We start from the raw sequence: 72,089 nt of genomic DNA on the forward strand, positions 1-72,089 counted from the left end.
ACAGCAGAGGAAATAACTTTTCTTACAACATGAAAACACTCGACCTGATTTTCAAAGATAAATTATCCAAACCGGATTAAAATTCAAAAGTGTAAGAGCACAGTTTGAATGATGTGTATTTACATGATCCATAGAATTTATAAAATGATATTTGGTGTTCAAAAGGATGTGAACAAGCCCAAACCAACCAAAAAAAAGTCACCTTTCGCAAATCACAGAAAATACAGACATCATATAGACTAGATTACAAATGACATAAATAAACCTTCATTTACAGCAAGTTTAAAGTATTTTTTGTTATTTACAGCTGCATTCAGCCTGTCTATAATGTGCTCATTTATAGAATAGTTAGTCTGGTAGGTGTCTTGTGATGCCAGCAGCAATCAAAAGTACAGTACAGTACAGAGCTCGTCATTATAACTCACAGATTCACATTTTTTTTGCAGAAGCTGTGATGAATTCAATACTCTTGTGTCTGCGTTATTATAAACAGTTGTCTTGTTATTATAATAAATCTCCACACAGTGCTGATCTCGCTTCAGATTTTGACAGATTATGTGTCAAACAGCCAGAAAAGTTCAGTAATGCTTGATGAGCTTTCGTCTCTGGGAGGTCTTCCTCAGTAGATGTCTGAAGTCGTAAGGGTTGTCGTCGGTTCGGCTCTCTGTGGAGGACAATCTGGAAATGGAAAGCCTGTCAACACAACAAAACAAAAAGAGAGCGTGTTGAGATTTAACACAAAGATAGATAGGGCGAAAAGTAGAGAGAGAAAAAATACAGAAAGAAAAAAAAGAAATGCCTTGAAGTATTTCAGCCAAAAAAAAAAAAAAGAATGAGAGAACAGATGAAAAGACTCATGTTCAGGAGAAGATTTTCATATTGTTTATCATCTTCAGCAGCAATTTATCAACTGAATGGGCTTTCTGAGGCAAAGTCCAGTCAGGAGTGGAAAACAGATGAATTTCATATATGGATTTGTCAGTATCTGTCCTCTCTGACCACCTGAGAAAACCTAGGGAAAAAAGCTCATCTTTAAAAAAAACTAAGAAATATAGATTCATGATAGCTGCACCTCACTGTTACCATTCTCATACTAGCATGCTAAGTCTGAAGGACAACTTCACCCCATAACTGCTCGGAGGGTGTATGAGGTTATTTCCTCTCAGATGACTAAAACCCTGCAGCCATCATTCAGAAGCAGGAAATGATTGCTTTTTATTTCATTTTGATTTAAAGAAAATCATTTTCTTTGGATAAACAAGTTAATTGTGTGTTATGTAACCTGGATTACTACTGTATGGGTATCTGTCTGTCTATGCAGTTATGTAAACGCCTTAAAATGACAGTGGTGGCATTAGGGTGTTTATATTCAAGTATAGCATCAAATGCAGCATTTTGAAATAAGTTTAGGATATTAAAATTAATTGAATCACACTTTACTGGATATAGCATGTAGCATACACCCTCCAATCATGTTTGACCTGTCAGGATCCAGTTCGCCGCTGCTCCCTCTTTCTGTGTCCATGTTTCCTTTCCCCCAGGGCTGGGCGGGGCCTTCTGGTACCTACTGCATCCACCCTCCTCTGCACACCTGATTCTCATCAACCTGGTTTCCTGCTCTTCACATCTACAGCATTTATAAGTCGGTCTCTTCCTCCACTCATCGCCAGTTCGTTGTCTCATCCACCGTGGTAACGCTCTACGCTCTTGGCTCTTAGCTCTCGTGTTTAGTATACTTTGACCCCTGTTTTTGGATTTTTGGATGACACTTTTGCTTTGGACTTACCTGTTTTGTGTTTCCTTCCTCTAGCCCTGCCATTTGCCTGCCCTCAGCCTTGCCTCGCCCAGCCCTGTCGTGTCGTCACCAGCTGCATTTTTGTTTCTTTGTGTCCAAATAAACTGTCCCCCCAATGCTGATCTGCATTGTGGGTTCAGTCTCTGTTCAGTTCATTGAACTCCTGACATGACCTCTTTCAATAGAAGGTCTATATAAACATTGCTGAGTTCTGCCTTTACTGTTGTTTCAAAGTTTATCTCCCTTCATCTCTCCAGCATCCTGCTGTGTTAGCATCCAGCTGTTTGTGATGTTTCTTTTTGTATCAAAGTCCGTGTGAAGCTCGGTCTGATTTGTTCCACAGCGTCACATGATCAGAGACACACTGTCAGACTAAGATGCTGTGATATAGGTGCGATGTCAAGAGTAATCATTGCTGTAATCATTCCTTCTGTTCATACTGACCATTAGAGCATCCTCTCCAAATGAGCTATACTATGTAACTGATGATGGGCAAAATCTTCATCTTTCAGGCAAAAATGTGTTAAAAAGTGTATTTGAAGCTTATATGAGGCGTTTGAGATAGTCAGATAAAGTGGATATCTTCTCCTGCTCAGCTGCTGTGGAAGAATCGTAACAACAAGAGGGAGCTTCACACTTAAATTACTATGTTTGAAAGATATTGACTTGAGATATTGACTGCTGAAGCCTCATGCTGGCTTCAAATAAACTTTAAAATATATTTTTTGCACAAAGGGAGGATTGTTGATTTTTGCCTCCCATCGCATTGAAAGTGTATTATAAAGGTTTCTCTTAACAACCAGTATGAACAGAAGGAATGATTACAGCATGAATAACGTGACATTTGATGTACCTGTTGTCTTTGGCAGCTCTGGGAGCCTCGGGTTCAGTTAGGGCCCTCTCTCTGGACTGCTTGCGAGTAGCAGCCGGTCTGGGCTCTACAGACTGCCTCCGTTCCAAACGCTGTCTCCTGTCCATGGAGTGTCTCCTGTCCATGGAGCGTCTCCTGTCCGTGGATCGTCTCCGCTCCGTAGACTGCCTTCTCTCAGGCGCGCTGCTGGGTGGTGACGCTTCCTCTGTGGACATGGAGGGCACCGACCTGCTGGTGGGCAGGGCCCGGTAGTACTGGTCATCTACATCCAGCAGCTTTCCTGGACTAAAAGCAGAACAGAGGGGACTTGGTGTCAAACACATATTCAAAGTTTATTTTTTGATAGTTTATAAACTATCTGTGGCCATATTAACAATAAAAAAAGATGTCACATCCATCATTTTGTTCTCCAACACGTGTTAGTGAACGTGTGTCTTTGAATTTGTGAATGAATGAGGCATTTCTTTTAAGTGGGGGTTGTCTTTATAAAGCCTGTTTGTTCACTGCTCGGTAACACTATGAAAATTGGTTTGATGGATCCAAGTTTTCCAAACATGTTTGACAAAAAACATGGTTAGAATTGCATCTATCTGTATTCTCACTCAGGAGCAGCACTTTGACATCTTCAGGCTCTCTAAGTAGTTTGCCATTTTTGTGTATTTTTAGAAGCAGTTCTTTTAATGGCTGCTATAGTAGATGCTGGCTATATATTGAGAGAGAGTCAGGGAACCTTCTACAAGAATTGTGATCTTATAAGCTAATTTAGCTTCTTCAAAGGTGATGTGTAAAGTTTGTATTCCACCAGCAGGATAAAACCTTAATTAGGGGTAAATGACTGCATACATAACATTAAAAAATAGCATAGCAGTGACATAATAGAGGAAAAAAAGAAAAGTGGATAATTATCAAGCCCTCAGTCTGCAAGCATCTGCCCACCAGACTGTGTAAATTGCCTGTTGGCAGCACACAGCCTCCCTCACAGCTCAAGGGGCGCTGTTATGAAGATGAACCTTCAATCTGACCTTCACATGAACAGGAATGAGAAAGAAAAAGAGGATTTCCAACCAGAGATCAATACAGTCTCACACATTATTAACATACTGTGCAAACCACTATTGGAAATCAGTCTTTTCATGACTACAGTGCTGCAATATCAGAAACACCAACAGTGACCAGTAACCTTTCACTATCTCTCTGCAGCAGTGAGATGAGTTTGAGGCCTGATTTGACCTTATGAATGTAGATTAAAGGCACAGGACTCATCCCACTGATGAACCATGACAAATGTGCCTTTTTTGAGATTGAAATGAAAGTTTTCTCTTGATTATTAATTGTCTGTCCTGCTATTTGAGCCATTGCTGGGGTCATGTGATTGACACAGTCCTGACAAAAGAAAACCTTGATGACAATATTTTGTCCTAAATTCACCTTTTTAGAAGCAGACCTGGAATATTTAATAAGTTCAGTAAAGTTTACAGGTTTACAAAGGTCTAATATTGGCACTGTTATGAACAAAATCTGATCTGATTCTTTGAATTTCTGTAAATAACGAGGCAGTCCTTGATGGTATGGTACCCTAACTGAAGTGGTTATATGTTGTACCTTTCCATTAACAGCAGTCACTTCTCAATCACTGTGGCCAAAACTGACTTTTTTAGGCTGGCAATGTCAGTTGTATTAGGATACTGAATATTTCAATGACTATTTGATGGATTGCCTAAAAAAAATCTACACACATCTATGGTCCCAAGAGGAAAGAGCCTATACTCACTTTGGTGATTCTCCTCACTTTTCATCTAGTGCCACCATGAGATTGAAATTTGGGTTTTTTTTGGAAAATATCTAGACAGTTATTTGATTCATTGCCATCCAGACATTCATATTCATCTTCTGGATGAACTGTAATAACTTTGCTGGTGACTTCGTGATAACTGTGGTACATGTTCCTCTTGTGCCACTATCAGGTCAAACTATTCATTTTTCCCAATACTTTGATTTACGACTAAAAACCTGCAAAAGTAGTGACATTCTCAGCTCAGATGTGAATTAGCTAATGCTAGTATGCTAATAACATTTTACCAGTTAAACATCACATGTTAATGCTAGTTATTAGTTTATTGCCATTGTCACACGCATAAAATACTTGTGTTCTGACTAACTACCGACAATGCAATTAAAAACAGGGAATATAAATATATATTCGCACCCATTCGCATACATCAAGTTTGGTATAGGGCAAACAATATACAATAGAGATAATACTATACATACATGATACAAAAGAGCAATAGTATTGTGAGCCTGTTTGCATGCTATTCTTAGCATGGAGCTTCAAGCAGTGCTGTAGTTCAGTACAGTCTCACACAGACTCAAAGCTATTCAGTTGATGCTGAATGAGTTTGAGCTTTTGTAGCTTTTGTAATCTGTAGTCGCTCATGTTCGTGTCTGTTTAGCACTTGTTTGGCCACCAGAGAAGCAGTTCATCCCTCATGGCTGTAGCCGGGGCTGGTTCATCCCTGGGTCACTGCTTATGCTAACAGTTCTTCCTCTGCTTATTTCCTACAAACTGCTGCTGCTGCTGCTATTGCAAAAACATAAAAGCCATCACTTCCTGCAGTAAAGTGGTTGTTTCGCCAGTATGACCTCAACACCTGATTTTGAAAATGGCAAATATGAAAGGTTTCATAATCTTGCAATAGCCTGAGTCACTATTATTACCTAAACCTTTATGTTCTTTTAGAGGAATAGCCTTAAACAGACACACAGATCAGCACTTTGCTATTGACAATACAATTTGGAATTTGGTGGTATGCAATGCTCCTTCTGTATGTCTTTACCCCCATTACTCCCATTTACTACAATCACCTATGACTACTCTTCAGCTCTTACTCCTCTTACCAACTACTCCAATTGCCCATCCTCCTCCGCTGTCAGCTTTATCCAGAGATGCTATCTTTCCTGCTGACCTTCTCATCCTTAATGATGCATGTAAACTGCTCCTGTCCATCGTAGGCTTTATTTATCTGCTAACAAATTATTACCCTTGATGTAAGCGCTGTGTCTCGCTGTGTGTGTGCGCGTATATCGAGGTGCGTGTGCGCCTCTTCAGACTGCTATGATAAAGTACCCTGGCTCCTTCTTGTTCAGCCAGCCCTATCAGTCTATCTCCCAACCTCAGTGGCTCCTATAACACCCCCACACAGGGAGGTAAGCTCACTTTGTGACCTGTGCGACACATACATATGCATGAACCCACACACACACTTTCTACTGTCTGATCTAGCAGTATCATACAATCCTGCACAGAATGATGTATTTCTGATGCCTAACATTGATTTCATTGAGTTTATTCAGTGGATGGAAGTGAGGTGAAAGATGAGGCTAATTAATTTCACTAACGGATGTGTGTAATTCTTGCAGATCGTTAAGTTTGGATCCAGACACTGTCCTTATGTTGGCACAGAGATACAGTCATTACTCTAGACCAGACATGCCAAGCAAGCAGGCAGCAGGCCAGTCTCTTAAAACAGTGCAGATAGGTGGTTAAATTAGGTAAAAAATAAGGGCTGGACTTACTCTTGTTTCCTGGGCTTTCGTTTATCATCCTGGACGGACCGCTGAGTGGAGAGACAGAGCACAGATTAGTTCATGTCAAACCGGACACCCCAAATGTCTGAGTTCAAGTGAAGCAAAGAGTTGGTATTAGAAGAGTGGTTCCCAACCTTTTTGGCATGTGACCCCTGGATATAAAGGAATATATGTACAAAGGATTCATGTTTATGGATGTTAATCAGCTGGTCCGACCACCACTTTGGTCAAAACTGAAATAAAATTGGATACATTGCCACACGTTTTGATTCAGATGTTCCTCAGACTGGTCCTTAATTGGTCCTTTATTTGTACTATCATCATGTCAGAGAGATAAGTTTGGTTTATGACCAAATAATACAAACTTATGACATTCCCATCAGACTAAGCTGTACTTTTTGTTTACTGGTACTAAGCAAAGTTTGCAAACTGAGAAAAAAGCTAAACTGAGATACTGAACAACAAGTACAGTCTCACATAACCATTAGCATAAGGGATGCTCGATATTGACTTTTCTGCCGATATCCGATATTCCCCAACTCTTAATTTCCGATACCGGTATCACCCGATAACGATATATGCAGGCTTTTTACATCAAAACTGTTAAAAACATAACATATCTCCTATTGTGGAACTAACACATTATCCCTAATTTTATTGTGATGCCCCACTGGATGCATTTATTAATGCAACATGGCTTTCCACATGTAAACACTGTCTGTGCAAAACAAGAGAACAACTTCAACTTAAGTTATGTAAAAAAGTGCCCTATGAACTTGTTAGCCACGGTTAGCCATCCACGAGTCTAGCGTGTTGTTGTTGATACGTCATCATGCGCGTGCCGGTAAACGTCCCATGCTGCGTTCATGCACGCTCGGAAATGCTGAAGCCTACAAAACAAACATCGGTTATAAAACCCGATACTGATACTTCCTGATATTACGTTTTTAAGTAAATATCGGCCGATAATATCCGACATCCGATAGCATGGCTTTAGACTCTTTTATTTTGGGATAAAAATAAAAAAAGCACTTGTCTTGCAGATGTTTTTTTCTGCTTTTGTATCCTCTCGATCATCTCATCACTCTCCAGCTTCACCCCTAGGTTGGGAACCACAACACCTTTTTAACTAGCAGATGCATTTCTAAAATATTATATATAAAGATTTTCACTGAATTTCTCTCCAGGTATTAAATTTGTTAGATGGTAATCACGCTATTATTTGGTAAACTATGTTTTAAAACTACTAATTAACTTTTATTTTTTCATATGGTAGATTTATTGGTATTGTAAAAGTTTGTTAATCTTTTTAAGATGTTAAATGTCTGGTTTTGGGTTAAAGCTCTCCATTATTCATTGATTAAATAATTGATTAGATGGACTATAGACTAAATTTGTACTATGTCAAATAAACAAAATGAAAGCATTGTAAACAAACCTCAAATGTTGAAAGAGATAGTTTGAGCTTAGATATTGTGCGCTGAAATTATGAAACATTGGAAAAAAACACTGAAAATAAATTAACCACAAAAACAAACTGCTAGAGCTGTCATTCATCAAACTTACTAAATAAACTCTTGAACACACAATTCCAGACAACTCTGTAATGGTCCGAGCATATTATGAACGTTGTAAAGAGCACAACAGAAAGAAAAGAAATTGCCAATCAATAGTGCATTGTGAAAGCCAATAGCTGGGAAAGCTGTTTGTGCAGTGTCACATGGTATCCGACTGTAAAGCTTGACTGTTGTAAGAATCTAAAATCGTCTACCAACTGTTCTGAGGCTCACATGAATCAGGTTGTAATAGGTGGCGTCCTCGGGTGTGTTGAGAGTCTTGGGCTGCTGGGTCCTGCGGGGGGTCCTCGACAGTCTCTTGTCAGCTGAAAAGCGAGGAAAGAACATCAGACGCTGGTTGCTGGTAGTGTACTGACATTACTGGGCTGTTAAAGTTTATCACTTTCTCAAATTGCTTTGTGTTGAGACAAAAGAGACTGACATTCACTCCTTCATGTTGAAGGTGTGCACATGAGTGAACACAGAAAAGGAAAATTGACCCTCGAATACACGTTTTACACATGATCAGCTTACGATGCTCAATTTATTGTCGCAGTTGTTTTCAGCAATGATAGCAGCATGGCTCTGAGGGGTCCACCACGTTGGTCCAGACTGAAATATCTTAACAGCTATTGGTTGGATTGATGTGATATTTTGTGAAGACATTCATGTTCCCCTCAGGATGAAGTGCAAAAGTGTTTCATGTAGTGCTGTAATCAGGTCAGCCGACTGCCGTTAGCCTTAAACTCAAAGCACCTCAGTACAGCCTCACAGAGCCACTTGTGTTGTACTTTTTTTGATATACTCACATTCCCTTGACTAGATTCCTATTACCTATATTTCTCAGAGGTTGCTGTCCATTGAATATTGGGGAATTGATTGTTTTATATAGATAGATGTTGGTGGAGAGACATTCATACAGTAAGCTGCATTCTCATTATAAACTCTACAGGAGCTGCACCTGAAAAATACATTATATTGTATTGCAGTTTATAAGCTCATATGGGAGAGGCATTGCAAGCTAGCTTAAATTAGATGAGCTGTAATTTTGTATTTACATTTGTCCACATGGATAAGAAAAATACAGTACTGGCCAACAAAAAATGGTCTTGAAATGCCCTTTTCAAGGAACATTGTGATTGACTGGAACATTGTGAGTAAGGGTGCATTTTTCTTTCACCGCAATATCTTTTTTCAGGTCATTTCCAGCTTTGTGACAGAACAAATCAGTCTCCCTCTTAGTGTTCGCCCATTACTCTGCACAAAATTTGTTTTTTCTTGTGTTTTGTTTATTCTGTCGAACCTCTCTCTGTGACCCAAACAAGATGATGTCAGGCGCTTTTTTGTGAATGTGAAGGGGCTCTACGGATGTCAAGCAACAAAAATGACTGTCCATTTCAGTGATTAAACTTACATTAACAGTCAGGTTATTGTAAGGGCTTTGTCTATTATTTCATAGTGCACCATTAGCCATCTTGCCAGAGCAGTTTGCAGTGGTCATTATGGCTGATCATCATGATCAGATGGTTTGAGAGCTGTTGGGATCATTACACATAGCTGACTGGAGAGACTGAGTGAGACCTGACACCATGCTGACCTTTGACCCTGTTGTGCTTATTGAGCTGCCCTCCATACACACTGCAGTTTAACCCTAAGGCCTTTGACTGGTTTGGATTTTCCAATAGAGATTATGTGAAACAACCTTTGACACACACAGACAAAGTGTCCAATAGCTTTGTTACTGTACACGTTCGATTATCCTGCAAACTATTGAACGTTAAGCGAGATGTGTGTTTGTGAACAGCTGGGTAGTTTTTCACGCATGAAGTCTTCCATACTGTTGTGGTGTGTTGCAATCTATCATATTTGTCATGAGTGATTCACTGTAACAATGTCACTCTAGGGGCATGTCTATGTTATTGCAATTATAAATATATTATAATGACCTTTGCTTGTTACTCATCATTATTAATCATTTGCTCATACAGGGGGAAACGCACAGCAAAAACAATCATGCAGAAAGGCTCAGGTAAAGGAGGTGAAAAGTTTGTGTAGTATTATTGAACAACTCCATCTAAAAGGTCACTAAGTATTGCTCACACAAGTAAAGCCAATTTCACACACCCTCTTATTAATTCCTGCTGTAATTGTTGGAAACGCTGGCTCACACAACGTGATTAACATTCGATGACCTTTTCCCATGAAGAGCAATGTGACTGGCATTCCTCTGCTCTCTTTCATTGCGTTTGTCACAAGTGATTCTGATGTAGTTTATTATGTCAGTGAAATTTACGAGGGCAGCTTTGGACTGTCAATGGAGAAATGACTAAGTGGGGCTGGGAAGCATAATTTTATATGAGTTGCAGTAGCTGTTGGAAATAACACAGATAATTCATTCAGCTTTATCTCAGGCCTTGAGCTGCTCTAAAGAAAAGCCTTTAAAGGGCAAACATGCCCAGATATAAGGGAGACTGTAACTCTGTGTGTATAATCTGGGTAAAAATTACAAGTAAGTGTCACAATGTACTTCACATATTGAGTTTATTATCATGCACATATTATTACATAGGGCTGATAGTATAGATTGTATTATTATGCTCCTGTTTATTGTTAGAGGAGTTAAGGTGATATATGGATATTGGGTTACTGCGCGAAACTATGCATATATTGAGTTACTGTGCATGTGCAGATAACCCACAGTGTATAATAACACATACATATCATCATAAACAAGGACAGGTTGTATATTTACAGATGTTCCTTTTCTCAGTGGGATTTACTGTGTGGTTGAATTGAATACCTGAATGGATATGGATCTTAATTAACCATCAAAACCTGATCGGATCTTTATTGACCGTGTTAGTTAATTGGAGTATTGCTTATGTAATGAAGTATTGAACACTGGGAAATGAGTCAAAACCATCTACTGAATGCATAACTAAGGGACTAGTGATTTTAAATTAGGTTTAACCTCAATAACACTGACAGCCAATTGGTTGCTTCACATGCCACATAAATGCAGTGTCCCTGGTTTGATTCCTGCCAGTGTCTTTTATTGCATGTCATACCCACATCACCTGCCTACTATCTAATAAAGGCATAAATACCTCAAAAATGAATTTAAAAAGTCAGACTGAAATTTGAAAGTGCTGTATGCCTCTCACTAAAAAGAATAGTCAGATATTCTGGAAGATACACAGCAGGACAATTATTTCTGGTGGAGTGAGAGTGTGAGAGAGAGTGTGAGAGTGTGAGAGTGAGAGAGAGAGAGAGAGCTAGATGAGAAGATCGATACAACTCTCATGCCTGGCTGTTAAATATGAAGCTTCCTGGTACTGGTGTGCTTGGCTTATAATAATGACTGGAAAAAGGCACCTCTACAGCCCCTAAACATTCAGTGTTAGATCAACTTCTTAACGTTTGCATAGAGTTTTCTTAACTATTGGTGTGCATTGTAAATGGCTGATAAAGTTTAAGGCCATACAAGTAGATTAGTGTGTGTTTGATTTACAAAAGCACTGATACAGGTGTTAAATCTGTTGTCTGCTGCTGCTGATTAACACATCTGGAGTGGTGCTCGGTGCAAAGTTTGAGGATGATCAAGTCTTAATCTCTTGCCTTCTGAAAATTTGGGTCTATAGTTTGTCACTACAATATGTCACTTATGTTATCAATTGTGAAAAGTGAGAAAAGGATGATTCTGTCTTGCTCCATAAAAGGAACACCACTTCCTATTTACTACAGTCTTCTTGTAATATAATTCACAGAAGATGAAATGAGTGGCAGAATAATCATGGTGCCAATCATGGAAAAGCAATCATTGGTTTTTATTACATAATTATTTTTTCTCGGGCACCTGCACACTATAACAATGACATTTAAGCTGCCAGCTCTGTTTTGTGATGTGAACTTTCAATTTGCTGTCTTCCGCCCGCTCACCTCCCCAAAAGCAATTATACCTATCCCTGTGCAAATCAAATTCTATTTTTGATGACACATCGGGTAGAGAGGCGCTTTCCTATTTGGGCACTTGACTTTCCCCGGGTTTCCTGATCTAATCAAGCCCTCACAAGTAAGAAAAGAAAGGACGCCGTTTATTGATAGCATCACCTTCTAGTGTCAGAAGATGGTAACAAAGGCTCTCAGTGTCTTTTTCTACATCAAGAAAATAAGAACCGTGTGGAAATAGTTGGCACACACCTTTAACTTTGAGTTACTAAATACTGAATAAGAACCAACACGTACACCCAAATCCTGGATATTTATTATCAAATACTGAACACAATCCCTTTCTTTCTTTTTTAGTATGGTTGCATTAGCAGTGAATGGGTTTTGAATCCGGCAGTAAAACAAAGATAAAGTAAAATGAAAATATATTCCTCCTTATGGTGTCAGTCTGTCTTAATCATCTGATGGTTCAGGGCTTCAAAAACATAACAGAAAAGGCACATTAACCTTGGGTTAATCTATGCCAAGACTGCACATTATATTTATTGCATACAATCTGTTTTCACAAAGCCAATCTCGCTTATCTTACTTGATTGGTGATTCTGGGAAGCAAAGCCATTGATTGCTTTTCCTCTCACAAACATGCCATTGCTGTCAGGGTTTGATTGATGGGCCTGGATGATCTCATTCAACTTCAGCTGCAGAGCTACAAAGTCCTGAGAAGTCTTTGCGATCTGTTGAAGAGATTGAACAATAACAATATATTACAGGATGAATCGGCAAGTCGGAAATGATGATGATGAGTTGCAACAAAATGTGTTTGAAGATGTTACTGAAACCTCTTTTGAGAAGTTCTCCAGTGTCTCAGCTTCTATCTGTGTTGCTTTCTTGTTAGCCTTCAGGTTCTTCCTCTCCTTGTAGCCTCTGAAGTTACTCTGGATCTTCACTGCGGCATGTTCTTCTTCCAGTCTTTCTTGTTCAGCATCTGTCTCCACTTTATGTTCAATGGCAATATCAGTAACATCCACGACCACTTCCTCCTCCTCTTCCTCCTCATTTGTTTCTTCTTCTGCATCAATGGTAGGAACGGGTTCTTCCTCTGCTTTTTCCTTCGTCTTTTGTGCTTCCTTCTTGGCTTTCAGTTTCTTTCGCTCCTGATGGCCTCTGAAGTTACTTTGAAGGACAGTAGCAGCTTTTTCCTCCTCAACCAGTCCCTCTGGATTCTCATCCTGCTGGGAGTCTGGCACAGATTCTTCTTTCTGAGTCTCCCGTTTTTCCTTTTTTCCCTTCTTCTTTTTCGGAGGGATCTTTCCTTCCTCTTCAAGTCGTTTGCGCTCTTTGTGGCCTCGGAAGTTACTCTGAAGCACCACAGCTGCTTTGGCCTCGTCTTGGTCATCTGACGTGATATCACTTGCGGCTGCTTCTTGAGTTTCTGTTGATACTCCTTTTTCTGTCTCTGTCAGTTTTTGAGTTTCCTCACCTGTTGGGCTATTTGGACTTTTCCTAGCTGGGATCTTGCCTTCTTCCTGCAACTTCTTTCTTTCTTTGTGACCTCTGAAATTACTCTGAAGTACAGTGGCTGCTTTAGTTTCCTCCTCTATGTCGATTTCATCATTTACCGCAGCCTCTTCCTGTTCATTGTCCTCCTTGTGCTCTGCCTGTGCTTCTTTTTCAGCAATTGCAGCCAGTGCATCCTCAATCACAGCCTCATCTATATTGTCATCATCTTCTGGCACCTGTGTATGATCACTGTCATCATTATCCTCTGCTTCATAAGTGCTTTCTTCATCATCGTCAAACTCCTCTAATTTATCATCTCTCTTTTCCTCTTGTTGTCCTTTGCCTGTACCCTCTTCTTCCACTACTGTGCTTGGTGGTAACGCTAGCTCAGCCCCGGCCATTGTCTTTTTTCTCTCCTTAAACTTTTTCCTCTCTTTGTAGCCTCTGAAGTTGCTCTGAAGAACCACAGCAGCCTTAGTTTCATCTTCCTCGTTTGGATCTGGGGGATTTTCTGGAGGAGTCTGTTCTTCCTTTTCTTTCAAAGCTTTCTTAGCCTTTTCCTTCTCTTTGGCTTCCCTGGAAACAAAATAAGTACATTGTGCTCAAGGATGTCTTTCTGTTCTTTCTGTTCAGTTATAAACACTTTTGATTTTGTTCTGACTTATGAATGTATGTTTTCAGTGCCATATTTTGTGAATGTTCTGTCTCGCATACCGTTTTCTTTTGATGCTTTTCCTTTGCTTGTGTCCTCTGTAGCGAGCCTGAATCTTGGTTGCGGCTTTGTTCTTCTCTTCTACCAACTCCTTGTATTTCTTTTTTGCGAGATAGCCCCTGCAAACTGAAGAAGAGGAAGACAAGAGAAACCAATATAACACAAACCAAGCTTGGACTGTAAAATACTGTTTCCACCTAAAATGTTCTCACCAGCCTGAAACTGGGTGATGAAGGCCTCAAACTTTGCTTTGCTTTTGTCATCAGCGACCTTCTTCCGAGCTTTATGACCTCTGTAAGCTGGACATGAAAGCGTGAATTACCATGACTGTTTAATGATTTGCTAATCATCTATTAGATCATGTACAGTTCACCAACCTGACTGCAGCACCAAAGCACTCTGTTCTCGCTCTTTCAATATCCGGCGGTACCGCTTGGCTCCCAGCCAGCCTCGGACGTAAGCCTGGAGCAGAATGATGCGTTGTGTGGCCTGCTGCACCATCAAATTCAGGTGCTCGACATGGTAGTACTTGAGAAACACCTGAGAGCCAAGGCACATAAAACACTTCATCAATTTTACATGCCCTTTCTATAATGTGAGTTTAAAGTCGACTACAGACTCAGCAGAGTTGGATATATTTCACATTTGCTACCATTGCAGGGGCAAATAGGAACTTTTTTTTCTCCTGTACATCCACCGCTTGAGTTTCAATCAGAGTGAATGGTGTAAGAAAGCTGTTAAATCAAAAGTCTCCAGGCCTCGGTTGACCTCAAACCACCTCACCTAACTCAATGCATTGGCTGCCACTCATGATTAGACTCCCTAAGGTTACAAAACTCAAAACTCAACACTCTGAGCCAGTGAGTCTCTTTCTCCAAACATTGGCTTGTATGAGTAGAACAAAGAAATACAGAATATATACGTTTAAATACAGAATTTTCAATTTTAATTACAATAAGTTCAGTTCAAGTAAAATATCTCTACTTTACCTTAGTCTTCCCCATCGCCCAGTTCTCCAGCTTGGCCTTCTCCAGTATTGCAGCACATGTTTCTGGAGTTGCAGCTGGCTCCTCATGAGCATGGAAAGCCAGGATGTAGTACCTGTAACAATCAGCTTAATCAGCACACTAACTAACACAAGGACCAACAAACATCATGCACTGATTTGTGTTTGATTACCATCACTTAAACTGCCCCTGAAATAGACCTGTTGTGAAGTGAAAGCCTGCTCACCTCTTTATGAAGTTGGCAAACAGGATGCGGTGTGAGTAGCCCTGTCGTCTGATCTTGGCGGTCTCAAGAACCCCGGTGTATCGCAGCTGAACCAGGACCTTCTCCCTGTCAAACTTGCTAGCTTGGCGATCGTTATTTGGTTTGATACAACGCACAAAGTGGGGCTGTCCTGCCACCATCTTGGACAACAGGTCCATCAGAGAGTACTAGAAGGTACAAAAGAAAAGTAGAATGAATCCCTTTAGGCAGTTTGAGTTTTGGTAGAAAAGTGATGGAAACATTTACGCTGAGAAAAGTGCAACAAAGACAGAATCCACTCTTACTCTAAAGTAGGATGCCACTGTCTGTGTCCTCATGTTGGTGGTTTCTCTCGGGTGGTAAGGTGTGTCTCCAGGTTCACCCGACTGGACAAACAAACATCAAGCTCATCAAAAAACTAATTAATTCATGCTGTCCTGTATAGGTAACTACACTCTACACACTAATTACACACAACAAGTTGAGCACAAGACGACGAAACGACGACACCAAACTATCGTTAATGTGCGGTATTAGCAACTGTGCTAACTGAAGCACACCTGTAGGCGTTTCACATCTTTTACTTTTATCTGTAAACTGTTTTTATCACAGCTTTTTTTTTTTTTTTTTTTAAATCTGCTTTTCAATAATCACCAATCACCGTTTGGTTTTGTACTGTGTCATCGAGAGGCACAGGAAGCAAGCATTTTTTTTCAGGAGTGTGCTTTAATTCCAGAGAAGGCTGCAAGAGAGATGCATAAAATGTATAAACAAAAAAATAGTGCCAATTCAAGAGAATGATCTGCATGAGTACAACTTGCCATGATGAAGTGTTATTTAAAAAAAAAACAAAAAAAACTGCAAACATGAAAAATAATTAACTGCACCTGTATGTGCTTAGAACTTACAGTATTTTCCCTCCTCACAGAATATCACATCAACATCAATGTAATAAAATACATATAAAATATATTCATCTGATACTGTATCTAATATGTACAGCACTAAAACACTGGGGGAGAATAACCTTATAGCAAGCCATCAGTCTAGTACTACTGTTTGTAGCATTTGAAACACTCATTGTGGCTTCTTAAGAGCAAAGCCTTTGATGAGCTTTTTTTCCTAAAATGTGCAGATGAATGGAAATGGATTCAATGACTCATCAAACACATTGCATTTAAATGTAGCTACTGTCAGTTGCTTTCAGGTGAACAAATCACCTCAGGCCGTACATTTAGCAGGCACTGCAATCATGTCACAATATGAGCTAATTCACTAAAGTAAGCCATATGATGTAATTTTCAGGGTTAGGGAGTTTTATTTGGCCATCAGCAACTGAAAGAGACTGAGGCTGATTAGTGAATGCTTGGAGTGCAACATTCAAAGTCTATATTTTAAAATTTTTGTTCACTACACAGGTTGTTTTACTCAAATTAGTTACTAGCATGAGGCATGATGCTATAAACAGAAATAATACCAAAGTGATATAAGGATAGAAACCTCAACAGCTGCTACATTAACACTTAATGGAGATGGGACAAGTGTTTATACATTCAGCATTCTACAAAGCAATGTTTTACTTGTATGCACACATGCATGAGTGTACTGTGCATACAGACTTTGTGGATGAGGTGAAAATACTGTACAGTAGGTTGCTTTGCCTAAAGTGTCTAAACAGGATTTAGGTGTAACTGGCTCTAGTACACATACAGATCACTAAATTTGGATTTAGTCATACATTTTAGGACAGGAGTGTGGGTAACTATGTTGGTAAAATAATACTTAGACACAAATGATATGGAAATATATTCATTACCTCACTGAAAGAAAAGGAACTGTATAATGTTAGCACTCCCATCTTTACGATAGAAATGCAGCGACAGAAAAAAGAGATGAGGAAAAGGGAGATAGAAAGGTAAGGATAAGAAAAAAAGCTATGATTACACTTGGGTAAAAAAGAAAATAGGAACATAAATGGAAAACACTCAAGAGTAGCTGAATTGTAATTCAAGAACAGTTCATAATTAATTTGAAAGCCTTGTTCTGAGTCTTTCACACCCAGCCTGGAACCATAACTTAACCCTATTCGTTATAGTGTACCTTTACTCTGAAATTTTAACCTAATTCTACCTAATTTTTGTCGTATTTAGTCCTTAGTACAGACATTATAGTAGGTGGTTTTATTATTCATGGAATGACGATAATAATAGCCTTAGCGCTGCATTTATCTCATTATAAGACTTAATTGGCTTCTCTCAGAGTGTAAATAAACCCATTGACTGTTGTTCTGGAGTATGGCATTGAAATTTAACAATTAATAGGCTTTCCACAGAATCCTCCTATATCGGACCATTATTTAGTATCTTTTGAATTTCAATTACTGGACTTCACGCCATGATCATCTTGTTGACAGTGCTGCATTGTGAATGATACTTGACTCTATTACACCTCTAAAAAAAAGAAGATAATACAACAAAACATTTCAGCTCCATGGTGTAACTCCCAAACCCAAACATTACTGCAAAAATCACAAAAACCTTGAAAAAACCCTCTGTAATGCCAGAGCCACCTATTACTCATCATTAATAGAGGAGAATAAAACAACCCTAAGTTCCTTTTTAGCACTTTGGCCAGACTGACACTGAGTCATAACTCTATTGATCCATATATTCCTACAGCTCTCAGTAGTAATAACTTCATGAGCTTATTTAGTGATGAAATTCTAGCTATTAGAGACCAAATTCATCACCTCAAAAGTCACCAGAGGAACCATTGAAACTGCTATAAAAACCTTTTTCTCCTTCCTGAACTAACTTCAATGATTTCTTCATCTAAAGCATCAACCTGTCTCTTAGACCCCATTCCAACTAGACTGATTAAGGAAGCCTTTTCCTCAGATAGCACTTTTTCATTAGATGTGATCAATCTGTCGTTAGTAAGAAAAAAAACCCTGTAATTAAACCTCTTTTAAAAAAATCTATTCATGAAGCAGGCATTTTAGCCAACTTTAAAACTATATCCAACTTTTGCCAATCAGTTGTGTGACTTTCTACTTAATAGATTATTTGAGGATTTTCAGTCAAGATTTAGAGCACATCATAGCACTGGTGAAAGTTACAAATGACCTCCTAATTGTATCGGACAAAGGACTTCTCTCTGTACTTTGCCTGTTAGATCTTTGGGCTGCATTTGATACTACTGAGAATTACATCCTATGACAAAAACTGGAACATTTATTGGCATTAAAGGAACTGCATAAAGCTGGTTTAAACCCTATTATCAGATAGATAAATCAGTTTGTACATGTTAATGATGTTAGACATGGAGTTCCACAAGGGTCTGTACTTGGACCACTACTATTGAGCTTACGTATACTTCCTTTAGGTAATATTGTTTGGAAACACTCCACACAATCTTACTTATTATGCAGATGATACCCAATTATATTTATGAATGGAACCAGATGAATCTACTCAGTTAACTAAACTTCAAGCATGCAGAAAGGACATAAAATACCAAATGAACTTTCTGTTACTATAGAAACACATTATCTAATGATACAGATACTCTGGATGGCATTACTCTCCATCACCACCATAAGGAATCTGGGAAACACATATCATATTACTCCCATTTTAGCTTCTCTGGATTAGCTTCCTGTAAAATCCAGGACAGAATTTAAAATCCTCCTCATTTACAAAGCCCTTAACAACAGTCAGGCTCCATCACATCTTAAAGATTCTTAGAGTTTCCTAAAGTAGAATCAGCTCAGCTCTCACTATTCTCTTCCCCCTCTCTCTTTCTCTCTTAGCCTAACCTGTTGAGGCAGAAAGACATCTACTCAGAGCCCAGTTCTGCTTGAGGTTTCTTCCCTTTAAAAGTCATTTTTTTCCTTCATGCTGTCACCAAGTGCTTACTCATGGGAGAATGTTTGGTCTCTGTAAATAATATAAAATCTAGACCTGTTTGATATGAAAAGGTCCTGGAGATAACGTCTGCTATATGAATGAAACTGACTTGACTAGACTTCTTGGCTGTGGTAGTGATAGAAAAAAAACAACTTTTCAGGGAAAGTTTTTGATATGGGAGATAATACAGTGATAATGCAGAGAGTGCTGTACCTTGGCGAAGGTGATGGTGCGTGTCGGAGTCCGTGGGCTGCGCATTGTGTTTATGCCTTTACCTTTGGTGTGGGCAAGGTTGCCTGTGAAATAAACAAAGAGAGGATGACAGTCAGTTAATAAACTTACTCCGCAGGGGAGAGGTAGTTATACATCTAGGAATCATCCACATATATTTTTATCAGGATGCTTACCATAAAGAGTTGATTAGGTAATCAGAAACAACCCCACACTGACATGTAACACTAATGCACAATACAGCAGCTTTAAGAATACTGTAAAAGAAAGATTATGTGATTATTGGCTTTGTGATTCAATTGGCAGCCCACTCTGCCAACAAAGGACACTCTCACTGCCAAGCCAGGCTAGTTACAACAAAAGTCTGGCAGCCAAGAGTAGCTTAGAGGGGAAAGTGCCACAGAGAGAGTGTATGTGTGTGTGTGTGTGTGTGTTTGTGAGTACTTTAGGTATGTTTTTAGTGCTGCTTAAAAGGTTGCGACAAACAACTTCCCTCTTATTTCTCTTTTATTCCTTTTCCTGTAAGTTGTTATTAGCAGGTGACCTCTTTACCTGTTTTGGTGAGTGGATGAGTAACAAGTTTACGAATAAGCTCGTTCTCTGATGACCTCAGCAGCAGGATGATGTCGGCTGGAAGCATGTCTCTGTTCTTGGCCAAGAAGCCTGCGGCATTGTAAATCACCTTAGAGTTTGGTAGAGAGGGAAAATATGTGAGAGGCCAACACATGTCAACTAGCTTTAGCTTAAGATAAAAACTTGAATACAAACACCAAGTCAAATCTGTGCAGACAGATAGGGACCAATAATTACCTTCCCGGCATAGTGGTGAATACCAAAGCCAAGGTCAACCCTCTTTGGTCTCCAGAAGCTTTTGGTCTTCAAGTTAACTTCAAATTTCTCTAAAATAGCCAATAACACACCACTTAATTATGCTCACAACCATCTATAATTATGTAAGTCAGATAATTAACTCAGAAGGACATCTCTGAAGTATGTTATATGCTACACTGTGACCATATTTTCTGTTCTGATTTCCAGAAATAGGTAATGGATGGTACTTATAAATAGGGGTTGAGGTTTGGTTCAGCCCTTCAGGTATTGTTTCTGACTTGTTATTATAGATTTCAGTCTATAAATTATTCCAAAAGGTTAGCGTCTCCTTTATTTTGTTGTTGTTAACCTTGGTTAAGGAATGTGAATAAAAACTCTTGTGGTATTTGAAGAAAAAGAAACTTATTTACACTTGTTACAAAGGGTGCTACTGACAAATAATCAGCATGCTCAGACAACATTTCCTGGGCAAATAAAGGCTGTAGAAAGTGAATCAACCCTAACACAGATTTTCTCCTGTCATGGCTGAAGTGACTGACCTACGAGGGTCTGATCAGTGGCCTGTGGAAACCGACTCTCCTCATCTAGAAGAGACAGCATTCCCATGGGCTTCTGCAGGAACAGATCCAGGAGGGGCCGATTGTCCTCGTACTCAATCATCCGAGCATCCACCTCCTCATTGAGGTACTCATCCTGTAAAGCAGTGGGCACAGGACACAGCAATGAACTTATCCATTCCTTTAACATTTAAACTATCGGAATTCCAGAGCTACTAGAACCACAGAGCGGCCATTTTGACCTTTTATATATTAAGGTAGAGAATGTCATTTTTTTCACACTTGAAGCCTCTGAATGAAGCTAGCCCACCACACACACTGGATTCATTGCAATATAGCTACAGCTATAGTAGTGGAAGAACCAAAATATTTAATTATTAATTTTCACTCTGGTTAACATATATAATTATAGGCCTACTTGGTGGGGCTATTAGATTGCTCTTAGATGGGCAGGTGTGTGCCTTGTTTTAGAATGGCTAAACACCAACAAATATGGATTGAAGCAGATCATTTCTTTAGGTGAAAACATATTCTGAATTTTGGAAATGATTACATCAATGACTCAATCAACTTTTACAATGCTCAGTTGCGGATCTTTGTACAAAAGGTGATCTATGCTGCTGGGGTGTCTTCCCCATCTTAGTCTGCTGCAACTGATCACTCAAAACTTTCTTTTCTCTCTAATCTGGTTTGAAGCAAGGTTTTGGCTTTCCAGCAGTGTAACCCCCTCCCCAGAAAACATCATCATATTCAAGCATACCTTCATATCCATTTTCCATCCTAACCAGCCACTTTATACTCACTTTTATCTTTATTTACCTCATGTCATGCTTGATTATTGTAAACTCTAGAGTATGAGCTAATTTGAATCTGCACACTGGACACATCTGACATTATAAATTGGCTATGAACCTGACAGAACAAAATTAAAGCCAGAATTTGTTGGCTTTTATAGGTTTTTTTTAAGTTGGTGACACACTCCTCTTCTCCCTTCGGATAAATCTCTTCTGGGGGGCAAAGTGAGCTTCACCCTTTAAGCTAACCTGATCACACCAGGCTGACTCACAGGGACCCTTGTATGACTTAGCAACATCACCAGAGAGAGAGAGAGGGAGTAAATGCCAAACTAGGTAAAAAACATCAAATCACTGTGCTTATTCTGGCATGAAGTGCACACTGTGAGGTAAACAACTCACACGAAGAAATCTGCAGGGATCCAGATAAGACTGGGACAATACTGTTTGTTACCACTAATTGAAACATATATGGAAACATGTAGTATAGTAGGTGTATAATTTAGTCATGTTGTCATATGAAAGGGTTAGGGTTATTCCTTTTTTCATCCACTACAACCCAATTTTTTCAGGTTGTCTAATGCCTATTAATCTCATAGCAGCACAGTACAATTCCCTTATGCTGAATATATATGGTGGCAGTATAGGACAAATGTATTTCTGGGCCTGGTGCCAAGAAATACCCAAGAGTGAGTTTAAGTCCAATGCTAACTGTCTTCAACTCTTAATTGACCCTCGTTTGGGATGATTTATAGCTCCTCTCCATGGGTGAGACCAAATCATTTAACATTAGCAAACCATTCTCTACCCCCCTCCCCCAAGGCAAAACAGACCCACGAGGCCGCATAAAGGGAGAATAACAAACCTCATTCTCCCCGTAAATAAAGACAGCAGCATATTTTACCCTTGCCATCACTCTTAAAGCGCCGGGTGACAAACGATGACATGTTATCACCATTGAAATGGAAATGAAGTAGTACCAAGGTGAAAAATGCATATAAATTGCTTCCTAGGACATATTCAAGCACTCAGAAAGCATTCTTTGATTTCAATGATAAGTTAAAGTGGATGTGGGTGTGGGCAGTACTTTTTACCTGTTCCCAAGCAAATATGTGTTGGTTGAAGTAAAATTGGATCTGTTCGTTGGCAATGTTGATGCAGAGCTGCTCGAAAGAGTTCTTCTTGAAGTTCTCAAAACCGAATATGTCCAGGATGCCGATGTTCAAGCCCTTGTCATCCTCTCTGGTGGTGAGAAAAATGAAACGTTTTAAAAATACATTTAGCTGAGCAGCAGGGCAGCAGGGTTGGTCAGTCCATCACTTTGATCCAGACTAAAATATATCAACAAATCCTGGATGGATTCCCCTCTAATTTTTTACAGACATCCATGCTGCCCCGAGGAGGAAGCCTAATAACTTTGGGGATGACTTTTGCACTAGTGTCAACATGAGGTATCCTGTGAAATGTCTCAATAACTGTTGGATGGATTGCCACAAAATTTGTACAGACATTCATTTCCCCTTTTTGGTTGGAGAAATATATATCTTTCATGACCCCTCCAGTTTTTCTCGCAACCCCTGCCCACCACATGGGGAACCACTGATCTCTACCAAGATGAAGTAACATTAATCTTCTATGCCTCTCTGCATTATCAAAACAGATTCCACAGCTTTCAAGAGCTGGCAGTGATTTAATTCATCGTCCATACTTTTTCACACTTTCCATGTAAAAGTTGAAACTTTGTGAGATGACCTCATTCTGCATTCATGACACCTAAGTACAATACATCACACTTTCTGCTCCTGATAAAATATCTCACCCTAGGTGGCTGTCGGGCCTCAGCAGCGTGTTGATGCGGTTGACAATCCAGCTGAAGAGGCGGCCGTAGAGAGCCTTGCCCATGGCGTCCCTCACCTCCGCTGCTTTTTCCACTGTGTTGGGCCTGACGATTGTCTCGCCCCGGGCCACGACACAGTGGGAAGTCAGGGCTTCCTGGAGCTCATCTGGGCGGATGCGCAGCAGAGAGGCCACTGAGAGGACATGAGATAAGAGAGAAATAATATAAAAGTTAGACTTTCTCCTTATCAAACCTGTGCAGAATTCTTAGTTATGCACATTTAGACTTAAAAATAAGTAACATGTTGTATTATAGATGGTTTTAGGTTCACAGAAAAATAACACCTGCACTTCCCTGCTCAGCCGTCACATCAAACTGATAAACATCACACTGACAGAATTGTAAATCAACAGGCAGATCAGACGTTTAAATATGGAAAACGTAATTCTAGAGGGAAACAATGTCCTGCAAATGTACCGTACGTTTGAAAATGAAAATACTGCAGTAGCCTGTCTATAGTGGTTGATACTGTATTTCAGAACAATATTTTTCTATATTTAGCTCCACTCCACCTGGAGCTCTTTGCAGAGTTAATGGAGAGAAGCAGAGGAGAGAGGAGGAGTAGGGGTATAGCAGAGAAAATGAAAAGTCATGTTTGGTTTTACGTCATTATATGCATATTGGAGTGTAGCCATGTCTATCTCACTCTCTGTGTCTCACCATTTTCTAGGACAGAGATGTTGGAGATGTTGCTCTTGTCTGTTTGGTGCTCAGAGGCAACTGGAGAAAACTCGATATCGCCAGAGTTGAGGGTGGCAGCCAAAGTGCTGTAAACACTGCCCAGCTCCTGCACAAATGATAGAGAGATAGTCAGAGAGAGTACGTCACCTTAAAGGCAAATAACATCAAGTATGTCTTTTAAGCATCAACTTATAAAATATTTTTTATACACAATAGTATGTTTTCAGTTTCCAGCCATCTGTAACTGGGTTATGTTTGTAATAAATGCAAGAGTTGGTAGGCTAACATGAGTAGTTGTGGCCACAATATAGCTAAATGGACAAAGGAAGGAGTCTCATCCATATACACAACATTAACTTTAATTAACAAAGACAAAACACTAAGATGTCATGTTGAGCAAGAAAGATATCAACAGAATTAAGTACCACTTTTTTATCAAGGCACCCATCATCAAGGCTTTTTAAGTTTGAACTAAACTGTAGGCTTTATTTTAAGTAAGTGAAAATCCATTATTAAGAAGGACTTTTGGGTAATGAGATTTTGAAAATTTTAATATTTTATTATATTACCAACATTTGTAACTTCATTATTACAAAATAGAAATGATAAGCACCAAGTAGAAGGATTTTTACAAACTGGCAACCCAAAAGTTGTTTCCAATGCCTGATATATGAGGCATTACTAAATAACCAATAAAGCTATAAGTTACAGCTTATGAAATGTTTATAAATGGTGCCTTATTAGAGAATAGTATGAAAAAGTATATCTTGTAGCGTATTTATGAATCGAATTAGCCTGGCGGCCCTGGTACATGCAAGAATAGCTCTTCTAATGTGATAGTTACTGTCTTGGAACTACAATTCAAAATAGATGCAGTTGACTCAAAGATAATCTTCATAAGCACTGTAGAATAGGAGGCTGTTCCCCCAGCACTGCCAAGCATTTAAAGGATAAGTGCTATTGACGTGCAGATCCCAGAGGCAATCAGTTCTTTTGGCCTCATTAGGCTTTACAATGCCAACAACTGACTGCCTACATGTGCATGTAGCTTCATGCCCCATCACAAACCATACAGTCCATCTACAGAACTGCTTGTACACTAGTTATGAAGCTTATGCTATTGTATTTTTTGAGAACTTACTGAACAGTTTGAGTGTATGCTTGTCTACTGTATATATACTGTATAAGTGGAAGTGCATCTCTATATGAATGTTTGCTTCAAGGTTATGTCGTTATACATTGTGGGCAGGCCTGTTTCACTTTTGTGCCTACTAATTAATGCAGTGGTGTGTACCTCCAGGGTGAATCCAATGACTTTGAAACACTGCTCCACTGCATCAAACTGCTCCTTGTAGAAGGTGTTGTTCACTATGTCAGGTCCTAATTTAATGTGCTCATTATTACACAAATACCTGTGGAAGGAGAAAAAGGAGACACGAAGATCAGGAGTGGGAACTCAACGACAAGTAGAGAGTTTTGTAGTTTGAGGAGGAAATAACAGTGTTTAAGTGAAGGACTAAGGGATGTCAAACCTACTTAGGTGTTTTGCTGTCAGAGAGCTTGTAGTGGGCGAGTTTCTTCCTGTCAGCCAGACCAGCATAAATGTAGTAGAAGATGTGAAAGTTTCTCTCCCCTCTGTGGAAACATACAAAGTCCTTAAAAATCCAAGATGTGTACTATGTTCTTGTTCCACTCCTGTTTTGCTAATACAAATCTATGAATAAAGAAGTAAACAAAATATGCTAAGAACAGGACAGCACATATACAGTACCTCTGTCAATGCTGCACAATCCTAATTTGCTCTGATATTGTGATAGTTGAACACCCTTTTGAGTCAGGAGGAGTATTACACCACCTGTAAAAACAGCTGTATAATGTCTTCCGAGGCTCTGGAGGAGCATTGTGACGTCTGAGTTAATAACCCTGATGATGCTATTAGAATAATGTTGGCTTGGGTTTGGAGACTATAAAATTATAACAGAAAGCCTCTAATACAAATGCAAAATGTGGACTTTAAAAGACAAGATAGATACGCTGCAGTCTCTGTTGTCCCACACCAAAATTGTTTGCACAGCCTGTACACAGAAACATACAGATAACCACACACCAACACACAAATAAATACCGATTCATAAACATATTCATTCCCTGCCTCTATCCCTTCACATAAAAGTGTATTACATGCACAGATAAGTCTGACTCTATACTAGGTCAGTGAGGTAGCTTTATTTAGTGCTGCTATGGCAAAAGAGACAAAACCTCTGCCAAAGTGAGCTCTTCAATTCAGAGTCCTGTATCCTGTATCTACAGCCTGATGACAGTGGTGTAAAGTGTGGATTGAGGGGGTGATCAGTGTCATTCACTACTGTGAGTGTGAGGCTTGTGATGGCTCTGTCACTCATGTGTCTGAGAGGCTAGGTGTAAAGGAGTGGGTGATTCTGCAGCAGCATTTGTGATCCTGGAAGGGTGGGGGGTCGCTTATAGACACCTATTCTACTGTCTTGCCATGGATGGAGGTGGGAGGTGGGAGGCGGGATGGGGGTTTGTCATGCATCATGGCAGTATGGGAAATGTAGAACCCAGCGATTTTGGAGCTTGACTCCTACATCTTAACCTCTGCTGCTATTTCCATTTGACCAATTTGTGTCTTGTGAGTCTCCCATCATTGGAGTATCCCCTTTGAGACTTGTTGTATGGCTTTTATAATAAACATAAAACCTTTTTTGCTATTGTAATTCAATGAATGAGGTTGAAGAGAGCTTGAATAATAATACATACATAAGTGCCAAGTCTGCATAGTCCTCTTATATGTCTTTCTGTGATAAAATAAAATGTTTTTGATCTGCATGTGGATGCAAATGGGTATCAAAAATACTTAAAAACCTGTATGTGGAACTGAAATCTGATTGCTTACTAACTAATAGCTAAAGTCTTACAGCCAAATAATACCATCAGACATGTTTGTGTTCTAATACAATTCTTTAGTCTGCCCTTCTACTTGAGTTTCACTAAGGACACTTGCAAGACCACAATCTTTGATCAAACAGGAAATAAGCTAGCCCCTCCACTTGACCCAGCCCGCTCCACCGACACACGATAAGAAGAAAGGATAGATTGACTGAAGTGCAGGTTGAAGGCATATGCCACCAATTTCAGATGGAGAAAGTAGAGGTGAAAAGAAGAGAGACAGAGTCCATTACTTACAGATCCCTGGCCAGCAGGCTGAAAAACAACCTTATTGCCAATGTTCTCTCAGGAAAAGACCCAATTTAGGTTTCTATGAATGTTATTTTCAAATGAAGGTTATAAAAGTAATAAGTGTCATGAGGTTGTTTACATTAGACAAAAAGAAAAAGACAAAGACAGAAAGAAAGAGATGATATTTACACTGCCTGGTGGATGACTCTGGATTTTTCCAGCAGGTACTCGGATATTTGCGCTCCGACCACTGTTCCTCCACAGGTGAACTTCATTTCTAGGTACTTGCCAAAGCGGCTGGAGTTGTCATTGATGACAGTGCAGGCGTTTCCAAATGCCTCCACCAGGTTGTTGACCAGCAGGATCTTCTCCTGGAGCGTCCGATTATTGGCCTGAATAAAATATTATTCCAGTAAAGTAACCAGGTAATCAAAACAGTGAAAGAAGTACTGTTTTGTCAAAAAAATGATGCATAAATTTCTGCCATGTGCCTTTCCACTCACATTATTTAAATCAAATGAGACATATGCCATTGCTTATTTCATTCCTCCACTTGTAGAAAATGCAAGGACTTGATTGAAATAGAAGTTTCTCTTTAAATTAGGTTGCAAATCCTGACAGGTACAAGCCAAAGCCTCAAAACCACTGATCATATCGATGCTATTGCCCTGTCTGTGGGTTTTAGATATTACGTTTCTTAGTATCCACAGTTGGCTGGATGGCTGGAAAAAATCTAACTTTGTAGTTCTTCCACGAATCACTGGAGTACCATTTTCCTGTGGTTTAAATGTCTTGTCTGTGATATCATTAATGTTTGCCCATTTATTTCAAGGGTTTATATTTGGTTTGGTTTGATTCTGCCTATTTTTAAACAGATTTCTTTATATCAAGAACACTGTGATCTTTACCGGGAATCCAGCAAAGTATAAAGAATAATGAGGACGGACATGTTAATAAGTTGTCATGCTTATGAACCACAATGACTCACCTTTCCGAGAACTGTCAGCTGCTGCACCAGCAGATGAGCACCCTCTGTTTTCCCTGCTCCACTCTCCCCGCTGATCACAATGCACTGTGCAGGAAAGCTCTAGAGATTACTATGTAGCTTGTAATACAGTAATAACACTCACAAAATAACACCATAAGGACATTTCGACTTCATTAGTGCAGACATACACCATAAAGCACCAAAACAAGTTGGGTCAAAAACATTTTTCTGCATTCAGGACACTATGAAACAAAAATAGCACCACATACCTGATCTGTATTGTAGGACACCATGGACTGATAGGCGACATCAGCCACAGCAAAGATGTGCGGTGGATTAGCTGTACGCTTAGCTCCGATGTACATTTTAGTGTACTATGGAGAGAAAGGGTGGATGAACAATGGGTGAAAAGTTTAATTTAAGGTATGCACATGAATTTACTGCATATACCATAGAGTATTATGTGTAATAAAATCTAACAGTAATGTCTAAGTTTTACTCTGTGTGTGTACAATACATTATATTTTTATTCTGAGAGGAAAAAGGGAATGAATAATAGCGACAGACTCAAGGCAAAGAAAAACATGATGATTGAGAGCAAAATAGTCAGTGAGGTATGGAAGAGGCAGAGAAATTGTGTGAATGTGTATGTGTGTGTGTATATAGGCCTATGTGTGTGTTTGTGTGTGGAGGTGAGGCTAAATGGGATGCAGCAGACTGAAGAACTGCAGAGGCACTAATGAGATACGCCAGGCAACACTCAGTGCATTATTGACCAAATGTACAAGCACACATGCGTAAAAAAAAGACACAAACACACTCAGACACACACACACACACACACACAGAAACACAGATAAAAGCCTATATCCACCCACGGACCTGAGGAGTGTATATCTCCATCTTATGAAAAGGATTGACTGCAATGAGGATGTCTCCCACATACGTGTAGATTTGATCCCTTGCGTAACGACTCTGTAGCTGTTCTGTCACTGTGTTCTGAAAAAAAAAAGCAACAAGCATGGATTCCTTCAACAAGTTTGTTTTCTGGACAACAAAATCCCAAACAAATTAATACCTAAATCATTGTCAAAACCATATTATGAGAGATAAAACATTATTACAACCAGGCAGTGCATTAGCTGATGTCCTTGCTTAAAAAAAAAGGCCTGTGATGCCTGTTATATCAATGTGTCATCTGAACGTCATGTGATTAATTCTCTTGTCTTCTTACTGCCTGGACAGGTAAATCAACAACAGCAGGGCAGCACTTCCTCCTTCATACCAGCAGCATCTTGAAGGATGTTTGGAAATATCCGCTGGCAACTAAGACTAGTTTTATCATTCAAAACGTAAATGCTGAGCTCAAATTTGATGGATTGCCCTAAATGTTATCTGTGGAAAAGATGCTGCTGTGCATTTCTTATTGTGTTCATTCGACTGATGTCGGGGGAGTGGAAATAATGTACTGAATGTTCTCCTCTGTGCCTACAACTGTGTCAGTATGAATATTTTTTTTATTATAGTTGTAGCTTTAAATATTAATGTAACTTTATCACACCATTATCACAAAATATGATGTTATTTTATTATTAAACGTTGATTGATGAGCAAAATTGACTGACTAGAGCCACATATGGTTTAGTTTTTAGTTTAAAAAAAAAAAGGAGATACATCATTTATCGTTGCCTTTCATACCTCGTCTAGAACTTCTAGGATGGCGAGGTCGTCAACCTCGTCTGGGTCACTCTGTGTCTTCATATGGCTTCCTTTTTTAGTGTGGATACGTTCATGCCTGGAATTCACATGACGCACATCCAATTCTCTTACTGAACAATGTATATAATCTACATACTCTACATGATAACATACTGGGTTATCTAATTAAAATGCAATACAGTTTGGGCAAATACTGTAGCACTGAGCAGCGCCACCAATTGTATTTGCTAAGGCAAAGTGATTTAAACCCTAAACAATTTAAATATAATAAAAGCTTCAACTAGATAAAGATCTAAATCAAATTCTATACTGCTAAATGCTGAACCACAATACCCATCTGTGTGCATTGTTCTTTCTCCTGCAAGCCCTCCTTCCCCTCTTTGCCCCGTAAGAGACTCTAAAACTAACTAATGTTAAACTGTTGTTTCACCAGATGGAGAAAGCCTAAAACAGACTTTAATAACCTTTAACTAGTTATCAGTAAATGACTGCTGTATATAAAAGCCCTTCAGTCCTAGTTATGATGGGCACCAAACAGCCACAAGCATAGTTTTATTCTGTCTGGCAACACAACAACAGATCAGATCATTAAAGACAGCAGCCTTGTGATGGATAATTATCTTTATACATTTTTACATTGTGAGGAAAATGCAAATTAGCTGGCCTTCATCTGTTTGTCCATGATGTAAAATAAAAATAATGGCTCCATTTTTTATTATTATCTTATCGTAAAGGACTAAAATTTATAGGAATACTTCACAACAATACTATTTCCTCACAAGTTTGATTATTCACTATTTCCATGTTTTTATAATTGTTTGGTTTATGGTAAGTGTTAACTTGCATTGTGACTGCAGTGCATCTCTGCTAAAACTACTTTTACTGTATCTGGTATTTAATTGTGAACACTGGTGATTGTTATTGGCTTACTGTAAAACAGCAAGACCCCCTGTTACATTAAAGTATCAAACTGTAGGACTTCATGAGAAGAAAAGGTGGAGAAGACAGAGGAAAATGAGACAATGATTCATATGGCAGACAACAATATGAAACGAGGATGGCAGGGTGGTGGCAGCATGAAACAATCAACCCATGGAAGTTGATTGCAAATACATTTGTGTTATCACAACTACAACAAGAACTCTAACTGGACAAAACAAATAAGCTAATTATCATCTACTCCTACTTTGGCATAAAGGTCATATAGGGCATTTGTTACCTGTCATTACTGTCTGCCTTTCCATGATAGCTTAAATGACAGAAATAGGATTAACATTTCATAACTGTACGGGCAATACACACGTTCTGGGCCAACATTTTTGACTCATGTGAAACATGCTGCGCAACCTGCCCGTCGACCGAAGCTGGTGCAGGACTGAGCTGTTGTTTATGTGAGTGTGACAGGGCTTGTAAAACATCCAGCAAGGAGGGTAATTTGGATTATACTGTCTGGAAAAGTTAAGCTGCAGCGTAGCACATATAACCTACTGACAGGAAGGTCTGTAGACTTCTTCGCTCGGTTTATAACAAAGCGTGTCAAACATTTTATGGTGTGTGACTTGTACTGCTTGACAAACTGTGGTAGTACGACTTCTAACATGCCACAAATATACATGGTAAATGTGAGAAAAGGGGAACCTACACGTAAGCAAATACCTTGTTTTTTCAATGGCTCCCATTTGTTGGTTGAGATCAATGAGTTCAATCAATTGTTTCTGCAGTATTTTCTCTCGACCAACAATCTGTTTGATGAACACATGCTGGAGGAGGTCTAACACATTTGGTCTCAGCTCAAAATCCTTAATCAGACATCTGTTAGGTGGAAGAAGAAAAGATGGAGATGCGAGGAGTGCAATGAAATTCTTGGATTTATATTCAAAGCATCTGGTTAAAAAACGCCATCGGCATAAATATTTATTCCTCACAGGCGCATTAAAACAAAACACACTAGCATGCGCACTCACTTGCAGATGAAGTCATTAAAGTTGTCTGACCACAGCTCCGGCTGGTGGAGAGTAGGCGGAGGATTTCTGTTAAGGGAAGGAATGGAAAAGATAAATGGAAAGATAAGATGAGATGGGATTTACACAGGCATTGCGGAGAACAAAAGGCAAGAGGCAAAGGGTGGAATGATGGAGTAGAAATCTTAACACAGGAGCTATTTGCCATTGAGGATATCCAGAGGTGATTTTATGGTGGCATGAAGACTTTTTTGTCTGAGCAAGCTGGGTGGTATTATTACAGCTGGGTTTATAACTTGATCTTATAAGCATAAAGATTTACCCTGTGAAAACTCAAACTCACATCAACGCTATTAAGGGGTCATGAGTAACAAGACCTTACAGCTGACTAACAGCGGAGCTAATTTGCCGTTTCCTTATTCTGCTATAAGTACCCTTTTACAAGAAGGGTTCCTGGCAAGTGGTGAGGAAGTTGATGTTACCTGCTAATGCATCAAGGGCCTTTTTCACGTTGGGTCTGACAGCGATAAATTGGTCTAATGAGAGGGCATACGTCTTGTGTTATCACACGACGCACACAATATAGACAGCAAATGCGTCAGACATTTAGTTGGAGTCTGTTCTGCTAATGCTGTGACGATTAAAGTGTTTTTCTTATCCGGAAGACAAACACGGACATGTGGAGACGACTTGAGTCACAAAATGTTTAATTTACAGGCTATATTTTGTTTTTAATGACTTGTTTTGTGCCCCTCTTTCTCAAGTAAACTTTGAATTTGGCAGTTGTTTCCACGGTTACACTCACTTTCTACAGTATGCTAATTCAAATCTTCTCTGTTACACATAATGAGGGATAAAAGCTTAAATCTTTACACGTGTGCATAATTAGGAGAGCCCTTTTAATCTCTGCTCCAGAGTCTGACGCTTTGAGCCGGGATTTGACTTCTGCTGTCATATCAATCCCTCTCTGTCTCCTCTGTCTCTGGCTCTCTCTTTAAATGCGGGGAAAGGCAGACAAAGACAATCTGACTTCTTCTTGTGGATGTTAATTTTGACTTTTTTCAGCCTTTGTCTTGCCATTCTCTTTTTGGATTTAGATCAATGTGTTGAAGATACTTTTTGAGCTTTTAAGATCTGTTGAGATATGTGACAAGCAGTGATAACTTTGTAGAGGGATATAAAGTTATATAAAAGTTAAGAAAATGTGTTGAAAGATGAGTGGTATAACTAACCGACCTATATTTTCCAAATGATTGATGCTATATTAAAGTGACAGAAACCCACGCACAATGTAATGCTACTTAATTCACAATTCTGCTTATTATTGATAATATAAATAATAATTCATTTTTTGTTTTATTTTAATACTGAAGCTTGTGCCCTCACTTGGGTGGGAGTTTTTAGATTTTTCACTGCAATACTGCGAGTGACCACTGGGAAAATTGGCTCTAAGTCTGTGGTGCCTTATCCAGATCTTTAAATACATCCATGCTCATGCATAGAACCAGCTCGTAGCACAGTAAGATATATGTGAGAAAATCATTGAGTGCATAAAGAGATTAGCAGCGAGCCAGAGGCAGTTGATGCCTCATATGTCTAAAATTCATGCTACACTTTATTATGTTTCTTAAAATTTAAGTCAGCTATTTGAATCGCTCAACATGATTTATTTGCTTTCCTTTGACTAAGATGTCAGGGTCATGTGTGTAATTTCTTTTGATAGAAAAACATACGCCTCCCACATTTTTTCCCACATTAACATTTAACAAATGTTTCAAATAGTATTTCAACAATTTTCCCAGTCCTGCATTTAAAAGAGTAGTATTAGGAAGTATACCCTTTGTCTACTGCAGCCCCATTAGCCATTTTATTCAACTTTTTAGTATTCCATGTTAAAACTGTAATAATAATTAAAATTCACATCACTAAGGGATAAAAACTTGCATTCAGGCATAATAGGGAACACATCAAGTTGACATTTGTCCCTAATGATATACTGTTTCTGTTTGGTCCTGTTTAAGCCAAGCTAAATTAAATAAGACGAGTATGGTTGAATCAGTGCCTTCGGTGTGGCTTTTTGCAAGACTGCTTGACAAATGAAGGCAGAGTAGTGAGACGAGGGAGGTGAGGAGTGAGAACAAAAAGCCTGAAGGTCTGGCTGCAGCAGTCACATAGATTCAGAGAGAGCTGTGTGATGGCTCCTGTGGTGCACGACCCTGTGAGCACACACACACAGCACAGCTATGACACAGGAATGGCCCGTGTGTGTGTGTGTGTGTGTGTGTGTGTTTAAAGTGCACACTATTTCAGGGCTGTGATGGACAAAGTACTGTGCCGTTAAGATGACAGTGATGGTAAGTGCTTATGCAGCCCTCACACCAGAATTTGGAGACGGTAAACAATTACTTTTCACCTTCAGGCCCACAATACACACTAGATGAGAGGAGGGTTGGTGGCTGTGCTCTCAGCCTCCCCCACAGGAGAAATGGGATCGGTGCCAGGAGGGGAGGGGTTTAAGAATAAGCCCCCAGTGATCAGAAAAAAGCTGTTTGAAATGAAAAGACTGTACTTTGTCTGGTGGCAGTCAGTACAGAGAGGCAAATGACTGTGTTGGGGAGCAGGAGATGGCTTTTTTGGATTGTAGTACAAGCACTATGCATCATCCTGTCTTCATAGTCTACTCTGCCAGGAGAGAGGGAAATGAAAACAAGCACATCACTGTCTGATTGTCTGCATCAGTGCAGCGAATAAAATATCAGCCTGTTTTTGTTCTGCTCAGAGGAAATTATGTGTAGAGTCATACCTTTAAAGCATTTTGTCCTTTTATGAACAGATTAGTCCTTAAAATGCATCAATGAGTGATTTTAGAACATTTGTGGCATTCATCAATTTTCTTATACTTAGAATTTTCAATTAGGTATGAATGAAATTTACGAGTGGTTGAGATCTGTCGTACGTGTCATGAGTAAATCTGAGATGCAGAAACTGTTTGATTTACTATTATAACGTCCTAATCTGAATTCATTTTCACAGAGAAATGTAATGTAATGTACAAGTGAAACAAACTTAGTGCAAAATTTATATTCTCTTTAGCATATTCTCATCATCCTGGCTGCCAATTTATTGAAAAGTTTTTAGATTCCATGATTTTTATAGCCAGACTTTGGTGCAGCAATCTCTATATTTCAGTAGTTGGAAACTTGTCTCACTCTGACAGCTGCCTCTGTGTCTCACTGCAGGTTTCTGCCCAGTCTCATCTTGTATTGCAGCTGACAGTGTAGCAGCACCTGTACACTGTAATATTCTCCTCAGATATCTCTGTGACTATAACATGACCACCTCCCAAGCATTCCCTCTTTATGTCTGTCACAGTGAAGACAGGTCTTCTACTGTCACTCCTAAATTGTTTGTCTTCTGATTTGTGAAAACAGGACAAGTTGCACAGTGTTTTTACTCTTTGGGAGTGTTTCTGTGAATGAAGCAGAACGTGGAGGCTTATATGGCAATTTTTAGGGATGTGGATTATGCTAATGATCACATCTCATGAGCTTCCTGAACAGGTGGCTTTCATCAGTCTGAAATGAACAGTTTATGACAGGTTCAGGCAGTTATGAGAGTCTGTTGAATCAGACATAGGATTTTCTTTTTACACTAATTGTAATTTATCATTAGTGTCTTCAAACACTGATTATGTGTACAGGCAAGTGTTCATTTTACCATAATGAAGAGACCTAAGTTCAATAAGTTATAAGTCGAAGTCAAATATTTGTGAATCAAACTTTAACTTTAAAGCACTCGTGATAATCATGAAGGTACAGCAAGAAGGATGGATGGAACACTGAAGTTTAAAGTATTTATTAAGCCTAAATTTTAAGAAAGTGACTGATGCCTGATAATATATAGATTATATTATTTTAAGTGTGTTTGAGGCTCACCTGGGTATTTTGAAAAGGGCTCTCATCGGGTGGAGATCAGACAGAGGTGGATCTCCATCACCCAGCTCTATGGCCGTGATGCCCAGGGACCAAACATCACAACGGGCATCATAGGTCGAGTCCAGCTGCTGCTCACATGCTATTACCTGCAACACAAAACAATGAAAATGGAAAATATAAAAGATATATATTCCAATAGAGTTTCATAATTATTTTAGATAGCTTGAGGTTCACCAATCACCAAATCTGAATTTCTCAAACTTTCTTGATTTCTTCAGTTTTTTTCATCTCTGAGATTACTGATTAGACTTGACTTGACCAGACTAGGCTTACAAGAGAGGACTGATGATGTTAAATTTTGTCCTATTTATTAAGGAGTCAACATTCATGTATTTTTCATGTATTTTTCATCAGCCCTTGCACACAGACACACACATCTAACAGAGAAAATGTCAATGTGTTGCTTATTATCAAAGGAATAGATCCAATTGAACTCCAAAGGCACAATCTCATCAACATCATCTACTGTGAGCAATACAGTATGAGCACACACACACACACACATACACACAGCCTATCATCGATGTCCTGAGGGCAACATGGTACCCAGTCAACATGAATCATTTGAGGGGGAGGTATGAGTACACAAAGCTACGCATACACACACACACACACACACACACACACATCCGACATTATTGTTAAATGTCCACAATCAATTTAATTTGTATTCCCAGTTCTCTGTAGTGATGTGTGATAAGTTATGTACACACACAAGCAGACAAAGACAAATCGTTACCACATTATGAATTATTAGACATTTGAAATATTAAATGTACACAAAGTCCCTTAATATTTTATCTAATCAGTCCCTCTAATGTCTATTTTTGTACAAAAACTGATCTAAATGATAAACTCTTGCACAAAAAAGCCAAATATATGTAGTCCAAAAAATTGTCCACATATGACACAACTTACCCCACAACTCAAAGTTATACAAGCAAATCCTCTTTAAAAAGGTAGTTAGGACCACATCCAAATAAATACCATCCTGTTTATTTTCCAGAAGACGTCAGCAAAAAGCTTTTATTGTTACAGCATTACACTGTAGCTCCTAATTTAATGTTCTCCTTCCTGATTTACAGAGGACAACAATTTCAAAGCTTTCAAAGTCTAAAGAGTCCGCCTTCATCATGTTCTTTCTTTTAAGTTAGTTGATGAACATCTTACTCAATTAAAATTATCCTTGAGCCCGGCCTGAAAGGAAAACGTCACGCAGTTTATATTCTAATTTGCAGGATTTGCACAGCATGCAAACCTCATGTAAAAATGTCCATTTTGACTTGGTAGCAGGGTTAAGCTAGGTTACTCTATGGAGGTTAAATCAGGCTACAGTGTTTACATGGGAAGGTAATATAAAACCATAATTAATTAAAAAGCGTAAGGGTGGCTATGGTGAGGAGTATATGTTTATCCATCATATCACTACAAAGGTTTCTAATGGTTCATCCAGTCTAGTCCTGATCAGTGTGTTGAGGTTAGGTCTTTACATGTGGGATATCTCTACCTTTTGAGGTTTTCCTGAGGTCGTGTGATTTGGATTCAATGAAATCTAAATGAAAGGTGTTTCCTCAATAACCTCAAACATGCATCTGCTTTTACTGAACACCCAACATTCAAATATAACAAACAGTTAATGTTCTGATTATTTCAAGGGTGACTATCTACTCACTCAGGAAGTCAGGTCTAAAGTTTTCTTCTGGCAGTACATCTTTGTTTTGTCCAATTATAAATGACTTAAAGATGGTTCTGGTTCTTTATAACTTTGGCGTTGTTGTCCTTGGCTATTGTTTCTATATTCACAGAAGTTATCTTATGACACACAAAAATGTCTGAAAGGGGAAAGAATGACAATTTGAAACCAATTTTGTCTAAACCGAGTATTTGAAATGTTGGTAATAACCCCTCATCACACATGAAATCTCTGAACTATGATGGATGTTTTCAACAGACACTTTGGGTAATGGTTTTACTGTTTATCTTTGCTCTGTCTGCCAAATAGGTTTGGGAGAGAGTGGTTATGTGTTTAGGTGAGTGTTTTGCCCTGTTGGACTTTTTTAAGTGATGTTCCCTGAACTCAGCAATGACTATGAGTATGCTTTATTTCAGACTGTAATGATGTCACTAACGAAAAAAATAAGGTCCAAAATTGAATTATTCTTTAAGCCTGATGTAGATGTGTGTAGTCTGACACTGCTCACACAAAGAAATAAACATCTTGAGGCCACATCATAACAGTGTCAATTTAAAGCTTTAGTATGCCACTTTTATTTATCATTACTTATTTTTGATACACTTGTTGTTTTCTGTCTATATCTGTAATTGGAGAAAGAAAACACTCCCAGAGGAAACAAACATTCATTTTATATTGTCCCTTACGGAGAGAGAAAATAATAGTTCTACTAAATCTGAAATCACATGCAATCTTATGCACAACAGAAAATAATTCAAATAATGTTTCAGCCCTTTAATCTGCCATAAAAAGTGCAGGACAAGAGGATGTGACTGGGTGACTCGTTATGTGTAATACAGGTATAAAATATTGATGTATAGAAGGTACAGTCCACTGCTGGTGCACCGAGACATGATTAGATGAGTAATGAATGATGGAGGCTGTCCATTCCCTCTTATTCACGAATACTGTATATGACAATGTTATCTCATTGATGATTATTAGCTGTGGCCGACTGGGATCTGCTCCAGGCTAATGTAGTGGAAAAAGAAGGGGGCCGTGGGAGCGTTTATAGGCCAGTTTTACTGTACCTCTGGAGCCATCCAGAACGGAGTCCCCACAGAGGTGTTCCTCCTCAGACGGGTATTTGTCAGCTGGGCTGAAACACCTGCAGGGAAGAGAATACACATTTTAGCCATTAGCCTCATTCTCAGGGCAATGGAGACAATTTGCAACATCTCAGTAACTTCCTCGACATATTATTTTTTTCCTTCAACAAAGATCAGACTGGTAAATGTGATGATCTGTGAAAGGGGAAATGTTGAACAATAAACAGCAGGGTACTGCACAACAGATATGGGCCTGAACGAATCTCAGAGCTTTCTCGTACTCTGCTGATAGAGCTGTCACTATAGTGACAAGGAGGAAAAACAAAAACACACACATACAAACAGTACCATCAAGCTGAAGTGTTCCCCCCTGCAAATGATAGATTGCTTTGAATTACAAATTCTTATGAGACTGTGGGTGATTTTGGCAGGCATTTCAAGAACAGCATTTGAATACAATTTAACTGTAAATAGGCTTGAGAAGCTGGAGACAGCATCTTACCTCCTCTCAGGACATGATACTTTATATCTGAGTGATTTATTAGTTTACTGTATGTCTACCCCCTTAACAAGACAAGAGGACACTGTTAGGACAATCCTGGTATTGAGTCAGAGGGAGATAAATTCGGCACAAAATGGGACTGCAGAGAGAAACAGAGGACATGTATGTCCCTATGTGCATGCATTAATGCGCGGTAAAAAGCTTGACAAGGAACATGCTGACCCACAGTCGTGACTTCACTCCAGTCCAGACAAATCAGTGTTAGACCACAATGTGATGTATCCCAGGGCTGGCTCAGCTGAAGCAGCAGCCAACCAGGACATAAGCACAGCCTCGAGACAAAAGACTACCAACAAACAAAAGGTGATCTACTGATGCACTGCATGCTGCTACAGGACATTATCTCTGTCTGTGTGCAGGATGTTTTTACATGAATCTGAATTACATAGTTGTGTTTTAGCAATTGGACAAACAACATTAAAAGCTTAGAGGAAATGCATTCTAGCAAGAAAACACCCAGATGGTAAAATTCTCAAATCTGTTCAAAATACAAAACAGATATGTGCACAGTCCTTTTTGCAGAAACATGAAAAACATTTATACTCCCTAAAATATATTTTTAACAACGCCAGGAAAAGGCCATTCTGTGCACTATTTTCTGAAGACTTTATTACTGTCAGTACGGTACAGTAACACACGGATGCTCTGAGGGAGCTGGTGGTTTAAAGTCAGCAGTGGATAGAAATGCCAGGAGTAGAGTAGCAATGCAGTTCTGTGGCAAACATCAGAAGGGATTAGAGTAACGTGCAGCAGAGGATATATGCATAAGCCTTACACACACTCTCATGTGCTGTCACTAAACAACAGAGCTGAACAGTAGACCCACAGTTTTACAAAGATTTACAGGAGTGCACACGCTGAAACCACACTGTCCCTGTTAACTCACAATTATCTGATCAAACTTATGGTTACACACATGCACTCACACATATAGTAGTGATAAGATATATAAGGTATATCAATTTGTGAGGATGCATATACACAAAGAGCTCCCTATTAAAGCTTTCACAGCCCCTCTCTTTCCACTACATTAACCCTGAGTGGAGCCTGGTGGGCCACACTTAATAATCATCATCACAGAGATAACGCTGTCGATTAGAATATTCATGAGAGACCCATGAACAAGCAGCTCCTCTCATTCTTCCGCTGCTCTTTTTGGGACCATCTCTTTGCGATTTTGTTTCCGTGCTGGTGATGAGTCACTGCGGGGGCTTTATCTCTTCAGCTGCTTAGTGTAGCGTACGCCCCTCCACATGAAAAACCATTAATCCCAGCATGACGCAGTGCCTGCGTGTAGTGCAGAGGATAGCATGAGTCGCCCCCTTTTTTTGGTTTCGTCACACTGACTGCAAGTTTTTACACACGTCTTGCTTCTTTTCTAAACTGCTGCTGCCTTTTTTTCCTCCTTTTCTGCTCCTGTCTATTTTTGGGTGTGACGTATATATCTGTAACAAATTTGAACTGTCAGAAAGGGTAAAGACTTGCAGACTGGTAATAACAAAAGATGTTACACTCTTTTTTTGGGCCTATGGTTCTCTCGTTCTGGAACAAACTGCGATATGGGCCTTTGCTCTTTGAACACTACTTAAATCTTAAGTCGACAAAGACTTCATTGGCAGATACTACCGCCTCATCTTATCAGCTCAGTTCACTGCTACCTTCATCTCAGGTGAAACAGATGACATTTAAGCAGTGTCTCGAAAAGGGTGACAAAATCAGATTTACAGTGAACATTTAAATGCAAGTCACAAAAAGATTTAACTTACTACAAATTAAAACAAAAGTCTACAGGCTACATGCTAGCTGAAGATTTAACTTACTACAAATTAAAACAAAAGTCTACAGGCATGCTAGCTGAAGTTTTAACTTACTACAAATTAAAACAAAAGTCTACAGGCTACATGCTAGCTGCACCGTGAGGCTGTACTTAGCTTCAGAATAGCAGTGCTTTGATTTAAATACTAATGCTAAAGCAAGCTAATATTGTTAGCAATAGCAGTTCACCTTAGTTAGCTAACGTTTGCTAGTGACAAAGCTGAGACTGATGGGAATGTTCCTAGTTTTTGAAGGTATTGGGTCATGAAGTGTTGGATATGTTAAAAGGTTGACCTAATTGTGCTAGATGAAACGTTAAGGGATCACCAAAGTTATTATATTTTCATCCTGAGGGGGGGACATGACGCTACAGTAAATTTAGTTCCTACTCCCCCAGACTCTATCAGTCTCCCTGTGGTGTTACAAATGTGCTCTTACAACTTTTAAAACAACTTTCTTTGATTTATCTTTATTTGAACCCTTTCTCTTATGTTTCTAATGTTCCTCTTTTTTTTAAAGACTCTTAAAGATTCTTATTTAACAGCAATCCATCCAAAAGTTTTTCCACATTTCACTCAAAACTGCAAATGACAACCTCACCACCAAAGTTATTAAGATTCATCCTTGGAGCATTAAGGATATCTGTAGCAAATTTTGTGCCAATCTATCCCACAGTTAGAGAGTTAGTTAGATATATTTTAGTGGTGGACAAGCAGACAGATACCATTAGCGGCTAAAATACAAGTTTGGGTGATCACATAAGGAGATAAATAACATCTGAAAACATCTGAATTATGACATTTAGCTTTAGTTTTGTCATTTTAGCTTTCTTCCACAGTGATACATGGTACTAACTGCTAATCCTAACCAGAGTGACAGCTTCAACTTTATACATATATTAAACATGATAATGCTTCGGGCGTAATTTTTCTGACTTCCACTTTGTACCTCTATTCTTATTCTTCAGTTGTCTTTAGTCGTGTCATATCTACAATTAAGCATTTAGTACCAAGTCACCCTACTGTTTCCTATCACACTACACTTCCTGACTCACTGTGTATGCATTTATTTTGAATAAAGATCATATAGCAGCAAATATGCATTCCCACAAGATAAGCTAATGCAGGGATTAATCACAGTTTGCAGCAATTAATCTAAGGTCACAAAATAAATGTCATAATGATTTATTGGTCATAATGCTACAACTTTAAATGTAATTACTTCCTATCTGGGTTTCAGGAACTGCTCACTATACAACAACATACACATAGTGAACTGAGAGTTGAAACTTTAGCAAAGTTTTTATATAATAAATTCCTTTTCAGATACATTTTTATAGATGCTGCACCCTTCCTATCTTAGACTTTTATTGTGTAGCCAGAGAAAGAGCAGATAGTTGATAAGATGGTCTGAAGCAAACAGGAATATTGATCGTGCAGTTGCGAAACATCACTTCAAATAAATAATCTCATATGTGCATCTTCTGTGAGACCTAACAGACTTTCATAATATACTTGAATCTGTAATGATAAGCTAAAGTTTATATTCATTTTGCAACACCGCAGTTGCTGTTTTTTACAAGAATTAAGTTAAGTTAATAACCAGTTAAATTAAGTAGTATGTGGATATTTTTTCCATTAGAAGTAGCTTCAGTTATTATATTATAAGCTCAAACTCACTTTAACATTACAATTCTTTGCAGTACAGACTACTGTTTCAAAATGTCTAAATCTGATAACAACCTAATGTTCGGAGCTACAGTAGATATGTGTGGGTTGAGTCCACTTTTCTCCACATCATGGTGTGTTAGCTTCGCAGTGGGTCACTGACCATTAGTATCACATAAGAGATTCAATTATTTAGATTTATATGATGCATTTCTGCACAGATTTGCTACCACAGATGAACATTTCATATTTAAATTGTGTTCAGAACCATACTCATACTGTGAATCTGTATTTAACTGTACAAATCTTGCTCTTGTTGGTATCTTACACAATATTCTACAAAAAATCTTAAACTGCATAACATAACATAATATCAGCCCTAATACTAAGGACCTTATTTCCATGTACTTAGCGCATTAAAGACTGGTAATAAAAGAATTTTATTGCTAGATATGTAACTGCCACTCTCATCAAGAGGGACTTCAAATGTCTTTTTCAGGGACAATTTGACAGCTAGAGTGGTTTGGCACTTCTCCACAACCATTAACAAACTATGCATATTAGCCAGTATTAGCATCTCATGAGGGCTTCAATTTCCTGTTGTAGATGTCAGTGATTTCCTGCTGACCATGATGTTAATGGATCTGCTTACTCTACTTTCATGACCCAACTCTTTTCATTTCATCTGTGTAGTCTGTTGCTTTTTAATGTAAACAAGGTATCATTTCAAAATTCAACCTCCATCCAATTAGAAAATCAGTCTCTTGGTGGTTATTGATCAATATGTCAGGGTTCTTGTTGTGTGATTAAAAGCCTACAGTTAGCTTTAGGTACTTTCAAACTGAAAAAAAGATTACAACCAATTGCTGGAACTTAACTTCTTCCCAGGCACTGAATGCATTCATTATAAATATGTTGCTTCTTTGTTTGTTATGTTTTCCTGGGAAGTGACAAAGTAAAGATTTGGAAAAAACAGCTTTTACTGACCCTGAAATGTTATTAGACAAATTTGCATTTGTTTTGTGCAAGTCCATTAGTACACCCACTAAGGGTGTAACATCTTCAGTCTAAAAACTGGTGCAATAAACAGGTGTATAGAGTCTTGTGTCTTGTAAGGAGGATGAAAGGATGGCTCAGCTCCATATTAGCTACTTCAAATTCATCCCCTCCTCCTCCTCCTTCTCCTTACATAAGAGTTGTGCACTTTGTGCTTCATGGTTAGGAAAAGGGCTTTTAAGAGAAGCCCACAATTAACAGACTAAATGCAAACCTACACACACGTTGAGTGGGGATTTTATTTATAATGAAAACAGGCAGCTGGTTTTTCAGACCCTGAAGAAACGGGCGTGAGTCATCCCTGGAAATAGTCAGAATCACTTTGCCTATCATGAGCCTTCAATCCAAAAACTACGGCGTGCTGCTCTGAGCGCCTCATTTGGTTAAGAAAACCCAAAAGCAAATCAGTGCAAACACAGAGTGAATAGCAACAATGTCCTCTGCTGTCTGCAGTAGAATGTAAAAGATACGGCTAAATGGAAAAGTATAATCATCTGCCACCTTGTTGGGTTGTGTAAACCTCTCAGGGAAACTAATTAGTAGTGCAATTTATTTGGCAAGCAGCTGAAGGTAATGGATTTGACCCTTTACAGAATCTTCTGTTAAATAGAGCTATAACATGATTTTCACTGATTAGAGAAGGGGAGTACAAGAAAGACTTGATGTTAAAGCTTGTCTTTTACACAAAGGGACACACTGCATACCAAAATCCACGAGTTTGACCCCTCCGTATGTTGTCACTAGGATGTTATTGCCTTTGACATCACGGTGAATGGTCTTGTTGATGTGCAGGTGTTGGAGGCCCTGTGTAAAAAAAAAAGAAGGAAAAAAAAAGGGGTTAGGAGCTTTTCCTGACAAGCACCTGCCTCCAAAATTATCCCGTTTAAATGCACTCTTCTTATTAAAGCAATCCATAGAGGAGGAGGTTGTTCAATTCAAATCTACAGTATGCCATTGTCTCCCCACCGGCAGCCGTGCACATTCAAAAGGCCAAACTTACCGTGAGGGCTTCATGCAGGATGTAGGCAATAATGGCTTCATCCATTCTGTCACCCCTTTTCAGCATGCCTTTGGCCAGATCAGTCACCGAGCCACCATTGCAAAGCTACGACAGAAGAACCACAAAGAAAAGAGGACAATGAGCAAAAAGAAAAAAAAATCAACATGAGTCAGCACTTATAGCTCATCTTATACAACGTGTAGAAATCTGGGGCAGATGCAGAATTTCATGCAGAGGAGAAACGGCAGGGGATGGAACCGTTTTTGATCGTAAGATTTTACAGCCAGAAGAGGGATGCCGACAGTGATTCTATCAATTTTTAGCAGCTTATCTTTTAGAGGCAGCTTAGTGGGAGGTGAGAATCGTGCCCATGGAGAAAATGTACATTTTGTGTGCAGGGTTTTAATCTACCCAGTGATGACTAAGCAGGGTAAATATTAAAGGATGTACAAATTATCTTCAAATGAAGTACACCCTCTTATGTTTCCAGACAATGCCGAGGTTTGTATAATAAGTTGTGCACCATTTACAGGCAAAAGATTCTAGCTGGAAACAGAATGTACTAACGTTAATATCAGCTTGAAGCCTTTCTTCCACTCACAGTAAGAGACATTTCATTTTTGTGTCGTTATAGGCGTTTTCTTGTGGTATACTGTGTCTAGATATGGAGTCCGCAGTCAATAGCAATCCCACTTGGAAAATTACAGAAAATTACCCAGTGGGTTGCCTTGGCAACAATAATAACCCTTAATTTAGGCCTTTCTTTGGGAGATGCCAGGGGTTTACGAAAAATAAAAAAGCTCTAAGATGTCAATCACTGCGCTGGAAGCTGGTAGTCGACAGAAATTGTAGATTCCCCATATGTTTGCAAACAAAGACCATGTCAGTCTGTGTGGTAAAAGATATCCTCTACAAATGCAGGAACACGCAAAAGCAATCTTATGCTTGTAGTGAGCATTTTGCATTTCAACACATGCAAAAAAGAAAACGAAAGAGAATAACTTCTAAAATATTTTGTGTCAGACGGGAAATTTCCATCATATCTCTTCATGTGTTACTTGTTCTTTTATAATTGCACTAATTTCCCACACTTGCATACTGAAGGCTTAATTAGGCAATGAACAGGCAGTGGTGTATGGTTATTGAGGATAAGAATCACTCCCCTGCAGCAATCAATACTAAAGACATTGTGCAGCACATAAAAGCAGAAATATAAATGTGTTTTATACCACAGCATTAACACAACTGTGACTTTTTAATGCAGACTGTGCAAAATGACATGCTTTGGGACACAACATGAGTTTTAGGGTTTTTAGGGAAGCAAAAGGTTTATCTAGTTGAATGTTTTTTTTATTTAAAAAGAGCAAAAATAAGATATAAACCCATATTTTAGATACACTATTTGATTGCACTAGAGAGGGAAACTATGAAAACACTATATAATATTACTCTATGGATGATTTACCCTGTCTCTGGTATAACAGTAGCATCACAACACAAGTATAATATCTGTGGTTGTGTGCCCAAATCACCAATTAGTGGCCCATTTTACTTTGCTGGTCTTGTTTTTTCCATATTTTGTGCTACATATTGCAGCGAATTGAGCTCACCACTGCAAATCTTTCACTTACATCTTACAATGAACACTTTTAATACAAAATCAAACCAAAAAAAATGCATCCTGACATTATTATTGATGTCCTGTCTGTATCTTGTTGGCTAAAAAGTAAACTGCATCAAAAAAATAATCCGATATTTGAGAGTGAAGTAAGTCTTTGACCTTGACTAAGTGATGGCATAAGTTTCTCCACCGTGCCTCGTGTCTGCTTTCTATCTGCCGAGCCAGAGAACTGTTGCAGGATGGATGGCAAGTATCTCAGCTGCCACATGGGGAGCTTAATCACTCCCTTCTCTCTGCTATCAGACGTGCAGACAAACTGCAGTTAAGCAGAGAATACCGCCGAGGCTTTCACAGACAAGCACAGTGCTCTGACAATGAGCCGAACCTGACGTCAGTCCACATCACCTCTGCCATATCACCTGTCATCATTAAATTACACAGAGCAGACAGACAAATCCATATTAATGAGGGGTCCGGTGCCCTGGATTTAACTGAGCTAAACGTTAGCGCTCTCACCTTAGCCTCCTTAGCTACACGGCGCTCACTTACAGAAAGTGATGCTCGACATGAACATTAATTATGTCAGATGTGGTGAAGACCTCTGCCAGGTGGAAATGATATAGTATGAACCCTGCTTTGATTTGAGTCATGTACAGATTAATACAAATTTCCTAACTTTTCTATGAGGTGAAAGCTGGTGTAGGCTACAGATATTATGACGTAACTAGTTGAAGGTTTCTTGATCATAATACAAACTAAACAAACCACTTATTCCCAATAGATTGAATGATAATTAACAAAACTGTAGCTCAACAGAATATACAGTACACTAGCGGGTCAAAAGATGATTATGTAATCCATTAAATCTGGTCAAATAGGTCAAATAGGTCATAGACATAGACACAGTAAAAAGTAAAATGAAGACTTAAATATTAAATATGGACTTGTGTTGTAAAGAACTGTCACTTCAAGATTAGGATTTTGCCATTAACAAGGTTTCTGTATGAAGGTACTGTAAAAAAAAAAGTGTTTAAAGATAAAAGTTAAAACCAATACAACCGGGTGCCAATCATTTACTATTATCCCCCAAAAGTGGACTGCAATAATATACAATAGAGAGGCTCCACACTAAAACAAGAAGACTAATTATTATTGATTACTTGTTTGCAATTATCAGTGCAGGTAAAAGCAGAAGAGAAACTATTAATATAAAAGCTCTGTTAAGATCTATGTCTTCCATCTACATATGAGTTTCCACAGAGCTGTCAGTTTTTCAAAGAATAAAACTGAATACGCTGAATATTAAATGGGATGCTCTCCATTACAAATGAGGTCAGGTGCTTGTTTAGTCATGTAAATGAAAGGAGTTGATCAAAGACGGGTAAAAGAAGTGGATGAAACAAATATAAAGATGAAACAAACAGGGCTGTCCCTTCACCTAGGCCTGAGACACCACTGCAGCCTTTAAACACACAGGTGCTGACTTTTTTTATCTTTGATGTACTTTTCCATGCAATTATGAATCTATATTGTTTTGTTTACTGTCACATTAATGGAGTTGGAGCACGTGTGCGGCGGCACTGAGTGACCGTTTGTGTTTCTGCGTGTGTGACAAGCTGGATAGTCTCCAGAGAAAAGCGCTCCTATTGTTACTTTGGCCTTATCGTTTACACAGGCATAATAGCCCAGGTATCTACTTTCTAACTGTTTATTGAAACGTCCCAACAAGGAATACGATTTTAAACCTCATTGGAAATTAATGACTCCAGAGGCCTGCAGCACGTGTCTGGACACACACTATAATGCACGTACATTTTATGTTATTTTTAACTTCCAATTATGTGTGTGACAAACCCACAATACGTATAGTACAAAGATATAAGATGGACAAAACTGTCTGGTTTCAGTGGATATGATTGTTTTTGGTTGTTTGTTGCAATATAAATACAACCCAAAAACATCATGTAGTTTTAATTACAAATCAAAATTTGATTACTATTATATTATGTTTTGCAGGGATGATCGTTACTGAGTTAGTTTTCATCTGTGTCCCTGACCAGATGTTAAAGAGGCAACCTAAAATTAGAATAAAATGAAATAAAGTCAATAAGAAGCAGGGAATGGAAATGAGTGATTTCGAATCTGGTCGTGGTGTCTCAACAAACTTTGCATACTTGGATTTTTTTTCCATTAGTGTTTTTTTCCATACTTTCATTGCATTTCTTCAAAAAGTCTTATTTTCTCAGTATTGGCCCAAATTCCCAAATCACATTGCCTCTATAGCCATTAAATCCTTCTGTAAGCATCATTTAACAAACTCCGGGTCTGTCTGCTGTCATATGCTTCTTATGTTTTTCAGCCACTGAATCTGAATCTCAAAATGTTTGATTAAGTTCTGCAGAGACAATTGTAGTTTTTACACTTTCAATTGTCTCTATGAAGCTCTAAAAATGCTGGTGCATGTTTGGTGATGATGAAGGCCCCTCTTGCTGTTTTTTCTTCTATTTCCTAATGCCTGAGCACAGCAAATGTTTTACTTCCCTATACACATTTTCGTGGAGGTGGTTACATTAACAGGTGTCTAACTAACAGTTCAGCTTTGATTTGTAATTGTTATAGTGTAACTACAACAATAGGTGTATTGTACTGTAGGTTCTCAGGCCATGTCATACATTCATTATATACCAAAGTAAATAAATATACTCACTCTGTGATTTGTAGTGACAATGGGAGACTTGTCCAGCCAGGTTGTAAAAATGCCAGCTACTTAAAAGGGCAAGTTTACTGAACTGGACAGTCACTATATACCCAAAGTAAGCTCGTTTATCACTTTGTGACAAAGAAGATGATCACACAGAGGAGAGTAGTTTCCAATGGAAGTGCCAAAAAGGGTTTGGATTACTTAACTGTCTTTCAATTTGCCCCATGTTGTCACTATCAAATCTCCACTGTCATCAGAAACACACTGGAGAAAACACGAGCAGGCAAAGCTGATGAATTACAGTTCACAGTCGGTTCACTCATGGTATCTCTATAAGTTCAAATCTGGCTTCGATCAGTGTTGAGGCAAAGTGTCTGAATGAAGATGTGTCAGTCTTTTGAATATAAGGACAAAAGATCTATCAGGTGATAATGTTGGAGACATGTGGAGTAGTTAAAACAAGGTGTCACAGCCGAGATCAGGTGTTTCTGGTCTAAATGGACACACCAGCTTGCCCATGTCATTTACTACTGCTCGTATTATTATAAAAGATTGTAACAACACAGCAGTTCAATTTTGGGTCCAACAAATTTAATTTAGGGCTCAAAATGCAGTACAGCCACATAGTAACGCAATTTCAATTTGTGACTTGGTGACTCATTTTTGCATAATGGAAGAAAAGATACATCTTTGAAAGGTGAGCTTTTAAAGGTTGTACAAAACATTGGCCTTCATTTAACAGGCTCTTTATATGAAACACTGAAGCTCACAAATGAAATGCACATCTAAATCAGTTTTTTTATTTCTAATTAGAGAATAAAATCCGCTCCATTATCGCTATCTTTGAAGTATATTTAAGGTCTCCGGGAGCTAAATTATAGCATCATACATGAAAGCTTGCTCCTGTCTGCCCGCATCCGCTATCATAAAGGAGCACACTACAGAGGCAAAGCCAAAAGCTCGCAGACCCCAATGAGAAGATAACAAAGTAGAGGATGCAATTTGTATGAATTCTGTTCATAATGAGCGGTCTGCTGTCAGTCCAGGGCAAAGAAAGGCTCATCTCTGCAGAGCTAAAGGATGGAAAATTACAGTTTAGAAAGGGGGGGTTGGGGGGGGGCAGTAACCATGGTGAATGACCACCTCACTCACTGCTTTCCTGTCTCTTCACTGCTAAACCCCATGTGCATCTACTTCAGAGTACCCTCCCCATCACCTCCACACACACACACACACACACACACTAGACACTGCCTCTGCCTCAATACACACATCCACTTTCTAAACTGTCAAGCAGTAATTTCAGCTTCAGGATTAGTCACCAGATTTAGACTGCTGGCTGCAGAGTTTTTGCAAGGGATTTTTTTTTAAAGTGAATATGCAAAGCACAGAAGGAAACAGAGTAAACAAAGTAGAAAAGCTGAGTGGACTCCTCTATAACACCAGATTTCTATTTTTTCTTTGCAGTAATTGAGTCCTGACAGATAAAAAAAACAAAAAAACTGCTAACACATTTTAAAACCAACAATCACTACAGTGCAAAATAAGACCTGCTTTATCAGATTAAGGTCTTTGTTTTCCTATACTGTAGGTTGTGTTCTGATTATTCAGCATCTTAGATTGTACTTGATATCCTGGGCGAAGTAATTGTAGGGTCCTCTGCAAAGGTCAGGAGGAAGGACAGCGATGAAAAGAGAAGGAAACACAAGCTGGAGAGGTGAAAACTATCTACTGGGTTAGCATAACACTGCGGCAATTGATGCAAAGCCCACTGAGCTTGGATTACAGAAATATGGACACTGTGTTCTAGCACTGCTGCAGCTGAATAAAGGAACAGCACCATGTGGAGGGTAGTTAATAGAAATGGTCATTGCTTTTTAAGGTGCAGACATTAAATGTTAGTTTATTAAGACCTAAGAGAGAACATGTTTGCAAATCTAAGCAACTGAAGATTAAGAAAATACCTGAAATAGTGGTATGCCAAGATGCACAGAAACAAATATTCCATGTTATTATGTTATTTGTTCTTTTCCACCATGTTATTGGGTTAGGTTTAGGGTTGATGTTTTTCCCATTACAGTGTTTCCCACACATTCATTTATTGGTGGCGGTCCGCCACTAAAGAATTACGTCCGCCACAAATAGATTTTTCGGCTTTTTTCTCGCTCATAAAATAATTATAATGAGACTCTGTCTGTGAATGTAGCTTGTCGTTACAAATCCGGGGCAGTATGTGGCGGCAATAAAACCAAAGAAGACGCACTTAATGCACCTGGTCGGCCAGAAGAAGAAGACGACGACGACGACGACGAAGACGAAGAAGAAGAAGAAGACGACGACGAAGACGAAGACGAAGACGACGAAGACCGGAGGCTATCTGCTGGTGTGTGGTGGTGTCGTATGAAACAAGAGGAGCTCACGGACGTAAACAAAACAGTCACGTGTCCCACAGATGTACGTGTAGGTCAGGAAATGACGTAAACAGACCGTTTATGGTTTGTTCCGTGTGTGTTACGTTACGTGTTGGACTAAATACATGGACATATTGAGGAAAGTATTCCGGTTTTATGGAAACGGATTTCATATTTCAGCAGAATGGAGACTTGTCGAGCTGTACAGAAAGTCCTGAGTCATAAGATGATCGTTGTGGATAAAGGGAAGACTTTGAAGGTATGTAGCATTATAGCTGTTAGCTTACTTTAGCTAAGTGGCTAGCCGAGCTAACCGCTAATACTATTACGGTTGTGAGCAACTATATAATTCGTGAGTGGTCTTGAATGAATCAGGAGAATCTAAGCTTTCTAACAATGTACCGCATGAATATATATGTTGAAGGGTTGGTGTTTAAAACATTCAGAAGAACTTGTCGCTACCTCCCAACTTCCGGTCCGTCCCGTAGGCGGAACAGCGTGTTTTATGTGTCTGCAGTTCCGATCCTTCATGTTGGCTGAAACAGACATGTCACCCTCAAACATGCTGAAACCATATTGAAGTTTGGCCTGCAGTTAGTCTTCCCTAATGTTTATGTGACAAGCTGTGAGGGGGAGCGATCATTTTCTCATTTGGGGAGAATCAAAAATGAGCTGAGGACCACACCACCACCACAAATAGATGCCTGTCCTGTGGGAAACACTGCATTATGTTGGTATTCTGTTGAATCAGTTGTGTATCTCTATGTCTTAAAATGAATCTAAAAACAAGAAATATTTGCAACATTTACATCCAAAGCAGTAGTGCAAATTCAAAATGTCACTCATGTGTGTCCATGTAAACATAAACCACACTCACACTGATGCTAGCAGGTCTGTAAGTCTGTATTTAAATGTTAACTTTAGCAAGCTAACAGGCTAAAATGCTGATGGTTAGCAGGTATCATGTTCATCATGTTCACTTTGTTGGTTTTAGCTAACCTTAGACTATTAGTGCTAAACACAAAGTACAGCTAAAGGTGGGAATGCCACTAGGTTTGCTCATTTACTTTGCTGCAGTCTGAGTTGACATGATGATGACGTTTAAGAAAACTACCACTGAACACTGATGTCTGTACCAAATTTCATGGCAATCAATCATATACTTACAGGGGCATTTCTCTTTGAACCAAAGCCAAAATCAAAAACCACTAACTCAGGAGGTTGTTAAAGGATAATTACCGTTTTTTACAACCTGGACCTTATTTCTAGCATAAAATACGATCATTTACTCACCCAGACAACTTTGGTGTCATTTGGAGTCGTTCAGACGAAATTAGCTCCAGTGGAGTGCTGCGTATATCCGTATAATGCGGGTCCTATGTTACCCGGGTCCTATGTGACCGGGGAACATAGGGATGATCCCGTCTACAGTTAGCTGAGTTAGCAGATGAGTTAGCCGCCGAGCTAGCAGCCGAATTAGCAGCCGAGCTAGCAGTCGAGTTAGCAACCGAGTTAGCCGCCGAGCTAGCAGTCGAGTTATGTTATCACCAATATTTTGTTATGATACGTTAGTGCTATTCCCCTCCGAGCCTGTGGTGGCATGTTATCAACATCCGGGGTCTGTAGGTTGACCTACTAACCGCTGATCTGACATCATCTGAAATGACATCATCCAGATCAGAGGTTAGTAGGTCAACCTACAGACCCCGGATGTTGATGTTGCGGCCCCTGTACTCGCATTTTATGGATATACGCAGCACTCCACTGGAGCTAATTTCGTCTGAACGACTCCAAATGACACCAAAGTTGTCTGGGTGAGTAAATGATCGTATTTTATGCTAGAAATAAGGTCCAGGTTGTAAAAAACGGTAATTATCCTTTAAAGTCACTAGCTTTCATCTTATGAGGATGATGAATATCTATAGCACATTTCATGGCGATACATGTAATAGTTGAAAATATATGTTTCACTTAAATGCAAAAATGGTGCTATAAATGAAAAGCAAAGAGATCATCAAAGTCAGTGGCCTTCATCCACTTCAGTCTGCTCCAGTGCTGTGAAACTTCCCCTGCATTATATCTTATCAAACCTCTTAAGTCTGCTGATCATGTTTACCAGATGTCTTCAGGTTTGTACGACTTTCTATCAAAGCAGGAACACAAATTACACAGTCAGAAAGTCAAAAGCCAAAGAAAACCGACATTTGCCGCCGTGTTGTACCCCACAAACACTTTCCTTCTCTGAGGTTGACCTCCATTACATGTTTGTCAGGAGCCTGACATTTCAAAAGCGCTACAGCAGGCAAGGAAATATGAAAGATGAAGAACTAGAGAGCTGGAGGCGAGTCATTTTTAGATGTACAGAAAGCTTCAGCGGCACCACCAAGGTCCTGCTGAAGTTCAGATTAAATATCACAAATCAGGTGGATATAACCATTGCTGTATGACTGTGGGTGCAAGACATTTTTGTTCAAAGTTAAAACATTTTACATATAAAAATTTGGGTGCATAACCTAAAAAAAATTTAAAAAACCCAAACAACAGCTACGCAAAGAGACATTTTGACCTTTGTTCCAGCGTGCCAGGTGTAAAAACTAATTCAATGAGACAGTCACTGTAAACAGAAATCTGTGCTCTCAGCAGGGAGCCTACAACACACAAGCGATCCCCCACCCCCACCCCCAATCAACATGTCTGTAATGCTAACTGGCCGACAAACAAATCCCTAGGTTGCCTATAAGTAAACTCCAAGACTGCCTATAGTAGCTTAGTGTTACGTAATCCCTGGTCAGATTTGGTTACCGCTACATAAACCTGGAGAGACTGGCTGTGTGAAGTCCAATCTGACCTTTAATCTTCATCTTCATGATCTTTGTCTGCACGGTATAGCTCCGGTAGGATACACGCAAGTCTTTGTCAAATATATTGGTTGTGACAAACATGCGGTGGCTTTTCTGTTCAGGTGATCTTACCTCCAGTACTAGCCACAACTGATCCCCACATTTCACATCCTTCTTGTAGTACATCCCGTAGAATTTGACAACATTGGAGTGGTCAGACAGAGCTTTAAGGATGTTGTACTCTGCTTCAATCTCCTCATCGATGTCCTGCAAAACAAAGGACAAACATCAGTTAAACATACAGAACAGACTCAGTTTGTTACCTATAAAGTCATTATTTGCTCATGTTTAAATGTTTCTGTTTTGAGATACTTTGTGGTGAGGAAAGCGTGAGGAAAAAGATTGAATGGTGGTGATACGAGCCTTCCAGTTTAAAGGAATTATTTCCCATTTTTGGAAAAATGCTTATTATTTACTCCTATGTCAATACATTAAATATGAAGCCGGAACCCGGATTCCTGTTAGCATAGCTTAGCATAAAGACTGAAAACAGGTGGAAACAGCTAGCTAGACCATGAGGTTTTTCATTGACACAAAAAGTGTTAAAACAAGATTTTCCAACTTTAAACAGAGCCAGGCTAACTGTTTCCCCCTGCTTCAAGTCTTAATGCTAAGTTAAGCTAACCGACTCCTGTTTCTAACTCAATGATTAAAAGACAGATGTAGAAGTGGTATTGATCCTCTTGTCTGAGCAGGCTTATCCCTCTAAGCACACTGCTGCTGCTCTTTAGAACAGTTTGTGAAGTTTCTTTTGTTGACCCTGGAGTTTAATGTGGGTGAAAAGGGCAATCCACAACATCTTAATTATAACAATTATGGGATTCTTTTCTGTTGTATGATGCTGCAAGACAGGATACATTTATATAGAAACCACTGAGGTAGAAAACATTTGGTAAACACATGATATTTTAATGAATACTAATTCCTGTTTACTTTTAATTGTTGTTGACCTTTTTATGAACCTATCATATAACAATATTCTGATTTAATGTGATAAAAAACAGAATTTGTGTTGAGGTTAGTCTAAGTTCATCACATTTTTAAGAGATGGGTACAGATTGGCAATAGCAGTCTCATAACTGAAGCAAAACCACTTGACAGTGCTTATACAACTCATAATCTGAAACCAAGCATACCATATAGCATATAAAAGCACTTTCACTGTATGTGACTCTATATGTTAAGTAATCAACGCTGTGATTTAAATGATAGTAATGATGGTCCTCACAGCCTAGTGGTCTGTAGATAATCATTTCTCAATAATGAGAAACAGTAACAACTTCACAAAAGACTAATGAGACTTTCATTAAGGTGAAGGCTGGATTTAATAGATGAAAGTGGCTCCTCATTAGTGCTGCTAAATAAGCCATAAAGTTCACCGTACCTTAAAAATAGACAACAGTGTGGAGGTATTATCAGTTTATGCAGGACATAATGACATCTAATTTCTCTAACTGGTGTTTGGGGTAAAACACAGAGGCTGCATGGCAAAATAAAGTATGAAAGGCTCCATTAATGTCTGAAAACAGTCACAACTGATTACGTTACATATCAGTGTTAAACAAAAAATGGAGGGATAATGTGCAATAACAAATCTAAACAAATGATCTCTTTCATTGTTCCCCAACAATTTCCTTCCTGTGGACGGATCAGTCCCACACTACCACCAGCAACATTGCATAAAGCTGTTGCTCTTTCTGTACGCCACATTTCACCTCACACACCCAAATGTGTTTTGGCTGTACGCTGCACAAGCAAAACAGCCTAAAATTATCAGAGTACCGCCATGATATGCTGCACTGATAATGAACAATTCATCAGAAGCAATTTGCTCCAATAATGTGCTGATGTTTGTAGATGGGAGAATAATTAGAAGAAACTCCTTTACTAAATGTCCTGTGTGCAGAGTAAAGCCGAGCAGGATGATGTTTATCTTGTCAAGGGAGGGGCTAGTGAGTCATCCACTATGCTGACGATGGATCAGATCTATCAGAGATCTTTGAGCGTGCTTGTCTGAACTTTTCACACCTTTTAACCTCTAATTTTAATATCCTGATTAGTTTTCTCTACATGAAAGGAATGAATTACAAAAATGCATGAAAATAAATGTTTTTGTTACTGTTTCAATTTCCATTATACCATCCTATTACATTTTTTAATGTAGGTTTAGGCATTTTACCAAATAAGCCATAAATAAACTATGAATATGATTATTTCTGGATGACATTGCTCATTTAAATCATATAGCTCATCATATTTAAATTTTTTCTACATATGCGTATGTTCCCATGCATTTTGTAGAGATTAAATGGAATTAAATTTAAGGTGCACACTGTAAGACTGAGAGTAAAACTAACGTACAAATACTGAGTGAGCATAACAAACTGTAAAGTTAAGATAGATCAAACGAGACAAGAATTTAATCTGTGCTAGTGTCTAAATCTGTAATATACAGATGCTGTAAATATAAGGTTTTTAGGGCCACAGGACAGTAATTTGTCCACCCTGTGCTTCCACCAAAGGCATAAACACACCACAAGCTTATAGCTGCATTAACATGCACTGACTGCAACATGTGCATGACTCAGACTAAAGACATTATCCAAACAGTATAAAATATGCGAACTTCAGATTACACAAAGAGACATTGTTTTATAACCTAAGATTTGAGTTTAAATAAGATGATATGTAAGATATTGCTTGAATATCATTTAAAAAAGAAAACATCCTAAAACACCACTTACATGGATAGGATCCAATATCTTTACTGCTGCTTTACTTCCATCAATTTTGTTAAGCACTTTGTAGACTTTTCCATAGGTCCCTTTGCCAATTGTCTCAATGATTTCCCAGGTGTCGCTTGGATCTGGAAAGTTGTCAAAGACAATCGATTTCCCTGATTGTGGAAACATCTTCAGGAGAGATCTCCTATGGAGAATAAACACAATGGTCACTGTTAAATAAAACGGTAGCTAGGAGGAAACCTTGTTTATATTCAGTATGAACAGACTGATGATTGAATCTGTGTAAACATAGAGAACACCTTATTCTCATCTTTATTATTTATTCAGATCCTCATTAGCTTCCACAAAGTGTTTGCTAGTCTTCCTGGGGTCCACAACAACAATAAACAAACAGCCATTTAAAATGACCTTAATCATTAAAACAGGACAAAGCTAAACAAGCCAAACACAGTATAGATATCAGAAAATACATAACTCTGAAAGGGTAGTATACAAACTTACAATCAAATCAAAAACACAACTGTAAAGATAACATTTATGTAGGATTCCTCAGATTTAGTTTTTTATTACTTTTTGAAAGAAATCTACTTTTTGTATCTTAGTCATGAGCTAGCTATATTAAAATATACCATATTTGAAATGTGTTGTAGGAATATGTTAGTAGCACGGTCCATCATTTGTGCCTAGTATGCAAATATACATGCAATGATTCAGATTACAGAAATTAGCATTCTGTTAGCCACCAGTTAATGACTATCATACCTTAAACGTCCATTTAAGACACATTTGACAGATTACCTTTCTGAAAAGTAATTTACCTTTGTGGCATATTTTGACCCGCTGGGTACAGAATAGTAAAAGTAAATCAGATAAAATGAGTGGGTGGTCTATTGTTCTAAAGTCCAGTCATGCTGGTTTGTTTGGGAATTAAACTGAAAGCAAATCAAGTATTTAACTAGAGGATAATCCGGTGGTGGTTGCATAGTTGGGGGTTACGTTACGGTTTTAGGGGATTTAACAGTATAGCAACACTGCAAAGATGTATGGTGTTATAGTGTTAAAATATAAATGCTGAGTAAACTGTGAACACCTTTTCCTTCCATTTAACAGAAGTACAGGCAGTAAACACGTGGTGACCTTCATTTACACCTGACAGTGTTTCTGGATCTCAGACAGAACTTTGAAGTCTGGTTTGAGCTCAAAGTGTGTTAAATTCCTCACTTATGTTTCACTGTATGTGTGCAACAATAAAAAAAACAAAAAGAAACAACCAACTGTCCTCACTTTTATTTGAAATGACTCGTCTATATCTGGAAAGACTGGGTATGCGCAGTTATTTCTTGGACTGATGTCACTTACAATTTTATTAGATTTAACTTGCTGTAGCTATGTGTTGAATACATATATACGTATGCATTACACTGTCACAATAGTAGTTGATATTATGACCTTTTTGGAGCAATAAATGGCTCATGGTGAGATCAAAAGGGTTTCATTATGTGGGGATTAGAGAATCATAATCATAATGTACTGTATGCTTGTAGCTATTGATAGTAAATGCCAAGCCAAGCCTCCATTTACCTCATCTAGGCACTCAGTAATCTGTAGCTTTCTATAATTTAACAAATTGGCATTTTTTCCAATTTGAAGACTGTGACATGTAGCTAAATGCTAATTTTTTAAAAAAAAACATCTGATTACTGACAACTCCTTAATTGATGATTTTGCAATATAAACATCCCTCGATATTTAGTTTCTGGTCTAAAATCTCAGAGGGTTAGTGTGTGTTTCCTACTTACAGAGCTATTCAGCAATTTCAAATTTCAAAAGCTGATATCTGTTGCCCCATGCTGTTTTTCTCTCTGCATTTGGATCACAAGGAACTGCTTAAACACAATTAGCTATTCATTTGGATTAAGAGAGAAAAAACAAGATTAAATCTTTGTGTGGAAATGTGTAAAGGAAAGTTAGTTAGAGCAAAACAAAAAATATATAAAGAGAAAATATTGCTAAATCTTACACAAACACCTCCATATACACACCCACACATATACACACCTGTCATAAATCCCTTAAAACAAGGGTGCCTGTTTCTGCTTTCAGAGTTTTGCATTCAAACTGAGTCCTCACAAACACCCACAAAACTAAAACCACAATAAAAGCAGCATAAATTAAAACAAACTTACATTGTCCTCTAAACAGGACGTTGGGCATTTTGGAAAAGTAATTAATCCATTTCTGTGTAAAAGGTTAGCATGAAAGCTGTGGCAGGCTAGTCCGGCCTGCCTGGGAGTGTGAACCACAGAGGAGGAGCTAACGCGAGCTAATCTCACTAGCAATTCCCCTGCTCCAGGGCTGCCATTGGAAACCATCTCTAAGTGGTAGAAGATACCATGGGATTACCAGGAATTAGCCACTGTTGCAGCATGAGCCTTTCCTCATATAGACACCCATTCATACACAAAGGAAAGCTGGTTAGAAAGCCTTAGCACACAGTGCTGCAGGGGGCAATTCTTCTATTCATTATCAGTGGTCACTTTATTTATGTACAGCTACAGGGTGCTATTTTAGATTCACCTCACAGCTGTGATTTTATCTAAATACATCATGATTATTATGATTATTTAAATCCTTTTTGATTGAGTTACTGTGAATAAATCACTCCAGAGTGAGATAAAACTGAGATTATTTTGCAGAGATATTATCAGTCATTGCCTATGCCCAGCAATTAGACTCCTATACATGCACTCCCACGTAAGGTAATTGCACTCATGTTAGCCTAATGTACAGTGTCTAAGTAACCTGCAGACACTTTCAATAATATATCACTGTCTCTATATGTGACAACATGCTGTGACACATGAGACAGGAGGGTGAAACCTAAGGACTCACACTGGACACCTCCAACAAGAGCACAGGGTGCAAGGATATAACCCCTTAGAGGATACAGTGTATGTGTGTGTTTGTGTGTGCATGGGGTTTATCTAACCTTGTTTGCCCTGGAGTACTAGCTTGCTGTCACTTTTAGTTTGTTGTTTAGAGATGTGACATTAACACAGTCTGTGTACATGTACAGAAAATAATGAACTGCACATGTGTAACTGTATACTCCATGAACATATGCACTACAGTGGTTTTGAATGAAAGAATACACTTTTATACATATCTAAAAATCCAAAGCTAAATTACACAATTACACAAATATCCTAATTGGAAATGTAGTCTTTCATTTGAGTTGCATCTAAGCAGCGGTTTGACCACTTGAAGCTCTTACAGGAAACATAAGATCCATTTGGCAAAAAAGGAAAACCAACCAGGACTAATCTGTGACGCTGATGAGTGGGTTAAAGTTTCGTCTTAACCTTGGCACAAGCAGACGGCAGGTCTACAAGCCAAGATAATCTGCCTCGCTAGACACATCAAAGTCAGAAAGAACAATACTTTCACTTAGAGCGCAGGATTTTTGTAAAAGAGTAATGAGATGCAATTATGCAAACGTACAATAGGTCAACTTTGCTGTTGCCAACATACAAACAGTTATGTAAGAGTTACATCAGTATTTATTGCTGACATTACAGTATAAGAGCACAGTTTGTTCAGTGGTCAGGTATATGAACACAGTCGACACTTTGGCATAAAAATCTCCGCGTGAGTATTCCAGATAAAAATGTTGAGAGGCATTTTAAAAAGGCAAAGCAGGTACGGAGACGACTAACTGCTCAGCATCCACAGTTAAGTAGGATTATAATTTCACACAGAGAACACACTGAACATTAAGAAACATCACTCAATACACATTTTAGCAAATTATAGCATATCAATAAATTAAAAGCTATTTCAGTATTCATATTTACTGACCTTTGATTGCTGATGGTAAAAGGGAACAAAGACAACAGAGACAGATGGATAGGAAGGGTAAAGCAAACACTTACACACATGCATGCACACACACACACACACACACACACACACACACATAGGTAAACACACGCAGATGTTGAGCCACTCCCAAAGTTTGCAAATAAGAAATCCAAATGAAGTAGCCATGTTTACAACAGAGGAAGCAATTACAAGATGCACACATTTAAAGTCCAGCCAAGACAATATATATATAAGCTATTAGCATTAGTAGCATACTCAGTGACAAAACTTATAAAAAAACCAAATGTCACCATCATACTTACTCTTGCATTTACATGCTTGAGTATCAGTTGTGGATGGTAGCATTAGCAAGAGCAGGATGTTGTTCCTGTGTGCCCCCAAACTCCTCTGCTATGTATTATACATCAAGGATAAGGAACACAATATTGCAGAGCATACCAGAGGTTATTAGGCTCAAGTAATTAGTTTTAGCATGAGTACGTCCAGTTGCCAACAGCCGATGAGTCTGATAGTGTCATAAATTATCCTAGAGAAGACAAGCCAACAACAGTAGAGAACATCGAGACATGCAGTGAGGAGCGAGTCAGGTGTAACAGGCCATGACTGCGTTGGAGCGCTCTCAGCATCATTTAGCAGTGTCCCATTACACAGCCGCTGCTGGGGAAAGAGTCGCTGTGGGGCTGAGCCAGAGCTGGACTAAGTTAAGAGTTCAGGTCAGAGACTGGTGAAATTTAAAACTTTATGTTCAAATAAATCCAGGATGTTAGATGTTGTGTTTTAACACTACAACAGTCATTATGAGATGTTAGTAGAGAAAAAATCTGAAAAAAGTAAAGGTCAACTAGATTAAATTTCCTTTCTCTAGGACTAAAAAAAGCCCTGCATAGTTTCCTAAATGTCTTCTCACTTGACTTTGCTTAACTTGATTCATGCAGGATCTTTGCTAACAATTTAAGTGAGCTTGCTTCCTAACCATAATTACTCTTCAAGCACTATTAAAAAATGTATTAATTATGAATTAAAAAGTATGGTTACAGATGACTATAATCTTGTTTAGATTTTAACATTTGTAACTACAGAGCTGTTGGCTTCTTAGAAAGTTAAATCCATTATATCCTTTGACAACCTGCTAACAAATAAAGCTGCAGACTTGGTGACTCATTAAAAAGTGAGACGACCATTTATTTGACACTTGCTTGCATAAAGGCCGATCACAGATTCAGTGAAGGGGAAAGAGGAAATGGGATCTTAATCTTGAGAATCACTCGCCACAAGCAATGCTTATGATGTGCAAATTATCATCATTATAACATCATACCAATCATATCATTTGTCTTGTGATTGTACCATTTGTTTACATTAATAATACCTTTTATATTTAATAGTGCATACAGCACTTCAAAACTTTGCTCAGTTACATCCTTTAACAACCTCTTCATGTACTGGAAAAGTGCGATTTCATGCAGCTATGACTTACTGCCTACAAATTATTGATTCTGCTCAAAATGTCAGAAAGTAATTGCTTGAGCAATGAAGCTGTTAATTTATCATACAGACTAGCAGATGGCACATTGATTGTTTTCCCCTAAACAATTAGAGGCACGTACCCATCAGAGACAGAAAAACACACTGAACGCTGAATCTAAAGATTAGTACATTGGTGTATTCATCTAATTGTTGTTGCTCCAACTCAATATAACATTTTGAATTCAAAATTATAGGAGGAAAAGTTAGGAATGCCTTCTATTGTCACAATAGTAATGATTCTGAAAATCTTCAAAGGGATTTTGCTATCTTGACTGGTTTTAATGCCTCTTGCAGTTGCAATTGTCCTTAATGCTTTTGTTTGAATTTCCTCACCTGGGAAAGCACTTCATCCTTATTACTTGGTAAGTGCTTTATAAATCAAAGTTATTATTACTGCTGTGCTTTTTGCCCTTTCCTTCTGATAATTGTATGGAATCATTTGATTTAATCTTTTTTAGGACTAAGTTTGTGATTTTGGCAATGTTTCGGAGTAACTGATGTTCATATGGTATTTAGCTGTTTCTGATATCTTAACAAGTCCCTAAAAGATTGATTATGGCAAAGTTTACTAGCAAAGTCCGTAATGACTGCCGTAATAGAGACAGGACTGATTTCTGTTGTCGTCCCATTGGAAAGGAGAAGAAAGAGGAAAAGAGAAAAGAGCAAAAAGAAGATTTTAAAGAAGAATCAGAAGATATCCTTTAAAAACTCTCTATCGAATTGCTGTAGAGAAGATCTAATATTTCATTTCCAAAAGAGGAGCTAGAGTAGGTCCAGTACTTTGACCGAGCCTTAAACCTTCATCAATCAATCGGCTTCGGGGCCCCTGGTTTTTTGCCAGTAATAAATCTTGGGGCCAGTGATGTCTCTGTCCATTACCAGCACATTGTGAATCCTACTTCTGTCATCAAGCCTGCCCACCCGCCCCAATGATGACCCCCCACCCCCGTGCTCTCCGTCTGTGAGGGACCCCACATGATCAACGTGCCGACTTAAGTGTGGCTCCCCCAAGCACATCCTCAAGGCTTGGGCGGCTGCAGCAAACCAACCTCATTTCCTGCTCCACTGCTTTACAAATGGCTCCTGGAAGCTGAACCAAGACCAAGGATGGAGATGCACTGATGGCTTTAATAGCCGTATGATTAGAGTGGGCATGGGTCCAACTCAGTGTGCAGACTGGACACACCTCTTAGCCTCACTGTGTGACAACAGAAAAATACAATTGGTGGAAAAACGTCTATGCAAGGAACCCATGACGTGAGAAGTATTGAACAGCCACCATTCATCTTTTAAGTTCAAAGTTCTTTTTATGTCTTGATATGCAGCCATTAGTTTTTCCACTTTATAAATAATTTGGAAATAAACTGATGTGTCCAACGTTCTTTTCATTTTTCTGGGTGTTCAGATCCAATTATGTGGTATTTGAATATATCTAGATGGCACTATTTTCTGCCTCATTATGCTAATTGCTTGGTTCTTAGCTATTCCAGTGGTATGGAAATCGATGTTAATGTTGGTTGGTCGGTCGGTTTACCACATTCCGATATATGATATAAAACGTTTGTGGTTCCCAAGTCATGAATCCTAATGACTTTTCGCACCACTATGAGGTCTGAATATGTGGTATTGGATGGCTTGTCTTACCTCAAAATTTGTTTCAGGCATTCATTTTGCCCTCATGTTGAATCGAAGTCCCTTTAGTTTTCATCAAGCACCATCATCTGGTTGAAATTTGCATTGGTTTTTATTGCCCCATCAGCCCCAGCTGTAGGCTACTTTGTTTAGGATTGCTATACCCATAGTCTCTACAGTGCAGTTAGCATTGCTGTAGACTGAGTCTTAATTTCAAGAAAATGTATTGCATATATTTCAGATAAAGTAAAGCTTTCATGAAGGTGAAGCATTGAATCATCATATGTTATAAGAGTAGAAAACAGATATTTTTTGTAGTTAAAATATTACAGATCATTACTTTATCAAACCAACTTTGCCAGCATGGAAACATTAACATCTCTGCTGTAAAGTGTAAGACACGTGGGTTCTGAAATAAAAACCTTATGCCACATATGAAATATTGCATGAGAACTCAAGTGTGACACAAAGCCAAATGTGTGACATGTTTCATAAGCAGTTAATAGGCTTAATTTCCTCACAGGTAACCTACATACTGCTCTGCTGCACTCAAAGCTCCTCACCCACTGATCAACCGCTGGGGAAGAATCATCCTCTATGACTGACACGGTACTGACAAGATATCTCATCTTATGAAACACATTAGATGGCTGCATAATCAAATAATCCGTCTCACATGCAGTATGTAACTGTACATCCTTCTACTTTGATATGGCTCATGTGCTTATTTGAGTCGTCTTAGTGAAAGCATGTTTCATGAGTGTCAGAAAAAAGGATGATTAATTGCATATTAACGAAATGAAGAGAATCAAGTGAGTTCACGGCTAGAACAAACACAAGCAGTATCTATTCCCAAGATGTATCTATTCTATTTCCAGAAACTATAAATAAACAACAAGCCCTCCAAATTAAATGAGGTAGTTTGTATAATGCACTCCAGAATGACCCATAGTAGCGTTTTTTTACAATGCCTCCGCTTCCACAGGACAACATAATTTGTTTGTGCTTCTTATTACAAATCACTGTAATAACAATGTTTAATGGTGTGATAATGCTGTGGTTAAGGTCTGGTTAGGTTTTGGCACAAAAACCAATTGATAAGGGTTAGGGAAAGATCATGGTTGGGGTTAAAAAGTTATTAGATCTATCTAAATTAGGCAACAGTAATAACCACGACAGTCGTAGTTATTGTTTTTTAAAAAACTATCCAGTCTCGTGATTGGACATCATTTGAACTGTGCCCCTTCTCCAGGTCATAATTGCTGCGAACACTAGATGGCGTCTGACTCTGATGTAATTTGGTGACTGACATTATGACCTATACTGTCATTTTTCTTGACGACAGACTCAATTCAGACTCATTCAGTGATAATTTCAGTAGGACATACACTCTCTTAAACCTTTATCCAAGCAACCCCTGTAAAAGAAACCATCTCTAAAAACAAAGATTGCTAAAGTTACTTGACACTAACAAAACAAAATACTTACATATAACACTAGAATTTGTGCAATTTAATGAACAAATGGTCTTACCTGAAATTGAAGAAGCTGTTTTCAGACATACCTGGTCCGCTGACAGACCATTTATGAAATGTGTTAGGATTCAGAACAGTATAAGAGGTTGAGCACAATTATGTTGTTGAAAATGAAGTGGCACTAGAATGACAAGCAAGTCACTCAGCTTTGTCTCCTCTAGCCCACTCATTAAACTCTGGCTGCAATGTTATTATGAATATTTCTGCATTGTGTCAAAGACATGCAGTGAATTTTCTTGACTGTAGATCAAAATAATCAACATTCTGTATGAAAGCACAACTCAGTATGGGATAGATCATTGTGTTATGCAATGCAGAGCTGTAGCAGTCTGATCAATACCCGCACAAAATCCAACAAAAAATAATCAAGAGTCATTCTTTTCAAGCCGCTTCAGTGAAAATGATTTTCTCTAAAGATAAATGGCTGTGAAATAAAAACTTTTTTTCTGTTTAGATTAGCATGGCAAAATTGGACATTTTAAAGAAGCATTGTGTAGAACTTAGTGGCAACTAGCAGAGTTGGAATATAATATTTATAAGTATGTTTTAATTTGTGTATAATCAGATGAAAATAAGAACTGTTGCGTTTTCCTTAGCTTAGAAGGAGCTGTTTATATCTACATAGGGAGCAGGTCCTCTTCCATGGGGTCCACCATGTTGCGCCGCCATGTTTCTACAGTATCCCAGAGCGGACAAACTAAACACTAAGAGGCCTTGTTTTTCACAAGTTTTGCAGCTTCCAACATGTTTGAAAGGGGAGAGGGAGTGTATTTATTTGGTTGCTTGACCTCAAACTGCTGTTCGTGATTTGCCGCAGTGGCGACACACTGGCCTGATGGACAAGCAGCTATTCATGAAGGTTGATTGATTGATTGATAAGGGTATCGATTTACACAATAGTCTCTCCCTCTTTGTGTGTGTGTACTTGTGGGAATCGATATCAGCCACATACAGTGTTGCCTCTGACACCATCGGCGCTGCACCAATCCCATCCTCCTCTTTTCCGCTCCACTGTCACAAGGGATATTCCAGTTTCAATCACTTCACTGTACTTTGTTTTTCTCAATGCATGCTCCAAGCCTCTGTTTTGAGGTCAAAGAAAAGCAAACACCCATGTAAATATCTTCCATTTCTCATGAATTCAGACTGACTTACTGTAAGGGCTGAAAGCTGCAGACCGTTAACTCAAAAACCCTTGACTCCAACGCCTTTCTGTGCCTGCCTGTTTTATACACTGCTGCTGAAACAATCCATACAAACAGTATAACAGTATGTCATTGCCCCTTCCTCCTCCTATGCTAATCACATGGTCGCACTTGAAAGCATTGAGTGGAATAATGGCATAGTGTTGGACACAATCAGATGAAATCAGAGATCACTTCAAGGTGATTTGAGGAGGGGACGCTCTGATTGTTGATGCCTCTGTGATGCAGATCAGCGGATGGGTCCACAGGCAGCGCCCGAGTCGACTCCGTCTGTGAAGGCTGATTGAATAAAGCTACTGATGAGGCTATTGTGGCCTAAGGTACGTGGTGTGAATGCCTGACAGGCCAATGACTGGTGTCCATGACTGGCTGCCATTGTGGCAAACCACTGGGCCGTGACTTCCCCAGCTGTGGTATAGAGCATATCATGAGCCACTTAAATGGGTATTGGAATAGCGCAGTTGATAGAAAGATCATTAACCTATTATTGGCAACAACATATACATGAATGAAGCTCCATTTTAGCAAGCTCTTTTTTTTTAGCTGATCTGACACATTTTCTCATTATTATAGTGTTTGTATTTTTGGACACATTTCTGCAACTTTGGAAGGGTGAAAATAATGTACATCATTTGTATTCCTAATCCATTTTCCTTTTCTCTGTCATTTGTGCAGAGGTCAATGCAGCCTCAAGTTTTCCACCTTGTTTGTTGAGCTCTGCGAATACAAAAGTGCCTTCAGGTGAAATTGAAAAAATAGCGTACATTTATTATTATTTATATACATTTATTCAGTTGAATGCAGCAGTGAGGAACACAGCTCGACACATGAGTAATCTAAGCCTTGTTATGCATGTGATGTTAATGGATTTGTTGTGGGTTGTGTGATGTGAATGACAGTTTATTTATAGCAGCCTTTGATATACAAAAATTGAATTCTCATTCAGATCTCCGTAATTGCAGATCTCTACACAAGGTTCCTTTGAGACATTTTGTTCATAGCAACCTCTGCGGCTCTGTAAATGTTAATTCGACTTGTTCAAGGAAGTGACATTCAATTTGTGATTAACAATTTTCTTCCATAGGCTAAATGTAACTATTGTGTTAACGTTGGGGATTTAAAATCACCAAAGTTATTGTTCATCCATTATTCACCATGAATGGAAATCTGTTCTACAGTTGTCGATACGTTATTCCACAAATGTCCAAAAACCTCATGGTGGTGATTGAAGTGATCACCCAAATTATAAACATACAGTGTCTGAGGGCTGTACATTTCTATACAAATTTTCATTGCAATCCGTCGAGTAGTTGTTGAGATATGTCATATTTCTGGACCAAAGTGGTGGGCCAACAGACAGACTGACATCACCATCCTAAAGCTAACGTGGCAAAATATCCTCCAGTACAAGTATTTCAGTAAGTAAGTGCATTAAACACAAATTACTGTGCACACCAAACAGCTTTTGACCACTCCAGCCCACTTATCTGCCATCCCACATAAGTACAATCAGCCTTCATGTCATGATGCAGTAGTCCCAACAGTGACTCACTGAAATAGAGTTGGTCCTCTTCCTCAGTGGAGAGGAGTTGTATAACTTAATGCAAATGGCTTCTGTGGTGCCTCAGGATGAATTTCCATCCCCTGATTTGTATGTGTACTCCTATTTGTATCCTTGGAGAAGTTTTTGTAAAAGTTTACTTGGTGTTTCTAGGGGTTTGAGCCAAATAGAAGCACTGACATTTTTCAATCATTAGTGATATTATTTGACTGGATGCAGGCCACAAATCATTGATTAATATTCACAGAGTTTTCAAGAATGTGACTCTATTTAGGCTATTTCATGCCATTTCAGCAATTAAGCCAAGCCAGAGTACTGCAGTTTCTCTTTTAATTTTGATGACATCTTTAGTGCAAAATTGTCAATATTGTTTTGGTTTACATCTTCGGGCAATAATTCAAGTTTCTATATCTTCTTTTTTTTCTCAGCTAATGGTGGCAATTACCTTTAACGCTAACTACTCATAATAACAATGACAACAAAATTAATATTCAAATAAAAATAGATGTTTTTTGTTTATTTTAAACCTTTATTGGACAGATGAGAGGAAATAAGGGTGACACTAGCAACAAATGTCTCTACCATAATCCCTATTAGGCCACCAAATTCAATCAGGTTCGACTTTAAATGTAACCTTTAGAGTTTTACTTTAGGTTTCTGCTTTCTCAGCTTTCTGTGCAATGCTGAAATTCCCTGATGGAGCAAACATATTTAACTCACTGATTATACTGAACTGGCTTTTGCTCCATATGGCCACAGACATGGTTTTCCATGTTCAGTCATGCTGCCAGCTTGAGCTGAGATTCAGAGCCACAAACAAATACACCCACCCGCTCATGCAGTCATCTCACATTTGGGTACATCACAAATAAAATCAGCAACAACAAAATGTATTTTGCTTAAAAATCTCTGATATCTACAGAATCTAAATACATTTTTGCAAGTCTGTAAAAGGGAAAGGACATGCAGGGGGAACCTGAAACGTGTGAAAAAAACAGAATCATTGGGAAACCCAGTACTGTGTAATTAAAATCTGTTATCATAATAGAGGTCAAGCAGAGGAGAATACACAGAAAAGCCCAGATTCTTCTAATCGGACAAAATCCATCCTTATCGGGTCTGGAGCAAGAAAAAAAAGGATCAGGCTAGACCTAGATCACTTGCAGAGACAATATGTGGTGTGTGATACCATTATATTGTATTCTAAAACATGACTTTCTCACCCAGCTCTTACTTCTAGTTGGCAATACAAGACTATTTTCACGGCAGATAGTCAGAGCATTTCCCTTGCAGCTAAACCTCCCATCTATCTGTGTTTCCAGATAATATGACAGCTCTGATCGGCGGTTAATGGCCAGTGTCATTTTAGTCATTTCACTTTCTGCTTTCTTTTTTTTTCTTTTTCACCCTCACACACTTTTTTTCCTGTCATTAATCCTCAAAGGCAGGGCCCACAGGACTGTGACTGAATCATCCGAATCAAATAACCTTCTCATCTTGAAACACATCAGGATGTAGACACCATCGCTGAGATGATTCACTCATAGATATTCAGGCATTTGGGCCACTCTGAAATATATATATTGGACAAAAAAATGAATGCCAAATCATCCCTCTTAATCACCAAACATTGCAAAACATATTTACACACTGGGTCACGTCTGCCTGCATCTAGTCCCAGTCAACCCATTTTTCTTTCTTGTGCCAAAGATGTCTGGTTTGTCCTGCGTCACTGGACAAGTAACCAACAGGATTTGAGGGTGGGGTTGGGGTTCCTTCATGCTGTCGTCTTGCGTATGCACTCTACGTCACATAACATCATCTCCTTTGTGCCAAAATGATGCATTCATGAACGCAGCCGTCATATGACTCCACAACCAGCTAGTTTCTGGGGAGGAGGAGAAAACGCCTTTTTCACAGATGAAATTCATTACTTTTGACTTGATAGTTTGTGTCAGGAAAAAAATGACACTGCTGTATATGCTACCACTTGGTAAATTTCTATCTAAATGACAATTTAGACAAAGTACAGTTGTCATGGTCAAATATTACAAACAACCTTTTCAATCCTATAGCATACATCCATTTATCATTTTTTGCTCTTTCAACTCCCCTGTGGCATCCCAGTCACTTTGAGGACACCTGGAGGGGAAAAAAACAAAATCAGTCAGTGCCTCTGACCCTGAAAATGGAGGTCGTACCAGGTTTACCTATTTCCTTCAGTGCAAAAAGACGACGCTGTGAGGTTCCGTGTGCAGAAAAAATATAATCTATATACCATTTTATACAGCTATATACTGTAGTAGGATCCAAAATTATTATATAACTACATAAAGCTTTGGATGAGACTTGATTTTTGTACTGTAAATGTTTGAGCACATGGATCATATGTAGTCGCTGAGTGCAGCCATCTTGGAATTATGCTCAAGGCAAATCATGACTCTGGCAACATGATGTCTCCACCCCACCCCTCCACCTCCTCTGGCTTTATCGAAAGGGCTGTCTTTGCTGAAATGTGCTCAAAGGGGGGAAGATGAGGTTTGGTTTAGGGTCCTGGTTTGTTGGATTCCCCCAGAATATATTATACCCCCCTCTAGCTTTTCAGCCTGCGAGACTATTATCCAGCAGCCCCCAGTAAGTTCTTATCAGTGGCAGCCAGATGGAGAGCACACCAGCAATAACTCAAGACTTGTTGATCAAGCAACGCTGACAGAAAGGGCTGTCATTGTGGAGAGATTCTGTGGTTTCAGATTAGCATCTTGCTTTTTTTTCTATTATATATTTGCCAAGAGAAGTCTCATTAACAACTATTATTTCATCGGATGGATTTATTTGCCAATCTGGACAGTTTGAAGGGTTTAAAAAATGGCAGAGGAAGAAAAACAGATTGTCTGATCAGAAGAGGTTTGTTTTTCATTATATATGTTCCATGTAATATGTCGGTGCGTCTTTAAAAGCTTTAACATGACACTCTTGCTTCACGGACAGAGCCAACGTACTGTTAAACCAACAGACTGAGTCTAATCAGTTGTGGTAGAGCAAACTGTGCATTGAGGAGTGTCTGCATGATGTGTCTGGCCACAAACAATAGAACATGACAAGAGTGTGTGCTGGATACAACACTGTCCTCTAGTGCCTCTTACCACTAGCAGCTCAATGGTGTATCACACTGAGACGACCCTGCTGTTCTCCAGTGTTCTCGTGTAATAAGACACTAATCGGGAGGACAGAAAGGTGTCCATGCTTGTTCTTTATCTCACAAGTAAAAGGCTAAAGATGAAACAATGACTGTCCATTAACAAAAACTGTTGTCGACTGCTACACCAGCCTTGGATGTGACTGCAGAAAAGGACAGGAATAGGCATCCACCAGCGTGCAGACACCGGCCCCCACCTCAATTCTACCACAGGGGGAAATACCCATAATGCACCATTTGATGCTTTTGTATTGAATTGGTGTCGCATTGGTGCTCTGACCTACTTTTTCAGCATGCAAGCAGGTTATTTTA

The 72,089-nt window shown here is 38.8% G+C and overlaps 1 protein-coding gene across 4 annotated transcripts; it reads right to left on the reverse strand.

Annotated features, from left to right (window-relative positions):
• Positions 1-578: 578 nt before the first annotated feature.
• On the reverse strand, positions 579-57,419 carry myo3a (myosin IIIA). 4 transcript variants are annotated; one of them, XM_053342566.1, is made up of 40 exons: positions 57,240-57,407; positions 54,568-54,702; positions 44,863-44,967; positions 44,567-44,666; positions 38,745-38,821; positions 35,922-36,067; positions 31,990-32,055; positions 31,682-31,837; positions 31,245-31,274; positions 30,005-30,101; positions 29,189-29,305; positions 28,576-28,680; positions 28,307-28,390; positions 27,508-27,710; positions 25,657-25,755; positions 25,415-25,532; positions 24,100-24,226; positions 23,362-23,572; positions 22,637-22,784; positions 20,731-20,884; positions 20,171-20,259; positions 19,913-20,042; positions 19,343-19,425; positions 17,038-17,079; positions 15,883-15,963; positions 15,527-15,607; positions 15,204-15,409; positions 14,960-15,071; positions 14,348-14,510; positions 14,183-14,269; positions 13,973-14,096; positions 13,682-13,834; position 13,608; positions 12,598-13,521; positions 12,348-12,492; positions 8,045-8,136; positions 6,243-6,283; positions 2,835-2,951; positions 2,649-2,744; positions 579-693 (listed from the first exon to the last, which is right to left on the reverse strand). In XM_053342566.1, the coding sequence occupies exons 1-40, from the start codon at positions 57,405-57,407 to the stop codon at positions 579-581; spliced, it is 5,328 nt and encodes a 1,775-aa protein (XP_053198541.1). The 4 variants fall into 4 exon arrangements, with proteins under 4 accessions (XP_053198541.1, XP_053198543.1, XP_053198542.1 ...); XM_053342568.1 differs by lacking the exons at positions 15,883-15,963; positions 31,245-31,274 and having other exon boundaries at positions 2,649-2,704; positions 2,849-2,951; positions 12,598-13,746; positions 13,804-13,834; positions 57,240-57,419; XM_053342567.1 differs by lacking the exon at positions 15,883-15,963 and having other exon boundaries at positions 12,598-13,834; positions 30,005-30,129; positions 31,255-31,274; positions 57,240-57,416.
• Positions 57,420-72,089: the final 14,670 nt, after the last annotated feature.

Source organism: Scomber japonicus, chromosome 21 (genome assembly GCF_027409825.1).
Source record: "Scomber japonicus isolate fScoJap1 chromosome 21, fScoJap1.pri, whole genome shotgun sequence".
In the NCBI taxonomy this organism is placed as follows: Eukaryota; Metazoa; Chordata; class Actinopteri; order Scombriformes; family Scombridae; genus Scomber; species Scomber japonicus.

Bases quoted from the DNA above. Each gene is read 5' to 3' on its own strand.
- myo3a (XM_053342565.1), bottom strand. From the start codon at position 57,407: ATGTTTCCACAATCAGGGAAATCGATTGTCTTTGACAACTTTCCAGAT. The intron at 25,756-27,507 runs GTAAATATCATC...ATGTTTCCACAG, and splicing joins AGAGTCATCCACCAGGCAGT to AGGGGAGAGAAACTTTCACA. The intron at 14,270-14,347 runs GTTGGTGAACTG...TTTCATGTCCAG, and splicing joins TGCTTTGGTGCTGCAGTCAG to CTTACAGAGGTCATAAAGCT.